General features: G+C 36.9%; 4 protein-coding genes and 1 pseudogene across 4 annotated transcripts; 2 read left to right on the forward strand and 3 right to left on the reverse strand.

Annotated features, from left to right (window-relative positions):
* Positions 1–7,767: 7,767 nt before the first annotated feature.
* Positions 7,768–9,175, reverse strand: LOC139881127 (basic leucine zipper 23-like). The gene is made up of 2 exons (XM_071865648.1): positions 8,543–9,175; positions 7,768–7,827 (listed from the first exon to the last, which is right to left on the reverse strand). Exons 1-2 carry the CDS (start codon positions 9,173–9,175, stop codon positions 7,768–7,770), a joined length of 693 nt encoding a protein of 230 aa, XP_071721749.1.
* Positions 9,176–13,930: 4,755 nt separating this feature from the next.
* Positions 13,931–16,634, reverse strand: LOC139881128 (uncharacterized). Its single transcript, XM_071865649.1, has 2 exons — positions 14,252–16,634; positions 13,931–14,169 (listed from the first exon to the last, which is right to left on the reverse strand). Exons 1-2 carry the CDS (start codon positions 16,632–16,634, stop codon positions 13,931–13,933), a joined length of 2,622 nt encoding a protein of 873 aa, XP_071721750.1.
* A 2,615-nt stretch (positions 16,635–19,249) lies between these two features.
* Positions 19,250–50,435, forward strand: LOC139881130 (putative disease resistance protein At3g14460; annotated as a pseudogene).
* LOC139881122 (serine/threonine-protein kinase-like protein At3g51990) lies at positions 32,383–33,738 on the forward strand. Its single transcript, XM_071865644.1, has one exon. The coding sequence runs from the start codon at positions 32,383–32,385 to the stop codon at positions 33,736–33,738; it is 1,356 nt and encodes a 451-aa protein (XP_071721745.1).
* A 1,093-nt stretch (positions 50,436–51,528) lies between the features above and the next one.
* Positions 51,529–54,015, reverse strand: LOC139881121 (large ribosomal subunit protein uL1c-like). Its single transcript, XM_071865642.1, has 8 exons — positions 53,838–54,015; positions 53,677–53,789; positions 52,580–52,762; positions 52,434–52,488; positions 52,140–52,267; positions 51,955–52,038; positions 51,741–51,866; positions 51,529–51,645 (listed from the first exon to the last, which is right to left on the reverse strand). Exons 1-8 carry the CDS (start codon positions 54,013–54,015, stop codon positions 51,529–51,531), a joined length of 984 nt encoding a protein of 327 aa, XP_071721743.1.
* Positions 54,016–66,944: the final 12,929 nt, after the last annotated feature.

Genomic DNA, 66,944 nt, shown 5'->3' on the forward strand with positions numbered 1-66,944 from the left:
TCGGCTTATATGGAAATATTAAATGTCAAGTATATGTGTCTACATTTTCCATTAATCATAGGGCCCTTTCCGTTAATCATAGGACCACACGAACAATCAACGAAGGGTTCAAAGTTGCCTGCACAGCACAGATTGATTATTTCCCTGCTCCTTATCTTCACCCCCACCTCTTCATCTCCTTCGTGGTACATTTTTTTCGTTACAAATATATGCAACTGATTTTTCCAATCACGTTGATGATGAAATCGTTTTACAATGTTATGATGAAAATTATATTTATTATATAATATGATTTCAAACGAGTTAAATTTGTTTAAAAATGAAAAGAAAAAGATTATATGTATTAGATTAACTCTTCAAAAAAAAATTAACGTGTTTCCTCCTTAGAAGAGGAACGAATTTTGACCGGATAGATTATTGATTTATCGCATTAGGAATATATAAAGAAAACTAACTCTTAAAAAAAAGAATAATATGTTATCCATTTTTTCAAATGAACTTAAGACATACTCCGTGTAGTTTTAATTTAGCACAAAAAAATTTCTTAGAATATGTAGGTGAATTTATAATCGGTTTAGGTTAAATATGTTCCTTTTAGAATGTTTTAGGCTATATATTATAATGTGAATTTCCTTTTTTTTTTTTTTTTTTATAACTTTACATCTCTATTTTATCTATTTTTTCGTTTGTGATATAATAAGCTTTTGATGACCATGACTAACCACATGCGACTGCTCTTCTTAATGATTTAGCTTTTGGAATATCTTCATAATGAAATTCAATCTATATATTTTTATTTTTGTGTTTTTCTCTTCGTGCATCTGTCTGCTAGTCCGTTATAAGTTATAATAAATACATTACATAAAACTAAAAGAATGATGGGAATAATAATATTTGGAAAGTTTTGTATATACTCTTAGTTTCTGTTTGTTTGGATTTAATGAGTCTTAATACGTTTTTTAATTTTAATGATTTAGATTTTGGCCCATTAAGAGTGTTTGTTTTTTTATTAAAAAATTCAATTATTATCTCTTAAAAGATCTGATGTGGCACTTTTCCAACTTAACAGAATTCAGTTGTTAATTAATCACCATAATTAATTAGTTAAAATATTTTTTTATTTTCTTTCTAAACCAACACGTCTTCTTCTCATATTCGACTTTTCGATTTTTTTTTTTTCAAACAGCCTACATCTTTTCTTCTTAATCTAAGTTGATTCAAAATCCAAGACTCTACAAAATCAGAGACTTGCATTCAATCTCTCGATAATTTTCATTCTCGGTAAGATTTTAAAATTCTTATTTGTACATTAATTATTAGTTTTTCTTTTTTTGAACGTATAACTATTGTATGATGATTGGTTTACAAATCGAAAAGCAAAGATGAATATTGAATCAAAAGTAGAAGTCGGGTCAAAAGTAAAAGCCATGTTTTGCTCGTATATGACAATTACCTTTAGGATTTATATTGTTGTCAATTATCAAATACTGAAATATATATGACAATTACCTTTAGAATTTATTATCAATTTTTTTTGTATTATTATTTAATATAATAATTTTTTTTTTTAAAAATATAATTAAAATACATTCAAATTTTTAAAAAACAAACAGTCTTAATAAATCTCTATTTAAATTCAGATATCACATCTTAAAATTCAAAAATATATTTAAATTCAGATATTTTAATCTTAAAAAAATAAATGCAGCCTTAATGACATTCGTTGTAAGTTGTACAGCTCACAAAAGATTAATCGATGAAGTACTCTCAATTCACTACATTATCGGCTGCCTTGGAGCAACGCCATCATATATATGCAAATCAAACTCTGACAAATTAACATAGATTGTTCCGAATTGTGATGCAAAAAGCAAGGGAACAACATTATCCTCTCCAAGCATGGATTTCGGAAAATCAAATATTATTCTTTTCGATTCATAAATTCAATCATCGGAATTCATTTTCTGTCCTTCTGGTTTTTTTTTTTTTTTTTTTTTTTTTTTAATGATAAAAAGAGGGTTGAATATCATTAAATGTAGTCAAGTCAAATTGTACCTGTTTTGGATAATTTTTACACGAAATTTATTATAACTTCTTTAAACGATGTAAAAATCATAAATATTGTCGTATAAAATCATTCACGACTTATGTATCAGGAAGAACTAAAATGAAAATTTAAAGGAACAAAATGCAATACCGTTAGAATCATTCATAATTCATGTATATTTATACTTTGTTTAGTTTCATGGGTTCTTTTCCACAAAATCGGATAAATTCTAATTTCGCATGAAAGTGACTTTTCTCCTTTTTCTTATTTAAGTTAGTAATGACAGATTTGCACCCTCCACTCATTATTTTACCATCTTTATCATGTATGGACAATTCCCGACTAAAATTGGCATCCACCATTTGATTTTACAATCTTTGGTTAGTAGCTTGATCACGATTTAAAATGTATCCCAAATAGAAAATAATTTAGCACTATTAAAACGTAGTTAGTTTGAGTAACTGATAAGTCGCCATGGAATGTTTTTTGCTGGGTCCTATATAACATTATAACCGATAATTGATCTAGACGGGAATCAGGCAAGAGAGAGGACCGACCACCGTTGTTATGCCCAACGAGGCCGCGATTTTGCCTCACCGTGGCGGTGAAGAGAGAGAGAGCTGCGAAGAGTGACTGGCTTCTCTACCGGAACAGTGATTGAGTTGTATCATCCATCTAATTTGGAGTACTTCTACTTCTTTGTTTTTCCAGGGACCCAAAAGTAAATTTCGCAAAAATGAAAGAACAAAAATGTGCCGCCCGCCAGGCGCCATTGTGAGATGGGTGGGTCCTTTTTTTGCCATCTCAGCAAACATTTGATCGAAAACAAATCGAAGGTTTTTTTTTTTTTTTTGTTTTTTGATACTTGATTCAGTTGATTGAGGGTATTTGAAAATCCATTAGACTAATTATTTATGAACTCTGTATTATAAATTTTATTTTCTTGTATGATAATTATTTTAACCAATTTTTGAAAATGTAAATTTAATGATGAAATGAAAAATTTATGATTGTAAAAGTCGGTGCGAATAAAAAGAACATACGAAAAGTGGTTAGAAATTATACATTAAGAAGAAAGCATCAAAAAGAAAAAGAACGATCATATATTATATGACTTCATGTCACTTTTCAGATTTTCAATTGTGGAAATCATTCCTATCTAGACTTTAATGTTCTAGCCATTACATTTCTTTTTGTCTTCATTTATATATATCCATGATCCATACTTTTTAATTTTCTCTGGATTAAATATGAGCTGATGATGATGTAAGAGGAAGAGCGAAATGAATTATAGGATCGATATCGATGTTTTCCGTTAAGCAAGAAATAATTCGTTTCATAAGAGAAAAAATATCGAAAAAACAATATTTAATGGCAGATCTAAAGAGGTAAGAAATTGATAGTTGCACGACTGTTGTCTGCTGATTTAGAAGAAGCATGGAGTTATCATTTGTAATGGCTCATGCAACTCTTTTTATGTGGATAAGAGGAATCCTTTCTAATTATAGTATTGACCATTTCCAATCTCCCTTCATCTTTCCTCAAATGGAAATGCATTACCAACTTGATGTTAAGTTTTTAAATTGAACAAGTAGAACTACTCCTCTAATTTGTAGGGCTAGCTTCAGGGATTTTTAAAAATCAGCAGTCCTACAATAATATTATATATGGAGAGAAGATGAAGATTGCAATTTGCAAGTGGGAGGAGAAGGACGACAAGCAGGGAAACCCATGTGCTTGCTCTGTTCGGGTTCCAGGAAATGTCTCACCCGAAGCTTTTTTAAAACCATCAAATTGAAATTTTGATTTTATACATCCAGGTGCACAATGAACCGTTACATTAGACGACTGTCGTTGCTCCCATCCAAACCAAGCATAGTTGATTCTATATAATTATGTTCCAATTGCTCCACAACCATAAAATAAAAATAATAAACCGTTACATTAGACGACTGTCGTTGCAGTTATAGAACCGTTACACAATAATACTACTATTTCCGTCTTAAAATGGATGTAAATTTTTTCATATAATTTATATTAAAAAATTTGTATATATTTTGAGATGGAGGGAGTATGAGATAATCGTTCCATCTATTGGAACGGTGTTATACTGTTACCAAACACACTAGTTTAAAACCGTTTTTTATTCTAACTTAAATTTGAAAAAAAGAAATCTGAAAGGATTAGCTGCAAGTAGTTTATAACTCTTCCATTTTTTTCTTAGAATGGGAATCCTAGCAGTAAAGAAGACGCCTCAACGATGCTTGGTTTGGATTTCTTCTTTGAATCTGTTCGTTTCATATGTAGTTCTTTTATGTCTCTGTAATTTTGATTGCAGCTTGGAAATCTAGTTTTATAAATTTCAATCTATTTAAGATAACTCGATTCCTCCCTGCCATGAATATCAGTAGGCAACTACACTATCAATAGACATTTGACAGTGCTAGGCTATAAGTTCACTTATCCTTTATTTCATTCACTCCATTGGCTGTTACAAGCTCGTTATCTTTGTATTACAGGCTTTATCGTTTTCAGACTTCTTTGTGGCTGATTTCTTGGCATCCATGGGGAAGGTACAAATCTTACTTGTTCTAGCCATTCTTTTGAAGTATATATTTGATGCGTATTTTAAATGGCATGCTGAATCACGGAATAGTAGCAATGTTGAACTAAGCAACCATTTACAGAAGAAATGTTTTTTCCCCTACAGGTCCTCTTAGATTAGCGTTCAGTGTGTAGACTAGGCCATTTCAGCCTGATGTGAGTGTCACAGAGGAAGGTCAGTGGAGATAACCATGACGATGAGCAATTCTTAGAAGGTCGATCAGTCTATCTTAGCTAGTCATGTTAATTATTGAACTAGTCTTGATTTTAATCTTCAGTAACTTTAATTGTGTGTTTTGTATTTAGACATGTGTATGATATGATATATTCTATACATTGTTAAAGCGCTATGAGATGGTTGCTTTTTGGAAGTATCAAAATCCCTTCATTGTGGGCAAAAGTAACCATTTGATCCCTGTTTTTAACGTTTTTGAACTATTTAGTCCCTCTAAACATAAAACGAACTAAATCGTCCCTCAAACGTTAATTTTTGAACTATTTAGTCCCTCCTCTCTAACTTCCGTTAAGTTTTGCCGAGCTGTAACTTTCAGCCAATAAGAACATGACACGTGGACATTACGTGTAAAAATTGACAGCTAGACTTTCTTATCCCGGACCGAAATTGAACCGGACCGAAATTGAGCCGGACCGAATTCGAACCGGACCGAGCATATATACTCTCCGTCTCGCCATTATTTCTCAGATCATCTTCAACCTTTCTCTCCGTCTTTCTCTCCGGCCAAAACTCAAGTCGATTCTCTCCGGCCAAAATCTTGGCCGTTTCCGGTAGAATTCGGCATGGGGATCACGAATATAAGGTTAGTTTTCCCTAATTTTACTCCGTTCGTCTTTAATTTCAATTTTAGGGTTCGGGTTAAATTTTTAAAAAACTTCGAATTAAGCTATAATCTACTAGTATGTTGTACTATGATCACTGGGGAGTGTTTTTATGCTGAAAAGGATTCGAATTGAGTGCCGGAAGTGGTCGGATTTTACCTTCTAAGATTCCGACCACAATCCGACCACCCGCTAACGCGACGGCTCTTGCTCGGAATGACTCGCCGTCCTCCCACGATGCCTCTGGACCTTCAACTCGGGCCAAACTCGATTGACTCAGTGACGACCGACACTCAACTCGGTCGTGACTCAGTGGCTTCCGGTTGTCCGATCAATGTAATGCTTCTTGTTCTGTGTTTTTTAAAGCCTTGTCTACGATATATGTCGATTTGAGATGATTCTGAGAAATTCGGATTTTTGACAGTGAGTTTAGACGATTTGTAATTTTTTTGACAGTTATAATCTTCCGTAGGCTTGTTACGAAAGAACTTGGACTGGAATTTTATTGTAATTGGACTGTAAAATAAACTGAATTGAATGGTTTTTCTTGGCTGAGATTGTTGAATGAATGAGGATGGAAATAATGGCGAGACGGAGTAATGGCGAGACAGAGTATATGTGCTGTGATTGATTGAATTCGGTCCGATTCAATTTCGGTCAGGTTCAATTTTGGTCCGGTTCAATAAGACTGTCTACGTGGAATTGTTTTACACGTCATGTACACGTGTCGCTTTCTGATTGGCTGAAATTGACACGTAGGCAAAACTTAACGGAAGTTAGGGAGGAGGGACTAAATAGTTCAAAAATTAACGTTTGGGGGATGATTTAGTTCGTTTTATGTTTGGAGGGACTAAGTAGTTCAAAAACGTTGAAAATAGGGACCAAATGGTTACTTTTGCCCTTCATTGTGTTTTCTTTTATCACGTTTTGACTTGTTAACACTCTTATAATACACATTTGAGCGGGGACAAATGATCTAACACGAACAAAAATGAATAAAACAAAAAACTGTTTATTGTTCACTTACGTTCATATTTTATATTTATCTTTTGTTTATTGTCGTTTATGTTCATATTACTTAACATTTTGAGTAGATCATGTTTTAATTTCTTAATTAAAATTATAAACTAATATCATGTTCGTTCATATTCATTTTCGTTTATGATTCGTTTGTGTGCGATCGTATTTAAAAATGAATTGCACGCAAACGAACTTTTTACAAACGAACACGAACGATCAAATGAACATGAACATATATTGCCACATCTACGACATTTCTACTATATTTAGTAAAAAAATACATATTTCAAAGATATTTGAAGCATGAACACATATAGGAATTCAATATTTGGTCCTCTGATTAAGAGTTACGAGTTTGAGCGTCAACAGGTGAAATTACTGCGGGATTTGGGATCCCTTCATGGGCTAATCCAGTTCAAATTGAAGCTCCTGGTGGTGACTCTAAGTCCTGTTTATTGTGTCTTGTCTGCTTAAGTCATACATTTATTATTTTTCAACAAATGTCTGCTCTTAATTTATTTAGATCAATCTCTGCATTTACTCTCTTCAAGTCTTCATGACCTACAGATTGAGATACAGTATTTTGGTAAAGGGAAAGTCGATTTTTCGAGTTAAAATAAACTATGGAATGATCAAAACTAAATAGGGCATTAAGCCGATCCAATATTGTGAGAGATAGATAGGTTCAAGAACATTCTAAAGCCAAATTGGTGGTTCGAATATTCTAAAGCATGCATAGAAGTTTTTACGTAACAAGACGATGATTCGACCCTAATTTATTAATCGGTAATGTCGAACCAATTTTTGAATAGAAAATGTTCTATTCATAGAATAAAGATGACATGTTAGGCTAAATCCATCCAAGAATTTCTTCATACAAATGAGTATACTTTTTCTTTTAAACTATAAACATATTTTCTTTTAAAGTTTGAAACCGTGACCTCTTAGAAATTCAAATATACTTAACTCTTAGTACATGGACCATGGTAGGCAAAACAAAAAATAAATTGCCCAATGATTTTCATTTTCTTGGTGTTGGAAGTTATAGAGGGTCTTATTTAATTTTCAAATCTTATGAAATCTCATTGTCAAGAAATATATCTTGATAATAACTATACACATTTACATGGACAAGAGTGATGAAATTTGAAAATGACTGGTAAAAATAGCAACAACTCGATATAGCATATCTATAATCTTCTTCCTGGTCCCCCAAATTTAAGCAAGGAAACCTACATATGTATACATGTAATGGTCAATCACTCCAACGTCCCATACTCTGTAAAATTTCTCCTAAAACCCAGAATGAAATCTCCATCCTGTTGATAAAAAAATGAAAAAAAAGAGAGGAAATCTCCATCCTGTAAAATGATTGGGAGCGTGACAAATCATGGTACAAATAGACACAAACCTCAGAGCGCTAAGACCCCCACATTTGGGGGTATGAGAGTGGATGTCATTTACAGACGGGTGTAGATTAGTTACTTGTAGTTGAAGACATGTAAATTTCTTGCAGTAAATTACGTATAAGTCTACGCAATCAACTTATCTGTCCCAAGGATTTGTTATTAACTCCTTGGCACTAAAGCTCAATGACACAAAATGTCTGAAACAAAAATGCTAATTCCGAAATTTAGGTTAAAATAGTACATCTTCAAAGGTTTAATCCATTGATGGATGAAATTAAGGAGGGTCATATGCCATGATTAACAGAAGTTAATTAGTGGATAGAAATTTAAACATCTCGAAGGTAAATAGCAACAACTCATTGTAGCATATCTATATAGATATTGTATAAAACCAGGCAATGAAGAAGAGCAGCAAAATATTAGTACATCTTAAAAACATATCCACAAACATTCCTAGATGCAATACTTGCTGATTATTTCTTCATGCTATTTACAATACGTATTCAGTTCTGTTATGTATGATACTTGCGAAAATTATAAGTATATATAGTTCTACCCTGCTAAACATTTAGAGATCAGATATCATAAGAGAACTTACAGAAACATATCATTTCCCCCGAGATACCAAAGTTTCAACGCTGTCAATCGAATGTCCTTCAATATCATTTATACTAGCTCGACAATCTATCACAGCCGGATGACAGTTTGCTTCCCACGGAACAACCATTTTCCCATTTCCACCGATACAATCCTGAACAACAACAGAACAATCACCGATACACTGATTTTGAAACGGAAAACTGCCGATCTCATTATCAATCTTTCCTCGAAAATCTGCTAAAAGGCTTCTCAGCCTTAAATTTTCTGCTTCAAGAATAGTTTGCCTTTGTAATTTCCTAACAAGTTGCTGATTCATTACTCTTAGTTTCTTCACTTCCTCTTCCAAGAACACACTTTGAGCCTTTTTCTTCTCCCGATACTTCCTAACGGCTTCTCGATTCCCCGATGGCCTTTTCGCCTTCCCTTTAGAACTGTTGGAGTGGTTATCCTCTTCTTCAGATGTAATTACTCGAGTGTGCGTATGATAGCAAGTATGTGTATGTGCCGAGTCAGGACCAGGTGGGTTACATTTGTGAGTATGAGTACATGTTTGTTGAGAGTTGTTGAAGAAATTGTCGAGGAACGAATCTACAGATGTCGAATTGTCAGGGTTTGGTAACAAGCCATGATCCGAAAGCTCTACTTTTCCATCATCCATGATTTCTTATTTCAACCACAATTCAAGAAATATGGCAAAACCCAGTTCTCAAATTTCAGAATCAACAAAGCTCCAAAGGCCAAAGCTACCAAGAATTTTTCATCTTCTTCATATCGAGCTGGATATGACTAAATTCGGACTTGTTTGATTGAAGTCTACGCAACAGTGGAATATATTCACAGAGCACTATCAATAAATTCACAGAATCAATTGTCACAAATCATAATCCCCAAAAAATAGCATCAATCCCACAAAATTTTCAAGAGAAGAAACCTAAATTCAATCAAAGCTGAAACATCTCTACAAAAGGGCATAATTTTAATCAAATTAAATACTTACCCAGAAGAGAATTTTTCACAAATGCACAGAATTAAGCATAAAGGAAAAGCTTTTTTTTTTGTTGATGTTGAATCCATTGAAGAGAGCATCCAAGCTTTAAAGTGGGTAAATCATAACTTAAAGCTAGAATTTTGATTTCATTTATCTACTTTTTGATATTCTGTGGTGTAAATTACCCGATTTTTTCAGTAGGGATGCTGATTTTTGATCATGATGTTTCTAAGGAAGAAGAATAAGTATCATTCCATGGTTAAGCACGAATGTAAAATGTCAAACAATTGAGGGTTTTTTTTTTTTGATGATACAAACAATTTTTTTTTTTTTGAAGTAAGGTACAAACAATTGAGGTTTGGACAAAAATTATGAGTAATTAATCACTTTTGACCAAAATTGACTTATGACTAGTCTTAGATTACTTTTATCTATATGCCACTATCTTGTCGAGGTTAAGAAAAAAACTATATATTCTTTTTCGAGGGTAAAAAAAGAAAAAAAACTATATTTTCAATGAAGTATGAACACATTTTCATTTTTGAGAGTAGTATGAATTTTTAATATGAATATTTTTCGTATAAAAATATATGATGTTTTAAAATTTATAAATATAAAATATTTTGATTTTTATAATAAATATAAATTATATATATTATAAAAATCAGAACATTTTTTGAGAGATAGTATATTTTTAGCATAAAAAAAGAAGTATGAATACCATTTTAAATTATGACTGATCACTTTTGACCAAGTGTGTGGACATATTATGACTATTATCTTTATGTCTCTAATTTTATCGAGGTTAAAAAAGAAAAAAAAAAATGCTGCCTACTGAATAATGGAATTCTTTTTGGGTAGTAATTTTTTTATTATACATGTGAATCATTTTTTGCCACACATATATATGTTAAAATTTTTTTTTTTTAATAATTGATTAATTTTTTAAAATTATATACTTATCAATTAATGATATAAATACTTAAATAATGGCGTGTTAGGAAGTTTTTATCTAAAAATTAAACTGTGGATAAAAAACCAGAATGCTTCATGTCCTTAGTACAATATTTTCAGTTTTTCATATTCCGACAGGGATGATGAGTTAGAATTTACTGATACAACAAATCCTGCCTAATGATAGTAAACCTGAATTAAATGGAAAAGAAGTCTTACACTCTTAGTCTCTTACTAACTTCTCGAAGGAAACCGAAATTAACTGGTAACTACATAATAACTTTGAAGCAAAAAATGAAACTTTGAGCGGAATCCGTTTTGATCTCTGATTTATCTAATGTTTATTATAGGAAAATGGTGAATGTTAATAGTATGCTAAATAGTTGACGAGAGAATTACACAAGAAAACAGCTGCTGATTTCTCTAAATGTTACAACTAAAACATTTACATAAAACAAAACTATCAAGTGAAACACATGCAAGTTTGTCATTAAATTTTGTACATAACCATTAACCTTTTGCAGACATGCTCGAGCGTTGGTCTTAATTCTGGAGTGATATCCAAGCAGGAAAAGGCAACGCTTGTTATTTCCCTCAATTTGTCCAATGATGCATGCGTGGGAGGATGAAGGCGTTCATCCAAAATAGCAAGCAATTCCAAGTTCCTATCAAAACCAAGTGACTCCCACTGATGGACAATATTACCTGGATGCCTTCCGCTGATCACTTCCAGTGCTATCATCCCAAAAGTATATACGAGACAATTCACAGTAGCTGACCCTGTTTGCACACAACAGAAAACAGATGTGATCATGTATCTGTTACCATAAGAGAAACAAAAGGGGTAAAGAAATTACCTGAGGTAGCATATCCAGTTAAGCTAATGGTTTCAGTGATGGAATCTGAAATCTGAGCAGTGTAATTTGAATCTAGAACAATATAATCAGTTGTTAGGCCTCCGTAAACAATGGCAGGTACACGATATTGGTAGACGTAACACAAGGCTTTTAGCACATCCATTATGATGTTCAGCCTCCTTTCCCAGTCCAATCTCCAGACTGTCTCATCATCCCGAAGAAATTTTCCTAGAATGTGCCCTTCGGCATAATCGTAAATCAATAAAGGGAGTTGACCATATGAACAGAATCCGTAGAATCTCGCAATATTTGGATGCCGTAATTCTGTCAATGCTTTGATCTCACCTAAGAATCTTTTTTCACCTACTTTCTTGTTATTAGGAACCAGGTAAAGTTCCTTCACGGATAAAATTTCTGTGGACGAAGAAAGTTGTGCCTTGTAGACCCTGATAGAGCCACCAATCTCGATGCAACATGATGCATCAAAATTGTTGGTTGACTCCATGATTTCTTCATACAATTCTTTAGCATCAAAGCCCTCAATTGAAAGCAAGCATTGCACGTCTGATAGGTATTTCAAATTCAGATCAATGACTAACTTTTTGGAAATAATCTCCATGGTTGGTCTTAATAACGGATCATCAACTAAGCACGTAAAAGCCACACTTATTACATGGGCCAATTCTTCCTTTACTGGAGGTGTAGGACAAGGAAGCCGTTCATCCAACATGGCAGCTAAGTCAAACTCCTTTCGAGCAACTTTTGATGGCAATGGATCGATGAAATCACCTGGATACTCCCCTTTGATCACTTCTAGTGCTATCACTCCGAAACAAAACACATCACATTTCACTCTCACTGCCCTTGTGTATGCAAGTTCTGAAAAATATGAAACATACGTCATACCATACATAAATCAATGCCATGTTAAATAAAGGGCAGTTGCAATAGAGAAATTACCTGGTGCAGAATATCTGATTGAGCCGACTGGTTCTGTCCAGTTGGAAGTACCAAAGTCTGAAACTTGAGCTACGTGTTCAGAATCTAGAAAAATATTGGTACTTGTTAAGTTCTTGTGAACGATTGGAGGTTTATGTTCATGGTGGATATAAACTAAGGCTCGTGCCACATCTTTTATGATGTTTAGCCTCTTTTCCCAGTCCAATATTTTTACTTTTTCATCATTCCGCAGAAATTTCCTCAACGTACCCATCTGAATATAATCATAAACTGAGAAGAAGTGCTCCCCAAATGCGCAAGAACCATAGAATTTCACAATATTCCGATGGCTTATTTCTGTCAATGATTTTATCTCTGTCTCAAATGCCTTTTCATCAACCATAATGCTGCCATACATCGGGTAGAACTTCTTCACAGCTAATTCCTTTTCACCTGCTCTTGCCTTGTAAACCCTTCCGGAGCTGCCTGCTCCGATGCAACAAGATTCATGGAAGTTGTTGGTGGACTCGATGATTATTTTATAGAGTCTTTTTCCACCAAACCTCTTCATTGAAAGCATACTTCGTACTTCTGAGAGGCATTTAAATTGATTTTCTTCCACGGCTAAGTTACGGGAAATAATCTCCATGGTGGGTCTTGATCTTGGGTCATTGACTAAGCACGAAAAAGCCTGCTTTATTACGGTGACTAATTCTTCCTTTACTACAGGCATAGGAGGAGGAAGCCGTTCATCCAACATGGTATCTAATTCGAACTCCATACGAGCAACTTTTGATGACAATGGATGGAAAAAGTCACCCGGATGCTTTCCCTTGATCACTTCCAGTGCTATCACTCCAAAACTAAATACATCACATTTCACAGATACTGCTCCTGTATTAGCAAGTTCTGCATAACAGAAAACATGTCATATATACGTGTGCGTGTATGTGCGGACACTTTATGCCAAAATAAGAAGGGTAATACTGTCACAGAAAGTACCTGGTGCTGCATATCCAGTTGAGCTTGCTGGTTCAATCCAGCTGGAAGTCCTGGATAGAAAGCCGTCGCAATATTGAAATCTGAAATTTGAGCCACGTATTTAGAATCAAGCAAAATATTGTTAATTGTTATGTCCCTGTGAACAATGGGAGGTTTATGATCATGATGGATATAAACTAAGGCTTGTGCCACGTCTTTTATGATGTTTAGCCTCATTTCCCAGTCCAATGTTTCAGCTTTTTCATCACTTTGCAGAAATTTCCCCAACGTACCCATCTGAACATAATCATAAACCAGAAAGAAGTGCTCATCATATGAAGAAGAACCATAGAATTTAACAATATTCCGATGGCTTATTTCTTTCAATGCTTTTATCTCAGTCTCGAATGCCTTCTCATCCACCATCATGCTGCCATAAACTGGATAAAAATTTTTCACAGCCAATGCAATTTCACCTCCTCCTGCCTTGTAGACCCTTCCAGAGCCGCCTGCTCCAATGCAACAGGATTCATCAAAATTGTTGGTGGACTCGATGATTATTTTAGACAGTCTTTTTCCGCCAAATCTCTTCTTTGAAAGCATACTTGGTACTTCTGAAAGGCATTTGAATTTACTTTCTTCCATAATGGCCAACTTATGGGAAATAAACTGCATAGTTGGTCTTGATCTAGGGTCATCGACTAAGCATGAAAAAGCCACCTTCATTACATAGAAGAGCTTTTCTTACTTGAGGCGTAGGAGGAGGTAGCCGTTCATCTAACATGTCAACTAAGTTAAACTTCCTATGCGCAAATTTTGATGATAATGGATGGATAAAATCACCCGGATGCCTCCCTTTGATCACTTCCAGTGCTATCACTCCAAAACTAAACACGTCACATTTCACAGTTACTGCTCCTGTGTAAGCAAGTTCTGCAAATTAAAAGATATGTCAATATATCGTACCATTCATAAGTTCTATGTCACTCAAAAGGGCAATATTGACAGAAACTACCTGGTGCAGCATATCCTATTGAACCAACTGGATCAGTCCAGTTCGAATTCTCTGTGTAGAGGGGCTTTGCAGTACCAAAGTCTGAAAGTTGAGCTACATATTTAGAATCAAGCAAAATATTGGTACTTGTTATGTCCCTGTGAACAATTGGATGTTTGAGTTCATGATGAATGTGAAATAAGGCCTGTGCCACATTTTTGATTATGTTTAGCCTCATTTCCCACCAAACTGTTTTTGCTTTCTCATCGTCCCGCAGAAATTTTCCCAGTGTACCCATCTGAACATACTCATAAACCAAGAACGAGTGCTCACCGTATGAACAAGAACCATAGAATTTCACGATATTTCGATGTTTTATTTCAGTCAATGCTTTTATCTCTCTTTCAAATGCCTTCTTGTCCACCATCATACTATCATTCAATGGATACAATTTCTTTACCGCCAAAACACTGCTCGATGAAGAAACTCTTGCCTTGTAGACCCTCCCAGAGCCCCCTGCTCCAATGCAATAGGATTCGTCAAAATTGTTTGTTGACTCAATGATTTCTTTGTACAATCTTTTTCCGTCAAAACCAGCAATAAAATTTCCCAGTTTTAGAATGTCTTTAATGCTCTTCTCTTCTGGCTTTTTCTTGAAATACCAAAATGCAAAATTAGCTGAAGAAAGAACCAATGATCCGAAAAGGGGGAATACAACAAAAAACAAGATCTTGTGGTGCTTTCTTGTGACATGATTATGCAGATTGTCATCTTTGCAAGGTTGTAATCCACTGAAATTACCACAAAACCCTTTGTTTCCCACTATAGAAGCATTTTGGAAGACTTTGTTATTGGGAATGGGTCCATGCAGACTGTTGTTAGATATGTCAACATACAATAATCCATGCATTTTCTCAAAACTACCCGGAATAACACCAGAAAGATTGTTTTGTGAAAGATTCAGGGTCTCCAGGCTCTGCAATTGGCTTAACTCTGATGGTATCTCTCCTATCAGCAAGTTCAAACTCATATCAAGATTATTCAGTTGGACTAGCCTTCCCAATTCAGCAGGAATTACTTTTGTGAACTGGTTGTTGCTCAAATTCATGTAGTGTAGTTTCGAAAAATTCCCAAAACTTTCTGGAATCGACTGGCTAAGATTGTTCATAGACATGTCCAGATACTCGAGATCAGTCAAGAATCCCATTTCTGAAGATACGTAACCAGAAATTTTGTTATTGCTTAAAATCAATTTCAGCATAGATGTCAAAGCCCCCAGTTCCTTTGGAATCTCCCCAATTAGATTGTTTGAGGAAAGATCTAGTATACGCAGCTGTGTTAAGTTTCCAATTTCAGGTGGGATGATGCCACTAATATTGTTCCCTGCGATACACAACATGGACAAATGCCGGGAACTTTCCCAGTTTGATGGGAACTGACCATAAAATGTATTGTGCTCCAAATTTAAATATTGCAGCTTCGGAAAGATGGAAAGAAATTCTGATATATTTCCAGAGAGCTGGTTTTCATGAAGATATAAAGTTTGCAAGTTACCCAAATTGGTAATGGAAGAAGGAATGGAGCCTCTTATTAGGTTCCTACTCAGGTCTAGGTCCACAAGAGACCTCAACTTACCTATCTCTTCTGGAATGAAACCGGATAGATGATTATCAGCAAGACGAAGAAGGGTAAGCTGTGTTAAGTTTCCCAGCGATGCTGGGATTCGACCAGAAATCTGGTTTCTTTCAATGGTAAATTTGGAGAGAGATTTCAAGTTTCCTAGTTCTGAAGGAATTGAACCAGAAAGTATATTATCAGCCATGTTCAAGATGGCTACATTTTTCAAGTTCTCGAGGGCTGAAGGAATATGACCAGTCAAAGTGTTTGTGTCTATTTGGAGTTCCATCAAGTTGGAAAGATTTCCTATTTCCGGAGGAAGAGAGCTAGAAAGTTTATTAGCTTGGAGATACAAATAAACCATATTGCTCAAATTACCCAGAGAAGGAGGAATCGAGCCATTTAACTGATTATGGGACAAGTCCAGGTACACAAGTTTAGAGAGGTGCCCTATTTCTGGTGGCATAAAGCCAAAAAGTTGATTCATTCCCAACTCAAGATGTGCAAGATTCAGCAAAGAAGAAAAAGGAAATTCAGAAAGTGTACCGATTAGACCTGAATTGGTCAAGTTTATACTAATGGCATTACCGGCAGAGTTGCAGGAAATTCCATACCATGTACATGAGCTACTGTTGATATTCCATGAGGCAGAGATCATCGACGCTGTTTGATTACCAAAACTTTCTTTCCATTTGAGGAGCGCACGTGCTTCATTGGTAGAATTGGAAGCAGCAACGTTATGCGAAGAATGTAATAGAACCAGCATGATCAAGGTATATAACGCCATTTTTTTGCCTCTGAGATTGAAAACTACAAGATATTGAATCAGTAACTTATGAAAAAAAAAAAGATATTGAATCAGTTGCTCAGAAAATTCCATCAATCTTCCGATGTTAATATCAGGAAGCTCATCAGCACCTCACATAAATTTTACGACCAAAATGTCAATGAGCAAAGTCAACCAGCCAATGGCAATCAGATGCTAGACCCCACCTGCAAACTTCGAAGCAGCAATGTTCCTTAGTATGTATAACGAAAGGTTGGAATTTAAGACTAACCACCAACCACCACCACTGCCACTGCAATTGTCTACACACCCAATCACCCATCGCAACTATAAGCTCCGACACCAGTACAGTCCACAGCAAATCGTCTTCACGCCAATAGAAGCTACAAGCTCCGATCCGACCACTGCCACTGCAATCGTCTTCGAAAATATAACCTCCGACCACCACCACCACCACCAGTCCACCATCATATAGCAAATTGTATTCACGCTATTCGCAAAAAAGCCTCCGACCTCCACCACTTCAAACCGTCTTCGCTTCATCCAAGCCTCCAATCAACTATTAATCCCACTACAAATTGTCGCCACCCAGTGTTATGACTTATGAGTGGACCGGTTGGTAATTGTTAGGAGTGAACCAGATTGGTTCCGTTTAACACATCCCTTCTTTCTCATCCCATATTCCATTCTATTATCTTGTAAGGTGAACACATCTTACACCCAGTTTCCGGTTACAATCCCACCCCGCAATCACCACCCACCATACTGCAAATCGCCCACTCCATTCAAAACACCCGCCTCCAATTTAACACCCACCTGGTATTCCGGTAAATTGGTAACGTCGATTTGGAGTTTACGCCGTTACTTCTCTGTTAAAAGTACAAGGAGCTGACATGGAAAATAATTTCCACGTGGAAACCTGACAAAGCACAACGTGAAGCCACTGCCTATGAAAGGTTAGTTAGACACCCATGTCGCATATTCTTATTAATGTGTAAAGTACTTTAAACTTAAAAGTCGGAAGCTTAAAATCATTCAAATATCAGCAATCGATGTAAGTCAAAATTATCTCTTGAGCCTATGAAATTTTGAGCCTATGAATTTTGTAATCAAACTTAAAAGGCATGGAAGCCACTGCTATGAGTTGTATTCTTGTTTAAGACTATTCCGAGTTGTATTCTTGTTTAAAATCATTCTGAGTTGTAGCGTTGTTTAAGATCATTCCTAGTTGTAACCTTGTTTAAAACTATTCCGTGTTGTATCCTTGCTTAAAATCATTCCGAGTTGTAGGCTTGTTTAAGATCATTCTGAGTTGTAACTTTGTTTTAAACTATTTCGAGTTGTATTCTTGTTTATGACTATTCCGAGTGTAATCTTGTTTAAAATCATTCCGAGTTGTAGCCTTCTTTAAGATCATTCCGTGTTGTAGCCTTGTTTAAACTATTCCGAGTTGTATCCTTGTTTATGACTATTCCGATTTGTAGCCTTGTTTAATATCATTCCGATTTGTAGCCTTGTTTAGAACTATTCCGAGTTGTATTCTTGTTCAAACTATTCCGAGTTGTATCCTTGTTTATGACTATTCCGATTTGTAGCCTTGTTTAATATCATTCCAATTTGTAGCCTTGTTTAGAACTATTCCGAGTTGTATTCTTGTTTAAGTCTATTCCGAGTTGTATTCTTGTTTAAAATCATTCCGAGTAGTAGCCTTGTTTAAGATCATTCCGAGTTGTAGCCTTGTTTAAAATTATTCCGAGTTGTATTCTTGTTTATGACTATTCCGAGTTGTATTCTTGTTTAAACTTATTCGAGTTGTACACTTGTTTAAGATCATTCCGAGTTGTAGCCTTGTTTAAAACTATTCCGAGTTGTATTCTTGTTTAAGACTCTCCATAGACAGGAATACCCCGTTTGTGCAATCCGAAATCGTCGAATCAAAAATATTTTCATTGCATATGAGTAGTTTTTTTAAGATCATTCCCTTCAAAATTCTACTATCTTTTTCCTTGTTCCTTCAGACCTCACAGTCTTATTTTCCCTCATGCTTTAAGCTTTCTTAGGTGGGGTCTTCTTCATACTCGTCTCTGATCAGTTTATGTGTGTTGAATTACTTGTCAATTCCTCACTTGTGCAATGGAAGCTGCTATTGAAACCCTTCTCACCTGCTACTCTTACAACAATAACTCATAAACTCTCGTCCTCTTCACTTTCTGAAATATGCTCGCCAAGAGCAAGTTGAAGGGAAATTTACCAACCTGCCTGGCTTCTTTAATAAAACTCGGGATATGAAATAGTCCAATATTAGCAGGATCACTAGGAAAGCTTCCATGCCTTCGTGAATTGAGTCTCGATGAATGCTGCAAAGACTTTCTTAGCAGTGCTGCTGAACTCAGCTCTTTGGCCACTTTGAAAATCAAGAGGGTTTCAGGATTTCTTATTTCCGTGAAGAATTCACGAAACTACTGATTTCACTTGAGACGTTGCATATTGAATCGTGCAATGGACTTATTTGCTTGTGGCAGAATGGAACAGAATCGGAGAAGCTCTTACGTTTATGAAGTTTGTTGATCGCAAATTGTCCCCGGCTCGTATCATTTACAGACAAAGCACAAGATATGAATGACCTGAAATCTCTCAGGAGTCTCACTCTCGTAAGCTGTGAAGCTCTGGAGAAACTGCCAGACTGGATGGTGAATAATAGCACAGGAAATCGGTACCTTGTTGAAGAATTAAGGGTTGAACAATGTCCACTTGTGTTTTTCCCCAGCAACAAGTTACCTTCGACGCTGAAAAAATTGGAAATCGTCGGCTGTAAGAATCTAGAGTCACTTCCAGAGGATATTATGCATGATGATACAACCTTGTATGCCAGACTCATAGGAAAATGGAGATGATCGAGTTGTCTACAAAGATGATCGAGTCAAGGCATGCTTTGAAATGAGAGCATGGGTTTGTGTATCCGAATGGTTTGATATCGGTATGATAACCAAAACAATTTTACAGTCTGTCTCGGGCAAGGCTTGTGATGTTAGTGATCTGAATTTGTTACAAGAAAAGCTTAAACAGAAATTGTTGCACAAGAAATATTTGATCGTCTTGGATGATGTTTGGAACGAGAATGATGAGTCATGGAAACTCTTTCCAATCCTTTGAGAACTGGGATTGCTGGGTGTAAACTTCTAGTCACGACTCGTAATGATGGCGTCGCAACGACAGCTGGTGCTATGTCAATGTACCGCTTACATGGGTTATCCGATGCTGTCTGTCTTTCTATACTGGAGAAGCATGCACTGGGAGCAAGAAGTTTTGATGAATGTCCAAATCTGAAAGAAATTGGCTTAAAATAGTCAAGAAATGTAAAGGTCTGCCTTTGGCATTGAAGACTATGGGTGGAGTCCTGCGCACGAAACCAAATCCTGACGACTGGGAAGCTGTGTTGAAAAGTAATCTGTGGGATTTACCAGAAAAGAAAACCACCATTCTTCCAGCTTTAGAATTGAGCTACCATCATCTCCCTTCTAGATTGAAGCGTTGTTTTGCTTATTGCTCATTGTTTCAAAAGGGCTATGAGTTCGACAAGAGTGAGCTGGTTTGCTTGTGGATGGCGGAAGGGTTTCTTCATCAACCCAAAGGCGGACAAGCAGATTGAATTGAGTTATGAATGTTTTGATGAGTTGTTGTCGAGGTCATTTTTCCAAAGATCTTCAGCCAACAAATCAAGATTTGTGATGCATGATCTCATAAACGACTTGGCAAGATATGTTGCAGAAGACCTATGCTTTCGGTTGGAAGATAGCGAAGAGCCTAAAATTTCTGAGAAGGCTCGCCATGCATCATTCACTTGTTCAAAATATGACGTCTCCACGAAGTTCGAGGGATTTTCTAAGTTGAGGCATTTGAGGACATTCTTGGCATTGCGGACTGATCAGCCTAGGCTCAACTACTTGAGTTGAAATGTGTTGTTTGATTTATTGACTAAGCAGAAGTGCTTACGAGCACTCTCTTTGAGCGGCTATTCCATCACTGAACTTCCAAAATCAATCGACCATCTGCAGAATTTGCGATACCTTAATCTATCCTTCACGCCAATCAAGCTTTTGCCCGAGTTTTTGTTCAATCTACAGACATTGATATTATGTCATTGTGGTTCTATTTCCCAGTTGCCTGCTGAAATCAAGAATTTGTTGGATCTACGTTATCTCGATATTAGCAGCACAAGAAACTTGCAAGACATGCCGCCGGAGATCGGTAATTTAACTAAACTTCAGTTCTTGCCAAAGTTTGTTGTTGGCAAAAAAAGAGATAAACTTTGCATCAAAGAACTGAGAGATTTAGCTTGCCTTCAAGGAAGACTTTCCATTTGTGGGTTGGACAATATCGAAGAGGTTCAACATGTTAGATTTGCCAATCTAAAGGAAAAGCATAGACTTGAGCTGAGTTTGATTTGGAGAGATGAAATTCACGGTAATTCACAGAGTGAAAGTCATCAGAAGCAAGTTCTGAACTTCTTACAACCTCATCAAAGCATCAAACAGCTAAAAATCGAGGCTTACAAAGGTAAAGATTTTCCTTCTTGGGTAGGAGATTCTTTATTTAGTTCCATAACGAGAATATCGATAGTTAATTGTCGAAAAACCAGATCTTTGCCATCTTTTGGAAGATAACTTCTTTGAAGCATTTGTATATCAAAGGCCTGGATGGAGTGGAAAGAGTGGCTTCTGAGTTTTTTTGGGGATAATTCATGTTCTGTCAAGCGTTTTCCCTGTTTGGAGACTCTGTCATTCGTTAATATGCTTGGATGGGAGGAATGGTCTGAAAATGGAGTTGAAGGAGGATTTCCTAGTCTTTCTGAGCTTGATGTACAGAACTGCCCCAAGTTGAAGGGAAATTTACCAATCTGCCTGGCTTCTTTAATAAAACTCGAGATATGCAATAGTCCACTATTAGCAGGATCACTAGGAAAGCTTCCATGCCTTCGTGAGTTGAGTCTCGATGAATGCAGCGAAGACTTTCTTAGCATGCTGCTGAACTCAGCTCTTTGGCCACTTTGAAAATCAAGAGAGTTTCAGGATTTTCTTATTTCCATGAAGAATTCATGAAACTACTGATTTCTCTTGAGACGTTGCATATTGAATCGTGCAATGAACTGAAATGCTTCTGGCAGAATGGACCAGAATCAGAGAAACTATTACGTTTAAGAAGTTTGTTGATCGCAAATTGTCCCCAGCTCGTATCAATTACAGACAAAGCACAAGATATGAATGGCCTGAAATCTCTCAGGAGTCTCACTCTCGTAAGCTGTGAAGTTCTGGAGAAACTGCCAGACTGGATGGTGAATAATAGCACAGGAAATCACTGCCTTGTTGAAGAATTAAGGGTTGAACAATGTCCACTTGTGTCTTTCCCCAGAAACAAGTTACCTTCGACGCTGAAAAAATTGGAAATCGTGGGGTGTAAGAATCTAGAGTCACTTCCAGAGAAGATTATGCATGATGATACTAATCTAGAAGTATTGGCCATTCAGGGATGCTCTTTCCTGGCAAACTTTCCATCCGGCAAGTTTCCTGGCTGCCTTAAAAAACTTGAAATCAAGAATTGCGTGACATTAAAGACTTTTTCAGAGGAAATGCTTCAGAATAGTTCAAAGCTTGAAGAAATTAGTATAAGCAATTATACTAATCTAAAAAGCTTACCCCTTGTATGCCAGACTCATCTAGTTCGATTGGTCATCCATTATTGTCCTGGTCTAGAGTCATTTCCTGATACAGGCTTGTCCATCCCAAGTCTTAAGGAATTCTCAGTTCATTTTTGCGCTAATCTGAAGTCGTTACCAAGCCAGATGCATAACATCACATCACTTAGGAAAATGGAGATAGAGAGCTGTCCAGGAATTCTTTCCTTTCCAAAAAGTGGATTGCCTCCCAACCTGACGTCGCTTACAATCGAAGACTGTCAGAATCTAAATCAGCCAATGACAGAATGGAAACTCGACATGCTAAAAATCTCACATATCTTCGAATTGGAGGACCGTGTCCTGGTGCAGATATAGTTTCTTTTCCGAATGATGAGTTTCAAACACTTCCTAGAAGTCTCACACATCTTGTAATTGTGGAACTCCAGAATCTAGAATCCATTTCCAATGGCATCCATGAATTCACTTCTCTTCAGCGGCCGGAGATTTTACTTTGTCCTAAAATGAAGTCATTGCCGAAAGAAGGGCTACCGGATTCACTAGGAAGACTACAGATTTGGGGATGTCCAATTCTTGAACAACGTTGCTTACAAGAGAAAGGAGACTATTGGCCTTCCATTTCCAATATCCCGAACATCGATGTAACTCGAAAATATCTTAAATGTTGTCGTTTCTGTTATACTTTTATCTAATGAAGCCTTTTCTTTTTTGTTGAATATGCAGATTTAAAGAAAAAGGAAAGTTTCTCTAGGATTTGCTCTTCAAGTCAGGATCACACAGTCTTGAGTATTTAAGGTGTGAGGAGAATATCTTGGATCAATTATCAATATACAAAATTGAATTATATATTTAAAGAAAAAGGAAAATTGAATTATATATTTGGGAACAGATGGATCAATTATCAATATACAAAATTGAATTATATAGAAAATTTCGAGTTGCTAATTAAATTGGACTAAAAAGAACTAAAAAGCTAACTTCTTCTTCAAGGCAACCTACTCTTATTTAGAAATTAGAACCAAATTGGATCACAATAACGCTTAACAAGCTTCCAAAATGCCGCGTATTCTTCAAATGCTCTAACGTCAGGTTTACATCTAAAAAATGATGGAAAATACAGCCAAAATGCCGTAAGCATCACAAACCCAATGGTCAACGGCCCTGCAACAAACCTCGGCAACCGCCACGTGTCAGAAAACTTCTTCTTCAAGGCAACCTCCGCCATGACGCATAGCGCGTGAAGCATGAAAAACCAAGTGACTTCCCACGTGGGTCTTGCACGGCTCATGTAATAGAACATGAGGTCATGCATGATTGAAGAAACAAGGAAAGTAGCCAAGACGGCGGGCAATGGGGCCCACTTCCTGCTTATGACACGTGTTGAGATCTTGAGGGTCGGATTGTAGACTGAAGGGCGTAGGATGCTTGTAACCATGAGGTTCCATCTATATCCCCAGAAGTCCTGTAGTGAAGTTGAGACTGAAGGGTGTATGTGACTTTTTTTGAATAGTTACAAGTTAGTGCGCGGACTGCGCGACTCGAAACCCTGACCTCACTATTTGAGGTGGGAGCACACTACCATTGGGCTATTCCCATGGGGCTTGTGTATGTGACTTTAGGCAAGCTTTTATTGATAATGTAAATGTAACATAGTGATAAAAACACTATGAACCATACCTTAATGAAATTGTAAATTTCACTCTGAATGATTTCACTCTCCATGCCGAGAAACCGATCTATCTCTCTCTTAGATGAAGAAGATAATAGAAACAAAATTCAATTTAATTGAATCTTAATTTGGGTCCATTTCAAAATTGGCGATTTAGAAGTGCATGAAGAGACCAATTAATATGGTCCGAACTCTAAAGTCTAGATATTGTCAACTTTGGCATGTTGTCGACATTAAAAAGCTGTTCTTTGTTGACGGCCATTTGTATCGTAGTTGAAGTTTTTCTAATTCAACGGTTTTGGATTATTAAAGAGGATAGTCATCCTTCAATCCAATCTTGAAGAGTCGATATTAGGATAAAAAATCGCGATAACCATTAGATCAACATATTTTGATTTATAGTAGTAGTTGAAATTTGAATGATAAATGTAAAATATTAATCATAGATTTTTCCGTGATCGTTGAGTGTTAAATTAATGATTGACTTAGAGACCGAAGCGAAAGGGAAATGAATTGTATTTGGTTGATGACACTTTATGCATGGTAGAGGGTAGTAGTAAAAGAATTATCAATACATTTTATTTATTTTTATATTTTTAAAGGCCTAAAAAGCAAGCAATGCTATAGTTCACTGATAATAGTTGCTTCATTGCAATGAATTATGTTTCTGTTTTTTATTTTGAGAAAGTACCTTTTCAATTTATTCTAACTCGATTAATGTATTATTATTGTCTATTCAAGGATGCTCTTTCCTGGATACCTAAAATTATTTTATCAAAATTATATTGTTCTAATAGTAATTAATTAATGTATTATCAAAAATAAAATAAAATTAGCGGATAACTTGTAATCCTTAATTTTTTTGTACTGAATCATTGTGTTGATTCGAGAATCTATAAACTTCAACATGTGCTATAATCTTTTGGGGGAAAAACATGGTTAATCCTCCTTTTTTTGTATTGAAAGAGAGTCAGAAAGCTTTAAATCAGAATTACATAAAACGAGATAGAAAGTATACATGGCCGCAGTCCGGTTCGAAATCGAAATCGAACCGTATTAAAACGTAACCGATCAACGTGATTTCGTTTCAAACCTTATCGGAACCGAAATTTATACGATTTCATTCCACTTCTTATTTTTTAAAATATTATATAGAATCAAAACCAAAACTATCTAGAACCCAATCGAAACCGTCAACTTTAAAGAAATATATGATTCCAAATCCCCGGTTTATAATGATATTTAATTAGTATATGGAGGGCGAATGTCCATTATCGGAGAAAGTAAGAACAACTAGAGAAGCAGCATCTTCAGAATGTCTGTTTCGAATACAATTATAAAATCAACGTCGGAATCAATCACGTCCTAGAACTGAAAGACATGTCCCCTTGTGGATATTTTTTTTAAGGAAGAACTTAATGATTTTCACACATACTCCTAACTCCTATCTACTTTTATTTATTAGAGTTTTATACTTAGCACTTCCATTTCCACATGCTGAATAAGCAATATCTCTCTCTCTAAAGCCTAATTAATTTTGACCAAAAGATAATGGGGATCACGAAAGAAGAAATGGGGATTGAGATCAAGAACTTTTTCAAGGTATGGTTCATAGTCTTACTTTCATTATCCTATTGCTATTCAATTGGAAAATTATTTCCACCAAAAACCAAAATCAGATTGATCTTCATAATCCCGATCATCTGTCTCTTCTTCTACCTCCCACTCACTCTCCATTCACCAAATTTTGGTGGAAGCTCAGCTTTTTTAATCGGCTGGCTTTCCACTTTCAAGCTCTTACTCTTTGCATTTTGTCAAGGCCCATTATCTTCATCTCTCACTTTCCCACATTTTCTCGTTGTTTCTTTCCTACCAATCAAAGTCAAACAAAACCAATCTCAAAATTCGAATCCAAATGGAGAAAAAAATGAAAACCCATCTCCAAAATCGAAAATTTATCCTACCCAGAAGTTCAAAATTGGATTTTTCAGTATCCCAATTAAGGCTTTGTTATTGGGAATCTTGATTAAAGCTTATGAATACAGTGACCGCATGAATCCAAAATTCGTACTTGTTTTATATTGTCTCCATATTTATCTCATGCTTGAGCTTATGTTAGCGATCAGTGCCGCCATGGCTCGAGCTTTAATGTTTCTGGGTCTCGAGCTCGAGCCGCAATTCGACAAGCCTTACCTCTCCAATTCGCTACAAGATTTTTGGGGTCGGAGATGGAACCTCACCGTAACCAACGTCCTACGCCCCACCGTATACGATCCCACCCGTAGACTTATGCTGACGTGGACTGACGTGGAGTGGGCCCGTCTGGTTGCCGTGCTGGCGACTTTCCTCGTGTCTGGTGTAATGCACGAGCTGATGTTGTATTACCTGGGGCGCATGTGGCCGACGGGCGAAGTCACGTGCTTCTTCTTGCTTCACGGCGTCTGTGTAGCCGTGGAGAGGAGGATGAAGTGGGTTGGTGATATGTGGCGGCCGCCGAGGGTGGTGTCGTCGGTATTGACGGTCGGGTTCGTGTTGTTAACGGCGTTATGGCTGTTTGTGCCGCAGTTTAGTCGGAATAAGATTGATGTCCGGGCGTTTGAAGAGTATGCCGTGATAGGTGAATTTGTAACGAACTTAACTAAAAAAATTGTTACTAATGTATTGGTAGGATAATATAATTATCATTTTTACTTTTGATTCATTGCTTGAATAGATTACATTCAAGTCTCCAATAAAGAAAATGGATACAAAGTCGATATGTTATTTTTTTAGGATTTTTATGAGGCGAGTCTCGGCCCAACCGGTTATGGTTGTACCACCTCTTTGCAATTACAACGAGAATGCAATCTGTCTCGTTAATCTAGATAGCTACTTTTTTGAATTCTGAATGAATGCTATATGTAGATAGTGTGAAGGATGATCCAACAAATAATATACCCGATTCGATTTTCTCGAAACTTGGAATGCAACTTCACCGAAAGGATCAACACCCACTCGGAATTTTGGAACGAGAATTGTTTCTGAAGACACAGAGGGAAGGTGTTCGGGTTTTCAGCCCAGGTGATGGGAAAGCGTCTGCCATGGATGCCACTTCTTTTGCAGCGGAAGATTTAAAGAAAGGCCTTGGCGCACCATTTATTCTTTAATTATGTGATAAGCTTTCTTTATGCACTGGACTGGACTATATTATGAGTTTTTGCACTAATGATGACTTGTCCATAACCTTCAAAGTTCTTTCAGCTTCAAAGAGACAATAATGTCAAAATGTTAAAACTTTCAGGCGATGTACAAATGCCTGTGGGTTGATACATATTTCCCATTTACGGATCCATCGTTTGAGCTTGAGATTTATTTCCATTGGTCTTGGTTTGGAGCGATTAGCAATGGTTTTATTTGATGTACCAGATATTCGACTCTTTTGGTCAACTGATGATCGTTTTACCTCTCAGGAGAAAATTTCTTCCTCATCAAAAGAATTGTACAAATGAAAAAAACTTTCAAAATTTAATTTTGATTTGAACTCTGTCGTATTCAGTTCTCCAAGGGTGAACTAGGAGTCACATTCAAGCCATTTTCAACGGTGACTCGAGCTTTTGGATCAATGAGTCCACGGAAAGCAATTTATGAGAGATTGTTAGAGGAATTGCATTGATCTCGTAGAGAAAGTGAAGCTAATAGATAACTTCACGAACAAGAAATGAATGACCAATATTTTCAAATCAGATTTGATCAATTCAGATATGTAGATTTGTACTTTTTGTTTCTTTGTATTCAATGCCAGATCCGCATATGCTGGTTTACCGCCCATGATAATTGATAGGAGCTCGGGACCGGTCGCAAGTGCCATTGCCATTTGCCACCCATGATGCAGCAGGGGGTCGAGATCGCGAATCCGTTTTATATATGGTGGTTATGTAATGATGGACAGTGGTGAAAGAGAAGAATTTGATTTTTTTTCTCTTTCAATTTTGAGGGAATTTTGGACATTAGAGAAGGAAATGAACAGAGTGCAAGACATGTAAGGAAACGTAGGTAAGTTTTGTCCTTATTTAAGTGATCCCGAGTTCTAGGCTTGTTTAGATGATTCCATAGTTGTAGGCTTATTTATGTCTTCCTGAGAACAGGCTTGTATTGGTTCTTCCCGAGTTTTAGGCTTGTTAAAGTGATCTCGAGTAGGCTAGTTTAGTTCTTCCCGAGTTGTTAGCTTGTTTAGTTTTTCCCGAGTTGTAGGCTTGTTAAAGTGATCACGAGTAGGCTAGTTTTAGTTCTTCCCGAGTTGTTAGCTTGTTTAGGAGCATCCCGAGTTGTAGGCTTATTTATGTAATTCCCGAGTTGTAGGCTTATTTATGTGATGACGAGTTGTAGGCTTGTTTAGTTCTTCCCCAGTTGTAGGCTTGTTTATGTGTTTCCCGAGCAGTATGTCACGTATCGAGTCTCCACCTCGATCGTGACCGTGTGTTAGGAAGATAATGCCGTAAGGATTGGAAGGGAGCGCTTCAGTGGAGGACCTTTGTGCGGGAACGAGATGCCTCGTTCACTCGCAAGTAATGGGCATGCCAGCTCGGGGGAAGAGTGGCTTGTCTAGTCGGGAACTTGGAGGGATGAGGACATCCCTGCACAAACTGGTCGGGGGCTGGAGCCGCCTCCCTGATGAGCCCAAGGCAGGGCGAAACCAGTCCGTAGCGGTAAAGACTCCAAATAGGCTGACTCGGCAGGGTCGAACCTCGAGATAGACGGGGTAGCGGCTGGCCGAGTGCCGCACGTACGACCCGGAAGGTCTGCGTACGTGACAAGTAGGCTCCTTTAGATGATTACCGAGTTGTAGCTTATTTAAGTGATCCCGAGTTGTAGGCATCTTTAGATTCTTCCCGAGTAATATAGGCTTTTTTAGGTGCTTCCGGAGTTGTAGGCTTATTTAAGAAGACCCATTCGACTCATTCTGGTAATTTAATTTAAAATGAACTCTGTTGTATCCATTTCTCCAAGGGACCAAGGGTGAAATAGAAGTCAAATTCAAGTCATTTTCAAAGGTGACAACGAGTTTTTGGATCAATGAGTCCACGGAAAGCAATTTATGTGAGATTGTTAGAGGAATTCTCGTCGAGGAAGTGAAGCTGATAGATAACTTCACGAACAAGAAGGAATGATAAGCCACTGTTATAGGATCGCTTATCGATCCATAGAACATTCATTTACAGATGAAGAAATTAACAAGTTGCAGTAAATAAATGTGCCAAAATCCACCACTCGGAAAGAAGTAAAAAAGTAAGTGCCTGTATTTTCTTAAAATTTTTATGTAGACGACTGTTAAAGAAGAGGTAGAGAGCAAATTAAAAGTCGTTTTGAGATTAGGAATCTAATTTTCACAAGTAAGATGTCTTGAAAATTAGTTGAAGGGAAAGAAGAATTTGTAAAACTTGGAATTTAACATCAATAGATTGAAAAACTAACATCAGTAAGGTGTTAAACTATCTTTAGAAATAGCTTGAAAGTTTTAAAGAAAGAATTATGTAAATAGTACTCGCCTACTCGCTTCTGTTTACAAATAATGTCAAACTCTCGAAGATGTAAAAGGAGGTTTTTATTATTCGGCCGTGAAACTTTTGGCTTCACCGGCTGGAATCCGGTTTTGGGACAAACAAGAAGAAAAGTCGTTAGCGATTTTTCACCGATTTTACATTTGTGTAATGTTCTTTGTTCGTCATCCTTATTTATTTATCGATCCGTGATCCGTCTTGGGTTGTCGAATGCATGTATTTGATATCGGCTTATGCACTTTTTGTCCATGATCCGTCTTGTGTTGTCGAATGGATGTATTTGATCTTGCCTTATGCATTTTTTGTAATTCACCGTGGTAGTCGAACTATGAACGATGTTAATTATCGATAATTAATACCAACGATCTTAAACTAGCTAGTTTCGAGGACTAGAGTTTTATTGGTAGATTATCGGTTATTGACATGGTTCGACTCGACCCCCGATGAACATAATGAATTAATAATAATATTTCCCTCCTTTGTTATAAAGCTAATCATATAAAATTTAATTTTGAAACGTATACCCAATTCCTATGTCGTATATAATCATGGAGAAGACAAAATGCTAGTATAAGCTAACGAAAGACGCGACATATAGTGAGTTTGAACTCCATTGTCGTGGTAATATGGAGACATGGGATGAAACAAAACATTTGAAAAATGAAAAAGATGTTCCATTCACAAGCCATGCAAGAACAACGTATTTGCAGGCCACATCTAATTGCATAAATGGCACCATTCTCTAATCACAACATGAATCAAACTATTTTTCTACTTTTTTTTTTCTTTTTTTTCAAAATTGAACTTACTCTTGAATATGCCTAACCTAACGAGACTAAATAATTAATTACAATACAACATGTGCGTCTTTATTTTGTTTGTTATATTTTTTTGCATATGTTTCAATCAAACTTGCTGGCCTGTGTGGTCCAGCTCTTGACAAATTGGTTTAATTTGGGATAATGATCTGACTTGCAGATCAATTGGATTGAGATTGGAAGATTACAATTTTCACGAATTATCTTCCATTTTTGGATCAAATAAAATATTTCGATCTAATTGTAATCCCTACATGACTTTATATACAACCAAAAAACCAATAAATTTGGGATGTTACCCTTCAAATTCCATTTCATTTTCACATTTATAACATATACAGAAACATATAACCCCACAAAATATGGCAATTGGCTGGCATCTCTAGATCTCTCTAGCTATATTCTATCATATCATTTATATTAACTCAAAATGGGCATAACTATACATATTAGATAGTTTTGTATATAAACTGAGAATGGGGATTAGGGGGAAGTGTCAAGTAAAGGTAGGTTAATTACTTGGTGGCCCCCAAAAGTGGGAATGTAAACTTTATTATTAATGTAGATGATTACAATTTGTATGGTCTTTCGACCTCTTGGTAGGGAAATTAATGTTTAACTTGGTGTGAGTGGTCCTCCAATTCTGTTATTCTTCTAAGTCAAGTTTAATTAAATAAAAAATAAAATAAAATTATGCTCCCACTAAAGGTGGAGAAAAGAGCATTATGCTCCCATGAGAATATTACACCCTAAAAAAACTTATCAAATATATATAAAAATAATTTCATTTAGGCTTTGGGTTCATGACCTAGAACCACCTAAAGCACACTTATATAAGTTATAAACTTCTATATATCACGGGACTTGGACGGGTCTCGTTTCCGGTGGAGAAATGACAAAACATAAAAAGGTTGGGATTGGGACAAGTATGATATTAAAATAATATATAATTTTTTTTTTGATTACTTAATAATAAAAAGTTTAGTTAATGTTAATTTGTTAACAGTTTTCATGTGTTTGTCATGATAACTAGCTAGGCACTGACGAAATCCGTTAATTTTTTAACGGTGTTTGGTCGCATGATAAGAGTATAAAAAATTAACACAATGTTTTTTTGTTTAATGTTGACGGCCCCTTTAGCCATTATTGAAACGTTTTTGACAATTTTTTTTTCCCGTTGTTCATATAGAGACATCTCTGCAAATTTTAGTTCCCAAAACGTCCCTAGGTTAGGGACGATAACCGTGGGATGATAACCTTGGAGCCGTCCCGAACACCTGATGCTAGTTAGGTTTATAAGTTTCATGGTTGTGTCGATGCTTGAAATTAATGATGTTAGTTAATAGAGTTTTTTTTAAAGAAAAAAAAATTTAAAAAAGACGTTTATTTAAAAAGTTCTTTTAATACAATACAATTAAGACTACAAGCTATGGATGGATATCCTTAACAAAAAAAGTCTGATTTTTTCTTTTTCCATTTCACCCTAAAATATAAAGGTATTCATGACATGAATTACAACATCCTAATTAGAAATATATAATAGTATTATATATAAAAAGAATTCTATAAAATTATCTTAAGATAAAGTAAAGGTTAGTTACTACCACAAAGCAATGCAATGTACAGAAACAAGAAAAAATTAGGTGCCTTCTTCAACTCTGTCTGAACACAGAGTATATTTGTCTTTTCTCTTCCATTGACTTATTGACCATTGAAAATTGTAATAAATTTGTAATAAAATATTCCCTGTCCCAAAATCTTTCTCTCTCTCAATCAATCTGTATATATCTCTGATACATGATGATATACACACACCTCACAAAGCTACCATACAACATATAATAAGTATTGAGCTGAGTGTTTCTTCTTCAATCCCAAAAAGTAAATAAAAAAAAATCATTCCTTTACCTTTTTCATCTTATCCTTCTTCTTCAATCTTCATGTAATAATAAAGAACTGAACTTTTTTAGTGTTTCTGATCAAATTAACAAAATCCATCTTCAAATTTTGGTTCAAACATCAATATCCTTTGATGGGTTATCTCTCTTGTAAAGCAGATTCAGCTGTTGCAATCTCATCTTCTCCAACACCCAATGAAAAAAATCAGTCTTCATCTTCAAAAGATGGTCAAAGACCAGTAAAGATTCAACATTTTGACTATAGTGACCTTGAAGCAGCCACAAATGGATTTTCTGATCAGAAGTTACTGGGAAAAGGCAGCCATGGCCGTGTCTACAAAGCTGTGGTTCGTGGTCGCCACGTGGCAGTGAAAAAACCTTCGAGGAATCAAGAGATTGGTCAAGAAGTCGACAACGAGATCGAAATCTTGTCAAAGATTCAAAGCCCAAGATTGGTAAACCTTGTTGGAATAAGTAATGATACTAAAGATCGATTATTGGTTGTTGAATTTATGTGTAATGGTACTTTATATGATGTGTTGCATTCGAATTCTAAAACTCCAAATTGGGGTAGAAGAATTAGGCTTGCATTGCAAATAGCTAAGGCTGTTGACATTTTACATTCACAAAGTCCTCCTATCATCCATAGAGATATTAAATCTGCTAATGTCTTGATTGATAGGAATCTCAATGCCAGATTAGGCGATTTCGGATTGGCAATGTGCTGTGGAATCGATGATTTTAGGCTTAGATCGACTCCACCGGCCGGTACAATGGGATATTTAGATCCATGTTATGTAACACCAGATAATTTAAGTACTAAAACAGATGTGTTTAGTTTTGGAATTTTGCTGTTGGAGATTATTAGCGGTAGAAAGGCTATTGATATTAGCCATTCGCCGCCATCTATTGTTGATTGGGCGATTCCTCTTGTGAAAAGAGGAAAACTTGTTCCCATTTATGATCCGAGAATTCCACTTCCTAAGGATTTAATCGTTAGGAAGCAGTTAGCCGTGATTGCGGCGAAATGTGTGAGGTCTTGTAGGGAGAGAAGACCTTCAATGAAAGAAATTGTGGATTGGTTAACAGGGTTATGTAAATTTGAGCCTCTTCATTCTTGGAATGGATTTAATAACCCATGTATGATGGTTGAGAGTGTAGGCCGTCCTGTTGAGATTAGAAGACAGGAGGACAATGATGTCGAATGCGAGAATTTAGATAATGGTGGGGGATTGTTCAATAAGCAAGCTATTAAGAATTCAAGCAGAGTTTATTCTGATTTGGGGATTAGAAGCAATTTGATGGAACTTATGGCCGGTGCTTCCGAGGATGATTCTGATTCTAACCGCTTTGGCAGTCCAAGGGCTGGTAATGTGGTAAAAGAAATCTTCCATATAAGGCAAAACTACTCGGTTGGGAGAAGTTCTGAGTTAAAGTATCCAAGTAGAGATCGTGCTTCTTCTCGCTTCAGTTGTAGTGGTATTGAGTAAAGCTTCTCCTCTCGCTAGCTTGCTCATCACATTGATGTCGAATTATTGCTGTATTTTCATTTGTTAATCTTTCTGTCAATGTTTTTGTGAGTTGTTAATCATCTGTGAATTTATTTTTTCATAAATGTAGATCACAGGGACATTGCTGATGCCCCCCTTTTACAGCTTGTGTTTCTCCTTTTGATTTAAAATTTTGATTTCTTCATCATGTGAAAGTGTATGTACGAAAACGATATACATTTTTGTTGAATACAGAAATTCTACAATTGTTGATAATTCTACTTTTTTTTTTTATAGAAACGAATTTTTATTAATGTGATGAGTTCAAAATGTGTGACATCTTTTCTGATCTTCATGATGAAATTTTTAGCCTTCTATAATCTATACTATAAAAAATCGTACGTAATGAGAAGAACATCGTCCGCCGCCGCGCTAGAGCTACTAAAGGATTACAACACGAAACCATGTACTAAATCTCGGTCAACTATAGATACAGGCATCTATATAATTGTAGTAATCGGAATTTTATTTGATGAAATTATTTAGTTTTAAACCGAAATTTTGGGGTCGTGGATTCTACCTTAAATATGTTATCAGTATAGATAGTGTTGAGATAAGGAAGTCTGGAACTGCATGTGATCTTGTAGTGAGACCTGAACACTGAAATTGACTATACATAACTGAAATGTGAAATTGGGTTTCCAACCATTTCTGAAGATATAAATCTTGAAAATAAAATAATAATAATAATAGTACTAAGAACTTTGATTTTCAAACACCACAATCGCAAAGTGAAATTGTCTTTTAGCCTCTTTGGTAGAAGATTGATACCCCTTTTCTCCATATGTCAAGGCTTTACAGCTCACATATATTAATACTATATATACTAATGGAAATATTTATCGTTCGTTAACCTGAACAGAGCCTCTAGGAAGAATGATCTCATTGTTTCCTTTTTTAGACCATCAACTAAATGGAAAATTATTATGTACTACGTCAAGACACGTAGAATTTTTAGGGTGTCATAAAAAATATAATTATAATACCATATTCCATCTATAGAATAAATTGGGGCATGATTTTTGAACAAAGTAGTTTTGGACAAAAGCATGAATAAAAGATTTATCTCCCTATTATAGAGGGTTAAATATGTCATTTGACTCAACTCAATTTGCGTCAAATGATATATTTAGCCCTCGTTTATAAGGGGAGAAATGAGGGCGAGCTTTGGTGCAATCGGTTAAAGTTGTTTTTTTTTGTGGCTTGAAAGTTACGGGTTCGAGTCACGGAAACAGCCTCTTTACAATTGCAAGGAGAATGTTGCATACTACGACATCCTCCCCAAAACCCTCTAAAACGGAAAGCCTTAGCGCACCGAAATTTGTCCTATTTATAAGGGAAGAAATCTTTTGTTCATGCTTTAGTCCAAAACTATTTTGTTCAAAAATCAATGGCGGAATAAATCAATAAAGAGTATAATGCGAGCAATCGATTTGGAACTATAGCATTTGGGTCTTAGAGTCCCACATTCTTTTGGTCTGAAATTTTAAATCATGAAGAAGCCCTTTGTTTTTGGCCCATTACAAATTTTACTATTTGTCAAAATTTATGACTTCTATGAACATTAAGTCCTCATTGTTCAATTAAAATTATATGCAGCCCCAACTTAAAAATCTTGGCACATTTAAGTCCAGATCATTGAATCCTTTCATATAATGAGACGAAATTTATACTTCGAGATTTCTTAGTGACAACGGGTAAGCGTTAAATGGGTTCGACGGATTGTGTTATATGGATGTAGCGAAATCGGTATATCTCAATTCTCAATGCAATGAAACATAAGAGCTTAGAATGAGCAAACCATTATATGTAGTACTGTAGTAGGTGAGCTTGAAAAAAACTGAGTGTTTACACACAATATTGAACTTCATTTATACATGAGCCTCTAATCTAGTACTACCTCCATCCCAAAATTTACATGCCATTTACATTGAAAAATTTATATCTATTTTGGGACGGAGTATATCCCATTGAATTAATTTCTGGTATTCCGTACTTGAATATTTCAAGAATTGTAACAACTGTTCCCACCTAATTCTGTTCATTTTAAATATTCACTATATATTACTTTACTTATTAAATTTATATAAATTAAATTAATTAGCTAGGTTTTAAAATTATTTGCAAATAATCGATTGGAGATTATTTTAGGACCTTCTTTTTCTCTTTTTCAAAGTAGGACTTACTACAGAGAAAGCATATATCACCCATATTACCATATACGTCTCGTATCTAATATCCCATGATCCGATATGTGTGTAGCAAGTTATGTAAACTTGGCCTATTTACATTTCAAAAAATGCCAAAATAGTGAAAGAGGGAGATTACTACTGTAGTTTACACTTTACCATCTTTGTTTTCGTCGAACGCCAAAATAGTGAAAGAGGCCAACTACTATAGACTAACATCTTCGTTTTCATCAAATGCCAAAATAGTGACGGAGCAAACTACTAGTTTAACATCTAAATACATCTCGTTTTCATCGAACACCAATGGAAGTATTAATTTGTCCGAATCATTACATCGAAATATATAGTATTTGCTAAAATAAAAAAAACCACAGAAACCTTGAACCAGAAATTTTTCCTCAGTATTTCTTAGGTTTGCTTTTCTGAATTGTAGGTGAGTACGACTTCCATAACCTCTTGAGTTTATGACCATCTTCAAAATATGTATGTCAAAAAAACTATTTTAGAGTGCCTTTCTCTAAAAAGTGATGGAAATCATGAAGTTTTTGTTGGGAATAACGCCTTCCCCAAACTTAGTTACGGTAGGCAAGCTTCTAATATAGAAGATCCACCTAAGTGGCGACTATAGAGCATACACACTTAACCAACCGATCACCAAGTTACGTTGAGTCTTGTAGAGGAATTATAGCAAAGATCGGAGCTATACGACAACGGTATGTAAGCCCAAAATAATGCAAGCAATGATAAAATAAAGAAGATACGATATTTAACGTGGTTCACCCTCGAATTAGGGCTACGTCCACGGATAGGACCAGGCCAGAAAAATCACTAGTAGAAAAATATGTACAATCCTACTTTTCTACTATCTACTCTCTCACTGGAGTATCGTAATTAGCTATCTAATTACGGAACCTATTTTCTGCCTCATTCTTTGCTCTCAAGAGTATATTACAAAAAAACTATTTCTCTCTTTATTTGCCCTCTTCTCTTTTTGGTGTGTTGTGCAAATGAAGCTGGAGCAAGGCAAAATTTTGCCTAGTATTTCAATTGCTACCTACTTCATTAATTGCTCACCTAACCAAAATTCTTCTTTATCAAATCTTCACCAATCTCTTTGTCTCCACCGTCCTACTAATAGCTTCAAGTCTAGTATTTTTATTTGATTTTTCTTTGCTATTAGGGGCTGCACACTCATCATTTTATGGTTTGCATTCATGTTGTAGAGAGCAAGTAATTGATTTGATATATTATCCTTAATTAGATAAGTGATTTTATATTTCGTTGAATTAGTTAAATTCATCATCGTGGGGAAATATAACAATTTGATCAAAGTCAAACGCCCACTAATATTCATTCATTATTATGTATAGGATCAGAAAAGTTATGGGGCAAAAGAAAGATCGATTTTGGGACTATGCAGTGGAATTTCCAGGTGGCCATTTCAAGTGCAGATTTTGTGAGTTGGAGTTTGCTGGGGGAGCTGCTAGAATCAAATCACACTTGTCCAACATATTTGGTCGAGATATTTCGTTGCGAAAAGGTGCCTCGAGATGTCCAAGAACAAGCTTGCATTGAAATCGGTGGTCCTAACAAAAAATATAAGGGCCTGCCAAGTTCAAGTGACATTGTTATAAACAACACTGCTCTAGCTTCCAATGATCAACCTAGTGGGTCAGAATTTCTTAGTGACAAGAATAAGAAGGAAGGAGCCGACGAAATGCTTGCTCATTGGGTTGTGTCTAATGGCATACCAATTGATGTTGTTCAAACAACTTCATTAGCAACTTTGTTCAATGTGCTGTAGAATGTGGTCCAAATTATACATTGCCATCATGTTCAAGTTTTGAAACAGAGTTGATTCCTTGTTTGGAAAAGAAGGTTGAATATTATGTAAGGGAGGTTGAGGAATCTTGGGTTGCAACTGGGTGCACAATTATGCTAAACTTAAGGCATGATAAGAAGAATGAAGATTTTATTGATATCTATGTGTATTCACCCAAGGGAGAGGTGTTCAGGAATTCTTTCCCGAATAGCATGGAAGATCTTGAAATGATACTATGTTCTGAAATTGTAAAGATTGGACCAAGTAATGTTGTTGAGCTCCTTACCAATGCTACAGAATTTGAATCAATTGGAGATACTCTTCTTTACAAGTATCCTTGGATATACAAGAGCAAGTGTATTTCTCAGGAGGTTCAACTAGTATTAAAGGACATTTTTGAAAAACTTGATTGGGTGAGAAAGGTGATCCGTGGAGGATGTTTGATAGTTAAATGCGTGCACAATAATGATGTTATTTTGTCAATCATGAGAAAATACACCGATAAGGAGCTGAAACGCCCATGTATGACGAGATTTTCTTCTTATTTCTTGATGCTCCAGTCGATTTTTGAAGCTAAACTCGAATTACAACAACTTGTTGCATCTTCGGAATGGAAGCAGGCTTGTGATGAAAAAGATTCGATAGAAAAAGTATCTGCTTACTTTATAGATACAATTTTTTGGTGCCAAGTTGAGGATGCTTTGCAAATCTTGAAACCAATTGTAAGAATTCTTCAATTAGCTGAAAGTGAAGGGTCAACATTTGGATACTTGTATGAAGTAGTGGAAAGGGCAAAGGAAGAAATCAAGCAACAATGTGTAAACAACCATGAAAAATACAAGGCAGTACTGGAGATATTTGAAGAAAACTATTCAGAGAGTATATTCCATCCTATACAAGCGGCTGCTGCATTTCTTAACCCCTCTTATATGTGCAACAAGAGTTTTCTTTTCGATGACAAAATGAAAAAGGGTATTGATTTCATTCTAGAGAAATTGGTACTTGATGTAGATGAATATCATTTCATGGAAGAATTTGCAATTTACCAAAGTAAAGCTTCGGAATTGTTCACAAAAGTAGCAAAAACAATGCTGAGAACATCTCATCCCAGTAAGTTTAATACAAAATCTTTTATCAAGAGCACATGTTTGTTAGTTCCACATTCATTTTATTTTCAATGCATGTTGGAATATGTAGGTAAATGGTTGGATTATAATGGACGTTTGATTCCAACATTCAAGAAGTATTGTGTCCGAATCTTAAGTCAACCTTGCAGCATCATATCTTCCTTGCATGAACAGAATTGTAGTTCTTTAGAAGGTGATCAAGCAAACAAGAGAAATATGTTGTCAGCTAAATCATCAGTACTAAATAATGTCCATCTAAGGATTAATTTAGGGTTGATGGAGAAATCTCAAAGGATGGAAGTTCAATCATTGAAGCCCATCGATCTTAATAATTTGAGCGATCTGCCTGAATATCTAGATTGTAAAGATGAGGTAGCAGATGGCATACACCTGGATCTCAATGCAGGAGTAAATGATGAAGATTCGTCACCATTACAACGTGAGTTTACAAGAATTCTGATCATGCAAAACAATGTCTACTTAACTTGATCATTTACGATATGTTATGTAGAAAAACACATGAGTATTTGGTTATGTAGGGTCTGTTTCAAAACACATACACTTCGCTCTAAGTGTCGGCATGGTAGTGGGTCTGATTTTATGGAACCTCCTGATTGTGGTGATGGTGTGGTTAGATTTATTGTTTATGATTTTTCAAGACCTTCTGCTCCGTCAGCTGGTTTGGATGTTGCTGTTGTGCCTGATGATGGTTGTGTTTTGAATGTTGCCTTGCTTGATCGTTTGTTGTGTAAGGGGTTGCGCACGGTGAAATCTATTCCTCCTAGGTGTCGTTTGGGGTTTTCTCGGATTCTACGGACTGCCTTAGATGATGTTTCTAACTCACCAGGTGACATCTCATGTTTGGTAAACTTGCTTGCTCTTCCACTTTGTACTCTTAAAGTCTTCACTCATAGGAATAATTTTGAGGCTAGGTCAGCTATGAGACGTAAAAGGCAAGAGGAGTGTATTACTAGTGTCATTTGTGGTTGGGGTATGCCAGGGGGTAATTTGCAGCTTTTGCGGGCGATTTTAGCTGAGGATTCACCGACTTTTTCAGTTGAGTTACCGATTAGGTGTGCCATTATATCAGGTGTCCTTACCTTGCCCTTCCTATTCCAGGGTTTTTGAAGGAGACTCCTTTGGCGATCATGTAGTGTCATGCGCTGGTTCTGTTGGCATCAAAAATCGACATAACCTTGTTTGTGACACTCTTTTGGACATTTGCTTTCACACAGGTATTTCTACAGGAAAGGAGGTGGATATCGGTTTGGTTGATGGTCATGACAGACCCCTACGCCCTGGGGACATCTTGCTCTATTCTTGAGATAGGGGGCTCGCCGTGTATGTTGATTTGACTGGGTCTTCTCCTTTGACCCAGTCCGAAATGGCTGACTTTGTCCCTGGACGTGTGGTGGAGGAAGCTGTTCGGCGCAAGTGTGTCAAGTACAAGAATTTGTGTACAACAAAGGGTTATGGTTTTTTACCCTTCTATTTCTCATATTTAGGTGAATTGGAGGCGGGTGCTGTTACATTGCTCAAGCGGTTTCGGGAATTCTCCTTGACTCAGGATGTTGGGGCACGAGCCTCTATTCACATTTTCACTAGGATAAGTTTTGCTATTGCTAAGGGAGTGGGCGTCCAAATAGTATCTCGGTTGCCCACTAACTTCATGTAATTATTGTTAATAAAAAACTCCTCACCGGCAAATGGCGAGAGTAAAGAAACCGATCCAAGTAGTTGATAGAGAGATACGCCGTCAGTGGCTGGAAATTATAATATGCCTACACCTGCCAAAACAAATCAACACGAATATTATTGTATGTTCTTCAAACTTAAATAGTAATAGTAACAATAATAAATAATGAATATGTGACTAGTTACCGCAGATCTAACATAATAATAATAATAATAATAATAATAATAATAATAATAATAACGGTGAATCGCATCCCATGGTGACTGGTTCAGCTGATGGTGACAGCGTGGATGCCGATTACTTGATCTTCTTATGCTGCCATCTCTATCTTCTTCTTTTTCTTCTCTCTTCCAAAGTTATGTTTAAATTTGTTTTTCATTGTTATGGTTTGATTCAATCTCTAAAGCTGTGTTGAAGTTTGTGTGGTTTTTGAAGAAGTGGCAGAAGATATGAACTGATGATGTAAATAGTCATAGAACATATTGTCTTGAAGGTGTTTGTTTAAATGTCTCACTGAACTTCTTTTTTTCGCATTCTCTCTTTAACCTAGATTGTAAAAGAAAATGGTCATCGAGGTTGCCCGTTTTCATTGCCTGTTTGTTGGTCTTTACGGGTGTATAGATTGTGGAGAGAACGGTCTTACGAAGTCCTCCACGCTCATCCACCTTCGAAATCGGCATTGTAGTGAAGAGGGTAAAGTTATTACTAGACAAGCTCTTTCTTCAAGTTTGTCTATTTTTTCTGAGGCTGAAATTACGTTTAAGCGCATGGGTATTTGGTTATGCGGAGTCTATTTCAAAACACATACACTTCGCTCTAAGTGTCGGCATGGTAGTGGGTCTGATTTTATGGAACCTCCTGATTGTGGTGATGGTGTGGTTAGATTTATTGTTTATGATTTTTCAAGACCATCTGCTCCGTCAGTTGGTTTGGATGTTGCTGTTATGCCTGATGATGGTTGTGTTTTGAATGTTGCCTTGCTTGATCCTTTGTTGTGTAAGGGGTTGTGCACGGTGAAATCTATTCCTCCTAGGTGTCGTTTGGGGTTTTCTTGGATTCTACGGGCTGCCTTAGATGATGTTTCTAACTCACCAGGTGACATCTCATGTTTGGTAAACTTGCTTGCTCTTCCACTTTGTACTCTTAAAGTCTTCACTCCTAGAAGTAATGAGACGTAAAAGGCAGGAGGAGTGTATTACTAGCGCCATCTATGGTTGGAATGTGCCAGGGATAATTTGCAGCTTTTGGGGGCGATTTTAGCTGAGATTCACCGGCTTTTTCAGTTTATGTGGACATGAATGTGAGTGAGCTTAATGTCAGACAGTATAAGAAGAAGATTAGTGATGGTCACTATTCTGCCGCGGTTAGAGTTCTTTCGTCTTCTGGTGTTGCCCCATACTCTAGTACCACCCTAGAGGCCTTGCGTGACAAGCATCCTACAGCTCCGTTCCCTGTTTTACCAGCTTTATCTGCTAATACTCATTCCCTCAGTGCTTCATCGTCGGTTGTTTTGGATATGATCAGGAGTTTCCCGCGTGGGACATCGTGTGGGAGAGATGGTTTACGTGCTCAGCATTTGAGGGATTGTTTGGGTGGAGCGGCTGTTGCTATTTCGGATGAGTTGATCTCTTCTATCGCTCGAGTCGTGAATCTGTTCTTGGAAGGCAGTTGCCCACACGTACTTGGTGAATACATTGCTAGTGCCCCTCTCACTCCGCTTCTTAAGCCAGGTGGCGGGATTCGTCCGATTGCTGTAGGTACTATCTGGAGACGCCTCGTGTCTAAGGTTGGAGCATTTCTTATTAGCCCTTCTATGCGTAGTTATTTTGATGGTCTTCAGTTTGGGGTTGGCGTGTCTGGAGGAGGGGAGGCTATTTTGCATGCCTTGAATCGTCTAGTGGAGGACCGTGGTTCAGATGTGGGTCTTTCCATATTGTTAGTTGATTTCAGAAATGCTTTCAATATGGTTGACCGTGGGACCATGTTACGAGAGGTACGATTGCAGTGTCCTGCTCTTTCTCGGTGGGTTGAGTTCTGTTACTCTTCTCCCGCCCGTTTGTATTATGGAGAGCACAGCCTCTGGTCGTGTCAGGGCGTTCAGCAGGGGGACCCATTAGGTCTTTTGCTCTTTGCTCTTGTTTTGCACCCATTGGTATGCCGTATTAGGGATTCTTTTGATTTGTGCTTGCATGCTTGGTATTTGGATGACGGGACTATTGTGGGGGATATGTTGGTAGTGGAAGATGTATTGAAGATGATCATGGAAATTAGGCCTCAATCGGGATTGATTCTTAATGTTGATAAGATCGAGTTGTTTTGGCATATGGAAGACCCAAGAAGTAGGCAACATGGTTTTTTTCCACCAGCTATTGCTAGGCCTTTAGATGGTGTTAAGGTCCTTGGAGAGCCTGTCAGTACTTCTCAGAGATTTTATAGTGAGCTTGTGTTGAGAAGAGTCAATCGGACCATCGAGCTTATGGACTCTGTCGCTACGATTGGAGATCCCCAGTCTGAGTTGTTACTTTTACGGGCTTGTTCTGACATCTCTAAGCTTTACTTTGCCTTACGTACTTCCCCTCCTAGCGCCTTTGTCTCGGCACATACTTCCTTTGATTTGCACTTTGCTCTAGTTTGGAGCGTATTGTTACAGCGTCTGGGCCTGGGTTTGGTGAGTGGCAATGGCGACTTGCTACATTTCCTTTCCATTTCGGAGGATTGGGTGTGTATGACGTTGCGGATGTATTGTATTATGCCTTTATAGCCTCCCGTGTACAGACCTATTATCTTCAGACCCAACTCCTCCATCCGGCTGGGATCACGTCACCTGGTTCTACTTTCGTTGCTGCTTTGGATGTGTTCAATGAGGTTACCGGTTCTGCTATGCCATGTGACCCTAGTGAGACCCCGAAACTTATGAAGAAATTGGCAGATATATATTTCACAAAGGTTGTTGCTTCTTCAGAATCAATTTTCTCATTGACTACTCGTCAGTTAGCTTTGTGGAAGTCTCAGCAGGAGCCCTACACCTCTGACTGGCTCCGTACCGTCCCTATTGCTGGGTTAGGGCAGACTATGAATGGCTGTACCTACAGGTGTGTATTGAGTTACCGATTAGGTGTGCCATTATTCCGGGTGTCCTTGCATTGCGTTGCCTATTCTAGGGTTTTTGAAGGAGACTCCTTTGGCGATCATGCAGTGTCATGCGCTGGTTCTGTTGGCATCAAACATCGATATAACCTTGTTCGTGACACTCTTTTGGACATTTGCTTTCGCACGGGTATTTCTGCAGGAAATGAGGTGGATATCGGTTTAGTTGATGGTCATGACAGACCCCTACGTCCTGGGGACATCCTGCTCTATTCTTGGGATAGGGGGCTCGACGTGTGTGTTGATTTGACTGGGTCTTCTCCTTTGACCCAGTCCGAAATTGCTGATTTTGTCCCTGGACGTGTGGTGGAGGAAGCTGCTCGGCGCAAGTGTGTCAAGTACAAGAATTTGTGTACAACGAAGGGCTATGGTTTTTTACCCTTCTCTTTCTCATCTTTAGGTGAATTGAAGGCGGGTGTTGTTACATTGCTCAAGCGGTTTCGGGAATTCTCGTTGACTCAGGATGTTGGGGCACGAGCCTCTATTCACATTTTCACTAACTCCATGTAATTTTTGATAATAATAATTTTTGACTCAAATAGTATCTCGATTACCCACTAATTCCATGTAATTTTTGATAATAATAATAATAATAAATAAATTAAAAAAATAATAATAATAGTACTAAGAACTTTGATTTTCAAACACCACAATCAAAAAGTGAAATTGTCTTTTAGCTTTCGAACTCATTGGTAGAAGATTGATACCCCTTTTCTCCTTATGTCAAGGCTTTACAGCTCACATATGTATTTACACAATACAATATATTTATGGAAATATCATTATCATTGGTTAACCTGAACAGAACCTCTAAAAAAGAATAAACTCGTCAATTTTTTTTCCCTCTACCCTAATCCATCGATTCTTTAAAGTCACGATATTCATAATTTGATTCTAATTAATTCCATCGACTTCAGAGTTGTATAATACGAGCAATTAAAGCTACGTACAAGAGGAAGAGAAGGTAGCCGTTTTCTAGGGTTTTTGCTACTTTCGGATGTTATGTACTTTATTTGCTCTTCATGTTCTATTTCATTACTTTTAATCAGACTTGTAATATTTGATGTCTGTAAACGATTTCGGACTGCTTACTCTCCTTTTAAATTCGTTTCCGATAGTTAAGTGATAGACGTTGTTGTTCAATAGTATCAACAATTTTGACTTAATTTAAAGAGTTAGAAATTTTATCTCGACATTGTGACAATTGAAATCATTTAACTCAATCACTAATAATTTTTTAATAAAAATATTCATCATATACCAAAAAGAAATAAAAATAAAAAACTACGAATTGATACAAATTACGCCCTAGAAGATTTGAACCTACTACATTTGGGTTTTAGAAACCCACATTTCTCTAGTATGAAATTTCAAATTATGAAGAAGCCCATTATTTTGGGCCCATTACCAATTTAACTTTTTTTGAGCTATGACCATTAAAGTCTATCTTTCAGTTAACTCTTCATACATCCCCAACTTAATAATCTTGTAACATCTAGGTCCAGATCATTAAATCATTTCATAGAATGAGACGGCATAATAAATATCTACTTATTTATATTTCAAAAGATTCCATAATGAGAATTTGCAAGCCTGAAATGGGTTCGGTCAGTCCTTGTTGTATCGATGTAGCAAAATCGGTATACCATATCTCAATGCAATGCACCTAAGAGGTTAGAATGAGCAAAACTTCATATGTAGATCTTCTAGTTAGTTTGAAGTAAACATGAGTATTTACAGTACACACTCTAGAAAAGGGAAAGCCGTTTTTACATGAGTCTCTAATCTAAGTTATCCAAGCGTTATTATGGCATTCCGCTCTTGAACATTTCAAGAATTGTAACAACTTTACCCCACCTAAATTGGTAGCATATATCCAAATAAAATTCCTAACGTTCAACTTGCAGTAATCGGCAGCTTTAAAAGACATTCCAGTCGAAATCATGTCATCCAAGAACGTTCCTTCTACGATCAACGTGTGAGGATAAGTTTTCGATCCCATCGATTTAATAGCAACACATGATCAAATTTGCTCAAGGATTAATTTAATTTTGGATAATTTTTATTAGGTTCTTGGAGGAAAGAGCATAGGACGTAACAAGCGTTTTTTAAAGGGGGGAAAGAAAAGACATTTTTCTTAATTAGTGGTTTGCCAATTTGATATTTTAAAAATGGTCATAATTTGTTAGAGTTGTGTTCGAGCACATTTGACTTTCCTTTTTAATTAGTGTCGTCCCTTGAAAAATATTTTATCCCTTCTTGCAATATAGTCTCTGTCTTCCTAAAATTTACGCATTCCACAGAAACATTAAACCTTAATTTTTACTTCTCAGCTCTGCTTCTCTGAACTGCAGGTACGATCGAACGACTCCCCTTTTTATTCCGTTGACTTTTACTGCCTTTTGATTTTATGTATCAAAAACTATTGAGAAGATGCTTTCATCTTTCATAAAAAATGAGCTAGAGTTTGCATACATGTAGTAGAGATCAGGGTTGACTTAATAGTTTATCATTGATTATGTTTTGCTAAATTAGTTAAATTAACAATCCTGTGGGGGAAGCAACCATTTGATCAAAGTCAAACACCACTATTACGTATAGGATCGGAAAAGTTATGGGCCGAAAGAAGGATCGATTTTGGGAGTATGCTGTAGAATATCCTGGAGGCCATTTCAAGTGCAAGTTTTGTGAGTTGGAGTTTGTTGGGGGAGCTACGAGAATCAAATCACATTTGTCTAACATACCTGGTCGAGATATTTCTGGTTGCGAAAACGTGCCTGGAGATGTCCAAGAACAAGCTTGCAGACAAATTGGCGGTCCTAACAAAAAGTATAAGGGTCTGTCAAGTTCTAGTGACTTTGTTATAAACAACACCGCTCTAGCTTCCAATGATCAACCTAGTGGGTCAGAAGTTCCTGGTGATAAGAATAAGAAGGAAGAGGCTGATGAGTTGCTTGGCCATTGGCTTGTGTCCAATGGCATTCCAATCCATGCTGTCCAAACAAACTCCTTTAGAAACTTTGTCCATCGTGCTGTTGAATGTGGTCCAAAGTATGAACTGCCATCATTTTCGAGTTTCGAAACAGAGATAATCCCTTGTTTGGAAAAGAAGGTTGAAGATTATGTTAGAGACGTCGAGAAATCTTGGGCTGCAACTGGCTGCACATTTATGCTCAACTTGAGGCGTGAGAAGAAGCTTGGAGCTTTTATCGATGTTTATGTCTATTCACCTAAAGGAGTAGTGTTCCAGAATTCTTTCTTGCAAAACAACAAGAGTGCAGAAGAACTTGAAAGGATTGTATCTGCTGAAATTGAAAAGGTTGGACCTAGTAATGTTGTTCAGCTCATTATCAATGCGGTGGAATTGGAGTCTATTGGAGAATTTCTTGTTCGCAAGTATCCACAGATCTTCAAGAGCAAGTGTGCTGCTCATGAAGTGCAACTAGTAGTAAAGGAAATATTAGTTAAAGTTTTCTGGGTGAGAAAAGTGATTCTCGAAGGATATTTGATTGTTAAATATCTGCACAAGGACGATGACATTTTGTGCATCTTGAGAAAATACACAAAAAAGGAGTTGAAAACTCCGTGTATGACAGGGTTTTCTTCTTACTTCTTGATGCTCCAGTCGATTTTTGATGCTAAGCTCGAATTACAACAACTTGTGGCATCTTCAGAGTGGCGGGATCAGGCTTGTGATGAAGAAGAATCGGTAAAAGAAGTGTCTGCTTTCATCAGGGATACAGAATTTTGGTGCCAACTTGAGGATGCTTTGCAAATATTGAAGCCAATTGTAAGAATTCTTCAATTAACTGAAAGTGAGGTGTCAACGTTTGGATACTTGTATGAAGTTGTGGAAAGGGCAAAGGGAGAAATCATGCAACAATGTGAAAAAAACCATGGAAAATACAAGAAGGTACTAGACATATTTGAAGCAAAGTGTTCAGGAAATATAATCCATCCAATACATGCTTTTGCTGCATTTCTTAATCCGGCTTATTTGTGCAACAAGAATTTCCATTTCGATGACAAAATGAATGAGGGTTTAAAATTCATTCTAGAGAAGTTGGTACCTCTTGCGGAGCGTGAATATGCAGGTGAATGGTGGGATTGTAACGGAAGCTTTATTCAAACTTTTAAGAAGTATTGTATCCGAATCTTAAGTCAACCTTGCAGCATTATCTCTTCTATGCACGAATGGAATTGTAGTTCTTTAGAAGCTGATCAAACAAAGAAGAGGATTCTGTTGTCAGCTAAATCATCAGAAAATCGTGTTCAACTAAAGATTAATTTAATGTTGATGGAAAAATCTCGTATGCTGGAAGTTGAGCAATTGAAGCCCATTGATCTTGATAATTTGAGAAATCTGCCTGATTATTTGCATCACGACCAAGATTGGGTAGACGATGTACTGGATGCTATATGCATAGATCTTAAAGAAAATCTAGTAAATGATAGTGATTCACCGCCATTACACCGTAAGTCTATGCATGCTTTCTTAGTTCTATGCATGCTTCAACTATAGTTAAAATTAACTGTGTGCTAAAACAAAAGGCTCATTTTAGTAAAAATCATTTGTTAATTTGCCGTATGCTCATAGCCATATTATTTCCGTGCCATGTCCCTTTTATTGATTACCAAGCTAAGCTGATTGGGTAGCTTTATCTTTTAACTACTACTACATTTTTCAGTTTATGCTATTCTTTTTCTTTGTATATATGTATGTTGTAAATTCTCTACTTCTTGTAAATTCTTGCAGAAAATGTTGGAGAGCATGTCGATCGTGCTATTCTTGACAATTCTCTTAATAATGAGCAATATAGTTCAGAGGATTCATCAAATTCTGAGGATGAAGAGATAGGATTTCTGCCTTCCAATCTTGAAGAATTCGAGTTAGAAGATAGTGAGATTGTGAAGCTCTTTCCTTGTGGATCAAATGGAGAGAAGTTTGTGCTTGGTGAGGTTGGCGATGGAAGTATGAACAACACCTCTCTGATAGTCAGACATTGCAACAAATTAGAGTCCATCTCTGATAGGGTCTTCCTAAGCAACACATCACTGGAAGTTATTTCTATCTCTGAATGTAGTAAACTAAGAAGCTTTCCACTTGGGTGCCTAGACAATCTTAAATCTCTGAAAATCAGTCGGTGTAAGAATCTAAAGTCTCTGCCCAATCAGATGCACAACTTCACCTCTCTTCAAGCATTAGAAGTCAAGCACTGTGATAAACTCCAGTTCTTTCCGGAAGGAGGTTTTCCTCCTAGTCTCACTTCACTCAAAATAGAGGATTGCGAGTATCTTCGGCAGCCAATATCAGAGTGGGGCCTACACAAACTCTCTTCTCTTCGAGAATTGACCCTTGTGTGCATAGCTGGTGCAGTTGAAGAGGTAGTTTCATTTCCAGACGATGAACATGGTCATTGTATGCTTCCCTCATCTCTGACTCTTCTTCAGATTTGGGGATTTGAGAATCTGGAATCAATATCAAAGGGGATCCTAAACCTCACCTCTCTTCAAGCATTAGAAGTTAAGGACTGTAATAAACTCGAGTGCTTTCCGGAAGGAGGTTTTCCTCCTAATCTCACTTCACTCAAAATAGAGTATTGCGAGTATCTTCGGCGGCCAATATCAGAGTGGGGCCTACACAAACTCTCTTCTCTTCGAGAATTGAAACTTTGGTACATAGTGGAACAGTTGAAGGGGTGGTTTCATTTCCATACGAGGATGAATATGGTAATTGTATGCTTCCCTCATCTCTCACTCTTCTTCAAATTGGGGGATTTAAGAATCTGGAATCAATATCAAAGGGGATCCTAAACTTCACCTCTCTTCAAGCATTAGAAGTCAGCGTATGTCATAAACTCGAGTGCTTTCCGGAAGGAGGTTTTCCTCCTAGTCTCACTTCACTCAAAATAGAGAATTGCGAGTATCTTCGGCAACCAATATCAGAGTGGGGCCTACACAAACTCTCTTCTCTTCGAGAATTGAAACTTTGGTACATAGGTGGAGCAGTTGAAGGGGTGGTTTCATTTCCATATGAGGATGAATATGGTAATTGTATGCTTCCCTCATCTCTGACTCTTCTAACTATTTGGGGATTTAAGAATCTGGAATCAATATCAAAGGGGATCCTTAACCTCACCTCTCTTCAAGCATTAGAAGTCAGCGGATGTCATAAACTCGAGTGCTTTCCGGAAGGAGGTTTTCCCCCTAGTCTCACTTCACTCAAAATAGGGAATTGCTATGAACTTCGGCAGCCAATATCAGAGTGGGGCCTACACAAACTCTCTTCTCTTCGAGAATTGAAACTTTGGTACATAGGTGGAGCAGTTGAAGGGGTGGTTTCATTTCCATATGAGGATGAATATGGTAATTGTATGCTTCCCTCATCTCTGACTCTTCTTGATATTTGGGGATTTGAGAATCTGGAATCAATATCAAAGGGGATCCTAAACCTCACCTCTCTTCGTAAATTGAAGATTGCGTACTGTGATAAACTCAGATTCTTGCCAGAACAAGGCCTTCCTGCATCACTCGGATCCCTGCAGATCTACGGATCTCCTGATTTGGAAGAGAAGTGTAAGAAAGATGGAGGAGAATATTGGCCAATCATATCCCACATCACCTATTATAACGCTTGGGGCGACAGTTGGATTTAATGGGTGTGTTTGGGCGGAGGATTTATCTCTCAAAAGTAATCATCTCTTAAAGTAATTATGTTTACTTATTAGGGGTATTTGTGTCCAACTATTATTGATCTTTTTTTATTTTAACAGAGTATTTAAGCCCATTTGGGAATGATTACTGCAATTTAAAAATACTGGTTGAGATTTGTCGGAGTCGGCGCGTGGGCGCGTGTAGTGCGCTGTTGATGATCCTTTTACGTCCACTCGGCTATTAACGTTCTGTCTATGTCTTTCATTATTTCTGAGACTGATATATAAGAATCGTGAAAAGATCCATGAGTTTGTTTTTCAGACAGTTCCAAAGGAGGCTCATAACCTTTTCCACCACGTGCATAATGAAGCTTCTTGCTGGTTCCACTCCGTTATTCGCTGGTTCTGTTTGTCGTCGACGGAGAAAGTGGGAGGGAATGGTAGTAGTAGTAGTTGTTGTAATAATATTCCAAGTAATGTTCCATGACTTGTGTCTTGTCAGTCCATTAAGGGGCCTATGGAACTCTGTTCTGCTGAATTAATGTTGTTATTTGTTAACCAATAGTACTAGCTAGGGGATCTTAGATTACGTTGTGTTTTGTAAAATGTGATGTGATTCAGAGGTTTTTTTATCATTGGTATGACAATCTTTTGGTCCATGTGTTGGAGGAAATCCAGGATTGATCTTATCTGTATCTCTCCCCCATATAAAAGGAGCCACAAACGGAGTTCCCTCAGTTCATAACTTCCTTTTTTTAAAATTTCTTTCTCAAGTTGAGATTTTGTATCTGTGAAACAACATCCTCCAACTTTGATGTAATAGTGATCGCTGGGGAAGTAGGAGTACGAAAAGCAATTTTTGGAATATTATTACAACGAAACACAAAAGACCTAAAGTACGATCCTAATAGTTATAAGGTGAAGGATCAGTCGTACTACAATATTTTACAAAAAATATAAATAGCATGCAGCTAAAGACTAATCATTTATTTATATTTATTATGATTGTCACCTCTGTGTCTGTGCTATAAAACAGTTCAAGACGGATCATTTACAGAGATGTTAGTTACATTCTTCAAACATCGGCTGGAGGCTTCTAATCAAGCATCTCCTTAATGTTTAATCGTATTGAAGGCCCCATCGACGAGCATATATGTGCACTTCTCCAGTATACACCTTTTACACCAGATGGTTTGTTAGCTTCTATTGATTTCTGTCAAGAAAATTGAGGTGATGATTGAAGAATGTAAAATATAACGGAAAAATTAATGGCGAGAAAGAAAAGAAATGGGGAGCGACGAGACGCACTAGAGTCGAGATGAAGTTAGCGATAAGGTCTTCTTCAGCAAAGTCGAGTTTTCCGAAGGTAACGTGGACAATCCCAGTTTTGTCTGCTCTATATTCAAGTTTTCCCTTCTTAAATTCCTCTAGAGCCTAAAGATAAGTAACAGTACAATTAAGAATTACTACTCACAAAACCAAAACCAAATGTTTTTGTGAAATTGTGTGCTAGAGAAGATACCTGAGATATGTTAGTGGTAACAGTACCAGCTTCTGGGTTTGGCATGAGTCTTCTTGGTCCCAAAATCTTACCAAGGCTCGCAGCCTGATGCATGTCAGGTAAATAAACTTTCATCCTTAAAGTCTTATTTATCCAACAAGACGACATTTTTATTATGTAATCACAACAAGACAGTTGAGTAACACCTTAGGCATCATATCTAGAGTAGCAATTAATTTGTCAAATTCCATGAATCCTTCTTTTATCTGTTCTATCAAGTCCTCTCCACCAACTATATCTGCTTCTGCATTCTTTGCTTCGTCAATCTTTTCGCCTGAAAATGTTAGCTAAAAGAAGATTAGCCCGAGAAACTAGATATTGTCACATTCATAAAGATTGGGCAAGATGAAACTAAACTTGTCTAAATTCACAAGGACGCCGACATATGGCGTTCTCTGTTTATCTGAACAAGAGTAAAACTTGACAGAAATAGTACATACCTTGTGTCAGCACTGCAACTTTAACAGTTTGACCAGTTCCTTTGGGCAAACTCACCTATATGAAACAAGATTAGACATTAACGTGAAATTTCCTTTTTGGAATAGGTGAATAAAGTCGTATAATTAATCAAAGTGAGAAAACTCACAGTTGCTCTAAGCTGTTGATCATTGTATTTTGGGTCAATGTTGAGACGAAAATGGGATTCAGCTGTCTCAACGAACTTGCTACTACTAGCCATCTGCTTATGCAAAGATATTGCTGTCTTCAGGTCATACTCCTGCTTGTTTTCTCTCAATTTTTGAATTTCCAAGAATCTCTTGGACCTCCTCTATTAATTTTGAGAGAGAGACACAAAGATAAGATCTGGAAATTAGACACTGATCTTGAAACAGTAGATATAGCCATACGTCTTGAAACTCTTGTGGAGATAAAGAATAAAATACTTTCACTTTTGAAACAAGTTTCTGAATTGATGGAATAAACAGAAACAAGATTTATATAGTCGACTCAACTATTTTAAGATTGTATCTCAGTAGATTGGAATATGATATCTTGTTCCTCTCCACAGGCACCACTCCTGCACTAAATGTTTGTATCACGACTAATTGTATTGAATTCTGCAATAACAAATATTACAGTGTAATATAGAACCCAATTATTAGAATGTTAAAATAATCCGTATGTATGCCAACTAAACAAGCACAACAAGATATAGAATCATCGGTGTGTGGTTTGCTAAAACTAAATAGATTCGTCTGGAATTCATCAGCAAAATACTGGAATACATACACACACGTGCTTCTTCATATATCTATGCTACACGCAATTTCATACATAAGCATATAACTACGTTTCATATTTCAAAGACCAAATCATTCACTGTCACCAATAGTCCCATAGACAAGCAAACAGTTTCCTTTTCAGGCTGCCATCATCTAACACTGAAAAATTCAGTTACTAGTGAGTTCTCCCTTCACTGTTAAAACTATCTGACACGAAGGATCGGAAAGTGAACCCAACCGAGTTAAAATTATACTGATCGATGCTAACAAACAGCAACTGACAACCAAAAACAATTCCGAAAACCAGATTTCCAATCAAAATTCAAAAACCACAACAACAATTTCCATTTTCCAGACAAATCCCAAGACTAAATTAACAAAACCCCATCAAGCAATCACATAAATCAACAATATCTAGTAAAAAAAGTCGAAAACTTTATTGAAAAAGAAACCCACGTACTCTGTCTCTCGTCAAGGGCAGTGCTTTTTTTCTTATTTTAGGTTTAACTGGCGGAGTAGCAGAAGCATCAATGGTTGTCGTGACGTCATGATCCACCTCTGTGTCGGCGGTAGCTACAGCGGCGACGACAAAAGAATCAAACTTTTAAAAGCTCCTCAGACATTGTTGGGTTTTTAAAAATCTCTGTCGAGGACTGAGTTGCAGAGGGTAAAAAGATTTGGGCTTGAAAGTTAGAAGGGAGAGGGTCGGATTGTCTAGTGGGTTTGGTTTAGTAACGGCATGATTGAGGATAAGAGATGAGGATGATGATGTTGTACAAGTACAAGTAGAAGTAGCCATTTTTATTCGGTTTCTCAAGTTTAGGATTGTTTCAATCTGATAATGGAAGTTTGATGGAAGCTCTTTTGCTCTCTGACTATCCATTTTAGCGCCACTTATGAATATGATTATATAAAGAGTGTGGATAATAAAAATAACTAAATCCAAAATTTGCTAAAATAATTAATAAATAATTAACATTAAAATTTAAATTTAAGTAAATTGTCATTTCTAAAATGAACAAGCATTGTCCTCGTACCTTAATGGATAGGTACAGAGTTTGATCCTGACCTCTACGAATAGAAAAATTTATGATCAATTTCCAATTGTTTCGTGTGATGACCGTTGGAATGAGGAATTAATTTTACCATTATCGACTGTGATTCGATGAGACAAAAATAAATAAAAATTGTAATATTTAATATATATTACTTCTGTATTTAAATAGTTGACACATGAACTTTTTACATATACCAATATCATTAATGTTGAACTGCCGGAGACGTTGATATTACGTGGATGTGAAAATCTTACTGGTCTTCCTTCTACAATAGGAAATCTAGTTGAGCTGAATCGTCTTGATATATCTGAAACTAGGAATTTAGTATCAATGCCATCAGAGCTTAGAAAGTTAACAAATCTGCAGGCGTTGTGGAAATTTGTGGTGGGGAAAGGTAAGGGACTGAGTCTAAGAGATTTGGGAAACTTTCCAAACCATCGTGGCCAATTGTCCATTTCACAGCTCTGTAATGTGGCAGAAGTTGAGAAGAAGAAGAAGAAGAAGAAGTTCCCAATGTTTCAGCATGGGTAACTGAATGCATGCAACTTCAGGATATTGAAATCCTAAAACCTCATAAAAATCTGCAGAAGCTTAGAATTAAGTCCTTGCTTTCTAGAGGAGTTGATTATTAAGAACTGTCCTTATTTTAAATCCATCCCGAGTGGCTTCTTGCCTAAAAGGTTGAAAAAGTTGGAAATTTGGGATTGTGGGAGCCTGCAACATCAATTAGCCGACGGGTTGGTGCTTTGTGATGATGAAAATGGAAGTATCAGCAACACCTCCAGCTTAATATCTCTGATGGTAGGAAATTGCTACGAATTAGAGTCCATCTCAGACAGGGTCTTCCTAAGCAACATGTCACTGGAAGCTATTTCTTTCTGTCATTGTACTAAGCTAAGAAGCTTTCCACTTGGTTGCCTTGACAGACTCGTATCTCTAAGAAAATTGGCCATATATAGCTTTATGCCTTGGAGTATAAGCTTCTCCATCCCCAATCTTACATATCTGGAAATCAGTTGGTGTGAGAAATTTAAGAGTCTGCCCAATCAGATCCACAACTTCACCTCTCTTCAAAAATTAACTGTCACAGGATGTAAAGAACTTGTGCGCTTTCCAGAAGGAGGTTTCCCTCCAAATCTCATTTCACTTGAAATAGAGTATTGCTGGAATCTTTCGCAGCCAATATCAGAATGGGGCCTACACAGACTCTCTTCTCTTCGACACTTGACCCTTGGTGGTGGTACTGATGGTGCAGTTGAAAAGGTGGTTTCATTTTTCCAGATGATTGTATGCTTCCCTCATCTCTGACTCGTTTTTTTATTGAATTTTCTAGGAATCTAGAATCAATAACAAAGGGGATCCTCCTCGACTCTCTTCATGAATTGAGGCTCGAGGTCTGTAAAAATCCTAGATTCTTGCCAGAACAAGGCCTTCCTGCATCACTCGGATTCCTGGGTATCTACGGATGTCCTGATTTGGAAGAGAAGTGTAAGAAAGATGGAGGAGAATTTTGGCCAACCATATCCCACATCCCCTGCGTTGACATATATAACGATTTTCATCTTTTAAGATCAAAACGATTCTGAATTTTAATCTGTAATTTACCTTTTCATTTGTGTGCAGTTTACAGTCGTTTCAAAATTGCAATATTGACATATTGTCGGGTCAAATTGGATACATTACACAACATTCTTCTCATCATCCAACAAGTTACCTGCTGTATCACAAATGGAAAGGGAAATTATTTGTGACCGAAATGATATAGCCAAAATGCATTTAATGCAAGCTGTATGAGTACAATTACCTTTTTTAATTATTTATTCTCAAGTACTATTGATTAGGAGTAAAAAAAAATGAAAATCACTTCATCTTCCCAACCTCCACTAAAAGTCTGAAACACCCTACAACATCATCATACACTACACAGCCACCGTCCTTCAGGTGACTCGGGTTTTGACGGTGGCAGGTGGAGATGAGTAGGAAAGAAAGAGGCTGGAAGTGAAGGGAGGACACGACTGTGCAAGTTTGCACCGTGAGGGTGGTTTGTTGTGGCAGCAATGGAGTTGAAGGGGTGCAGCGGTAAAATATCAATCTACAAATTCTGCAACTTAAAAGGGCATAATAGGTAATAGTAATTACTGGTTTACCCTCATTTCGGCCATTTATCACTCTCCCATAATAAATTTGCATCTAGTTCCGATCACAGACCAGTCCTGCGATTCAAAATTTATAGTGACATGTACCAGACATTTTGATTGGCTAGAAAACAGATGAATGCCAACAAAGATAAACAGCTAAAATATTTAATCTTCACCAAATTTATATTATTGACAAAAATCAATTCACTTAGAAATAGCAAACATTTAACAACTGAACTGTGTAAACCAAAACTCTATTTTCAACACTACAAAACATTTGAATGAAAATCAATTATATGCTTCTGTCCTGAAAACTATCTTTAGCTAGGGAGGTATCTTTTGTCTCATTGTACTAAGCTAAGAAGCTTTCCACTTGCTTGCGGCATCTTTTGTCCAGGTGCTGAAGGTAATTTTGAAGGTACATGGCCATGTAAACCGGGTCCGGGTGGGGCAGGGTTATAAGCAGGATTAGTAGTTCCCTGAAACATGCACCAAATACTATTAAAAATACTGGTTTTTCAAACATCAAATTCAGAGAAGGAAGAAAAAAGGAAAATAGACAGACAGGATATAGCTGTGAACCCAGTGTAACTGGCTGTGGTTGTTGATATTGGTCAGCATTTCTCAGCACAGGAAGAGTAGATGGAACAAAAGGTCTCGCAGCAGGTTGAGGGGCAACGTTAGTCGGGCCAAAATTTTTCTGGCAATGAAAAATTAAATTACTTATAGTATGTAAGAGCTCATTTAAGCTATTTTGGGAAATGAAAATAAAGCAAAATCCATAAAACGTTAAAACTGAGACATCAAGCAAAGAAAAGTAACAAGTAACTCTTTTGACCACAGAATGAGCAATATTCAAATCGGATTTATTGTTATAATTCTTAAATTCACATGAAGCCATTGAAGAGACTAGGGAGGTATCAGACATTCAACAAACCTGTGGATCTTGAGGGGCCGGTGAAGGAACAAACATATTGGGGTGTTGTGCAAGAGGATATGACCTAGGAGTATATCCTCTGTCATATGAAGGAGTAAAGGTTTGTTGATAGTTTCCATTGTATGAACTGACAGGAATACTTGGCTGCATCTGTGATGGTGTGGTATCCTAATACAGTTAAGCAAATAAATCAAGCTTATTATGGTATTACAGAAAAAGAGCAGCTCAAAAGAGGAACTAAAGAGAAGTAACGCCATACAACTATACCATACCATACCATACCATCCAGCCTCAATTCCACCATGGTGTGGAGTCGGCTATATAAATCCTCAACTTTGAAGCGCAAGGGCTATGTGTAAATCACATGCCGTGTTCCATCATGATTCATATCATGAGATTTGGCTATTTTTACGCTGGCCGCCAACCTACCGCAACCCTCCTCTTTTCTCATCACGGACTTTGGGACCGTGCAATGGCAGAGTGAGATTTGGCTATTTTTACGCTGGCCGCCAACCTATCGCAACCCTCCTCCTTTCTCATCACGGACTTGGGACCGTGCAATGGCGGAGTGAGATTTGGCTATTTTTACGCTGGTCGCCAACCTACCGCAACCCTCCTCCTTTCTCATCACGGACTTGGGACCGTGCAATGGCGGAGTTAAGTAACGCCATACAACTACCAGATAATATTGCTGAGAAGAATCAACGGCACTAATGTTGGACTGGTCTCCACCATACACGAGGTCATTACCTTCCATGAGAGTTTTCCAGAGGTGTGGTTGCAACTTCTTTTACTGCGACCAAGGAAAAAATAAAGTAAAATGACATTAGCAGGTAATAAAATATTGAAAAGAAAAAAAAAAAGTTATTAAGTCCCTAGTTGAGATGCACACCGCATTGTATTGAAAGAGAAATACGATCTCTTAGGATAGTAAGTTCAGCAGACAATTCCTATTCATGAAATCATTTTTTTTAAATATTGAAAGTATATTACTTTTTTTAAAAAGTAAAGTATATTACTTATTAATTAATAAATAATTTTTTTAAGGTCTCCTCAAAATTAATAAATATTTTTAGATATATTACATACAACACATAACAATGACCTATTAAAACTCCTACCGAACACCAATAACAAATTAATCGTGTAGGAGAGAATTGTTTTTACAAAATCTGCATTTTTAAACTAATAAACTATCGTAATAAAAAAATAATAAACTATCATATCATATAATTAATATTAATTGTTTGTTGCACCCCTCCCTTTTTTTGCCCACTAACTTCATGTAATTCGATTGCAGTTATAATAATAAAATCCCATAATAATAATAAAAAAAAAAAAAAATCATATTAATATTAATATCAGAGTTTTGATTTTTTAAACAAAATGTTAAAATAAGTGTTAAAAAGCCCTTTAGTAATTGAAAATTAATATTAATATAAATATTAAAATCTCACCACAGACCTTTGAAGTTTTAAAGATAAAAAACTAAATATAAAAAAGTCCACAATTTTCGAGAATCGAGCCGAAACCTACATAAAACATGACTGCAGATAAACCATTTTGCCACATAATGTTTTAGTGTTACAGCTCACCGTGACTAATATATATAAATATTTTAAGATTTTTTTTTAAATCGGATGAGATCCTGATCCTTTCACCTACACTGTAAATCCATCCTCGATATGAATGAAAACTTGTTCAGAGAGAATTAAAAGTCTCATGACAAAAATTGATGCGATCATATTTAACATTTAGAAGATTTTTTTTAACTGTAATGTGGAAAATATTGGAATAGATTACCACATACCAAACGCTAAGATGTTGGAGGAAAAATTTTTAAGGAAAAATTTCATGTTCTGCTTAGCTAAACAAATTTCATATCTAATACTATATAGTAGTGATTATTTTTTTATATGCTAAAGAAATTTTCATATCTAATACCAAGTCAAATATTCCACTAATTTCAATAATACTCCGTTCTATACTTACGTATTTTTCGTCTTTTATTTTCCTCAAACACATAGGACATATAGATTGGTATGCCAATGGAAAACACACTCTGAATCACATGTTTCATAATAAAGATACATTTCAACACATTCAAGCATGAAACTAAAGGAAATTGACGATGCTTGCTCATTGCAGTTAAAGGGGTGGTTTCATTTCCAGACGATGAACATGGTAATTGTATGCTTCCCTCATCTCTAACTCTTCTTGAGATTTTGGGATTTGAGAATCTGGAATCAATATCAAAGGGGATCCTAAACCTCACCTCTCTTCGTAAATTGTTGATTGGGAACTGTCACAAACTCAGATTCTTGCCAGAACAAGGCCTTCCTGCATCACTCGGATTCCTGCATATCTTGGTATGTCCTGATTTGGAAGAGAAGTGTAAGAAAGATGGAGGAGAATATTGGCCAATCATATCCCACATCCACGAGAGATGGATTTAATGGGTGTGTTTGGGCGGAGGATTATCTCTCAAAAGTAATCATCTCTCAAAATAATTACTTATTAGGGGTATTTTTGTCCAATTATTATTAATATACGGATGGAATAGTATTTAAGCCCATTTGGGAATGATTATTACAATTTAAAAATAGTGGCTGAGATTTGTCGCAGTTGGCGCGTGTAGTGCGCTGTTGATGATCCTTTTAACGTTCTGTCTATGTCTTTCATTATTTCTGAGACTGATATATAAGAATCGTTTACACACTGTTATATCATTTCCTTCATCCCCAAGTAACAGTTCCGAAATGACTTCCTTATCTGTATCTCTCCCCCATATAAAAGGAGCCACAATTGAGATTTTGTCACATTCATAAAGACTGCAAGATAAAACTAAACTTGTCGTTCTCTGTTTATCTGTCTATTTAATGGAAGTTTGATGGAAGCTCTTTTCAGCTCTCTGACTATCCATTTTAGCGCCACTTATGAATATGATTATGTAAAGAGTGTGGATAATAAAAAGAACTAAATCCAAAATTTGCTAAAATAATTAACATTAAATTTTAAATTTAAGTAAATTATCATTTCTAAAATGAACAAGCATTGTACTCGTACCTTAATGGATAGGTAGAGAGTTTAATCCCGACCTCTAGACATTTTTTTATTATGATCATTTTCCTATTATTTTTTTTTTGTGTCACCATTTTCCTATTATTTCATGTGATGACCGTTGGAACGAGAAATTAATTTTACTATAATCGACTGTGATTCGATGAGACAAAAATAAATAAAAATTATAATATTTAAGATGTACTATCTATGTAATTGAATATTTGACACATGATTTTTTTACGTACTGCCCGAGACGTTGATATTTCGTGGATGTGAAAATCTTACCGGTCTTCCTTCTACAATAGGAAATCTAGTTGAGTTGAATCGTCTTGATATATCTGCAACTAGGAATTTAGTATCAATGCCATCAGAGCTTAGAAAGTTAACAAATCTGCAGGCGTTGTCGAAATTTGTGGTGGGGAAAGGTAAGGGACTGAGTCTAAGAAATTTGGGAAACTTTCCAAACCTGCGTGGCCAATTGTCCATTTCACAGCTCTGTAATGTGGCAGAAATTGAGAAGAAGAAGAAGAAGAAGAAGTTCCCAATGTTTCAGCATGGGTAACTGAATGCATGCAACTTCAGGCTATTGAAATCCTAAAACCTCATAGAAATCTGCAGAAGCTTAGAATTAAGTCCTTGCTTTCTAGAAGAGTTTATTATTAAGAACTGTCCTTATTTTAAATCCATCCCGAGTGGCTTCTTGCCTAAAAGGTTGAAAAAGTTGGAAATTTGGGATTGTGGGGAGCCTGCAACATCAATTAGCCGACGGGTTGGTGCTTTGTGATGATGGAAATGGAAGTATCAACAACACCTCCAGCTTAATATCTCAGATGGTAGGAAATTGCTACGAATTAGAGTCCATCTCAGACGGGGTCTTCCTAAGCAACATGTCACTGGAAGCTATTTCTTTCTGTCATTGTACTAAGCTAAGAACCTTTCCACTTGGTTGCCTTGACAGACTCGTATCTCTAAGAAAATTGGCCATATATAGCTGTTATGCCTTGGAGTATAAGCTTCTCCATCCCCTATCTTACATATCTGGAAATCAGTTGGTGTGAGAAATTAAAGAGTCTGCCCAATCAGATCCACAACTTTACCTCTCTTCAAAAATAAACTGTCACAGGATGTAAAGAACTTGTGTGCTTTCCAGAAGGAGGTTTCCCTCCTAATCTCACTTCACTTGAAATCTCCTATTGCGATAAACTGGTGTGCTTTCCAGAAGGAGGTTTCCTCCAAATCTCATTTCACTTGAAAGAGAGTATTGCTGGAATCTTTCGCAGCCAATATCAGAATGGGGCCTACACAGACTCTCTTCTCTTCGAGACTTGACCCTTGGTGGTGGTACTGATGGTGCAGTTGAAAAGGTGGTTTCATTTCCAGATGATTGTATTCTTCCCTCATCTCCGACTCGTCTTTCTATTGAGTTTTTTAGGAATCTAGAGTCAATAACAAAGGGGATCCTCCTCAACTCTCTTCATGAATTGAGGCTCGAGGTCTGTAAAAATCTCAGATTCTTGCCAGAACAAGACCTTCCTCCGTCATACCAAAGGAATAGAATTTTGGGATGGGAATCCAAATCTCAAGTCAAATAGTGAGAAAATATTGAGGAGGTGCAATGGTCTTCCATTGGCGGAAAAGATATTCAGCGGACTCCTTCGCAGTAAACTAGAATCTAATGATTGGGAAGATATTTTAAATGACAAGACATGGGGCTTATCAGAAGAAGGGTATGATCTTCTTTCAATTTTGAGGTTAGGCTATCATCATCTTTCCTCCCGTTTGAAAAGATGCTTTCTGTACCTTGCATTGTTTCCCAAGTGCTATGAATTCAACAAACACGAGCTGGTTTCTTTGTGGATGGCAGAAGATTTCTTAGAAGATCGGTTAGAGTTGGGCTTGGAATATTTTAATGAATTAGTTGCAAGATCATTTTTCCAACAATTACCTGGCAACTCTTCTGTTTTTGTAATGCATGACCTAATCTTTGATTTGGCAAAATCTGTTGCTGGAGAGATAACTTTTAATGCTGAGTCTAAAGTTTCTGAAATGGCTGCGGAAAGGATTCGGCACTCATCATTTACCTCAGGTGATTACGACAGTTTCGACAGGTTTGGAATTTTTTCTCGAAAGAAGAAACTGCGAACGTTTTTTGCTATAAACACTTTTGCATCACGCAAAAGAAGTTTCTTGTCTAGGAAAGTGTTGGCTGAATTATTGCCAGAGTTGAGATACATGAGAGTGCTATCTTTGAGTGGTTATCTCATTACAGAACTGCCCGAGTCTATTGGAGTTCTAAAGCATTTGCGACATCTCAATCTCTCTTATAGCTCTATTAAAAAGTTGCCTGGATCTTTGGGTGAACTAGTATGCTTGATGACATTGATATTACGTGGATGTGAAGAACTCACTAGTCTTCCTTCTACAATTGGGAATCTAATTGAGCTGAACCATTTTGATATTTCGGAAACGAAATGGTTATTTTCAATGCCATCAGAGCTTCGAAAGTTGACAAATCTGCAGACATTGTTGAAAGTTGACAAATCTGCAGACATTGTCGAAAGTTGACAAATCTGGTTTTGACAATATTTATATCTACTTGATAGAAAGGACTTAAAGTGTCCTTGAAATCCGAGTAGGAAGAGGAATAGGATTATAGAGCTTTATTCATGATGGTATTCTAAAAAGAGTTTTATTCATTCATCTTACAATTGGCGCCAAACCATACCATGTCATACCTTCTATGAGGCACTTTTAAATCAGAAATATCCCTCATCAATTTTATATTATTAAGATATCCTCACCTTTATGTGATTTATTAGTGGAAAATATGGCCTTCTTAATTATTTAGTGATTTGCCAATTTGTTAGAGTTGAGTTTGAACACATTTTGGATTTAGTTGGGAACAGTTGACTTTCCTTTTTAATAAGTGTTTTGCCCCTTCAAATAGATGTTAAGAGTTCTTGAACACATTTTGATAAGATTTCGTTTTTTAATTAGTGTTTTGCCCCTTCAAATATATTTAATTTCTCTTGCAAAATAGTTTCTCTTCCAAAAATTTAAAGGGATGGTGCGAGTGCGATCCGATTTGATCTAGTTAATCAGCTTAATTAAATGTGTACGAAATCTCGTACAACTATAGATACAGGCATCTATAATTGTAGTAATTGGAATTTTATTTGATGAAATTATTTAATTTTAAATAGAAATTTTGGGGTCGTGGATTCTACCTCAAATATGCTATTAGTATAGATAGTGTTGAGATAAGGGAAGCCTGGAACTGCATGTGATCTTGTAGTGAAACCTGAACACTGAAATTGACTACACATAACTGTTAACTTAGAACAGACAAATGAAATGTGAAATTGGGTTCCTCTAGAGAGAAATCTTAACTGGTATCTCTAAGCTCTACTTTGCCTTGCGTACTTCCCCTCCTAACTTCTTTGCCTCCGCACAAACTTCCTTTGATTCTGCACTACGTTCTAGTCTGGAGCGTATTGTTACAGCGTCTGGACCTGGGTTTGGTGAGTGGCAATGGCGACTTGCTACATTTCCTTTCCATTTTGGAGGATTGGGGGTGTATGCCGCTGCCGATGTATTGTGTTATGCATTTGTAGCCTCCCGTGCACAGACTTGTGATCTGCAGAACCAGCTCCTCCGTCCAGCTGGGATCACGACACCTGGTTCTACTTTCGTTGCTGTTTTGAATGTGTTCAATGAGATTATCGGCTCTGCTTTGGCGTGTAACCCGAGTGAGATCGCTGCCCCAAAACTTATGAAGAAATTGGCAGATATATATTTCACAAAGGTTGCTGCTTCCTCAGAATTAGTTTTCTCATTGACTCCTCCTCAGCTAGCTTTGTGGAAGTCTCAGCAGGAGCCCTACACCTCTGATTGGCTCCGTGCGGTCCCTATTGTCGGGCTAGGACAGACCATGAATGGTCGTACCTACAGGTGTGTATTGAGTTATCGATTAGGCGTGCCATTATTTCGGGTGTCATTGCCTTGCTCTGCCTGTTCTAGGGTTTTCGCAGGAGACTCCTTTGGAGATCATGCAGTGTCATGCGCTGGTTCTGTTGGCATCAAACATCGATATAACCTTGTTCATGACACTCTCTTGGACATTTGCTTTCGCACGGGTATTTCCGCAGGAAAGGAGGTGGATATCGGTTTGGTTGATGGTCAGGACAGACCCCTACGCCCTGGCGACATCCTGCTCTATTCTTGGGATAAGGGGCTCGACGTGTGTGTTGATTTGACCGGGTCTTCTCCTTTGACCCAATCCGGAATGGCGGACTACGTCCCTGGACGTGTGGTGAAGGATGATGCTCGGCGCAACTGTGTCAAGTACAAGGATTTGTGTACGACGAAGGGCTATGGTTTTCTACCCTTCTCTTTCTCATCTTTTGGTGAATTGGAGGTGGATGTTGTTCATTGTATTTTGGGTCAATGTTGAGACGAAAATGGGCTTCAGCTGTCTCGACGAACTTGCTACTACTAGCCATCTGCTTAAGCAAAGATATTGCTGTCTTCAGGTCATACTCCTGCTTGTTTTCTCTCAATTTTTGAATTTCCAAGAATCTCTTGGACCTCCTCTATTAATTTTGAGAGAGAGACACAAAGATAAGATCTGGAAATTAGACACTGATCTTGAAACAGTAGATATAGCCATACGTCTTGAAACTCTTGCGGGGATAAAGAATAAAATACTTTCACTTTTGAAACAAGTTTCTGAATTGATGGAATAAACAGAAACAAGATTTATATAGTCGACTCAACTATTTTAAGATTGTATCTCAGTAGATTGGAATATGATATCTTGTTCCTCTCCACAGGCACCACTCCTGCACTAAATGTTTGTATCACGACTAATTGTATTGAATTCTGCAATAACAAATATTACAGTGTAATATAGAACCCAATTATTAGAATGTTAAAATAATCCGTATGTATGCCAACTAAACAAGCACAACAAGATATAGAATCATCGGTGTGTGGTTTGCTAAAACTAAATAGATTCGTCTGGAATTCATCAGCAAAATACTGGAATACATACACACACGTGCTTCTTCATATATCTATACTACACGCAGTTTCGCACATAAGCATATAACTACGTTTCATATTTCAAAGACCAAATCATTTAGAGTTCGTTCGTTTTGCGGTTTACGGATGCTCGAGCTTGCTTGAGCTTGCTTAAGCTTGCTCCAAACTGTCTCGAAAAACGTGTTTTTTACTAAAAATAGCAAAAAACACGTTTTTCGAGACAGTTTGGAGCAAGTTTAAACAAGCTTAAGCATATTCGAGCATCCGTAAACCGCAAAACGAACGGATCCTTACTGTCACCAATAGTCCATAACAAGCAAACAGTTTCCTTTTCAGGTTGCCATCATCTAACACTGAAAAATTCAGTTACTAGTGAGTTCTCCCTTCACTGTTAAAACTATCTCACACGAAGGATCGGAAAGTGAACCCAACCGAATTAAAATTATACTGATCGATGCTAACAAACAGCAACTGAGAACCAAAAACAATTCCGAAAACCAGATTTCCAATCAAAATTCAAAAACCACAACAACAATTTCCATTTTCCAGACAAATCCCAAGACTAAATTAACAAAACCCAATCAAACAATCACATAAATCAACAATATCTAGTAAAAAAAGTCGAAAACTTTATTGAAAAAGAAACCCACGTACTCTGTCTCTCGTCAAGGGCAGTGCGTTTTTTCCCATTTTAGGTTTAACTGGTGGAGTAGCAGAAGCATCAATGGTTGTCGTGACGTCATGATCCACCTCTGTGTCGGCGGTAGCTACAGCGGCGACGACAAAAGAATCAAACTTTGTAAAGCTCATCAGACATTGTTGGGTCTTTAAAAATCTCTGTCGAGGACTGAGTTGCAGAGGGTAAAAAGATTTGGGCTTGAAAGTTAGAAGGGGGAGGGTCGGATACTCGGATTGTCTAGTGGGTTTGGTTTAGTAATGGCATGATTGAGGATAAGAGATGAGGATGTTGTACAAGTAGAAGTAGCCATTTTTATTCGGTTTCTCAAGTTTAGGATTGTTTCAATCTGATAATGGAAGTTTGATGGAAGCTCTTTTCAGCTCTCTGACTATCCATTTTAGCGCCACTTATGAATATGATTATGTAAAGAGTGTGGATAATAAAAATAACTAAATCCAAAATTTGCTAAAATAATTAACATTAACTTAATCCCGAATGTCGTGGATTCTGCCTCAAATATGCTATTAGTATAGATAGTTTTGAGATAAGGGAAGCCTGGAACTGCAGGTGATCTTGTAGTGAAACCTGAACACTGAAATTGACTACACATAACTGTTAACTCAGAACAGACAAATGAAATGTGAAATTGGGTTCCTCAAGAGAGAAATCTTCATAATAATAATAATAATAATAATAATATTTTGGATATGATAAGGAGTTTCTCGCGTGGGACATCGTGGCGGAGAGATGGTTTACGTGCTTAGCATTTGGTGGATTGTTTAGGTGGAGCGGTTGTTGCTATTTCGGATG

Source organism: Rutidosis leptorrhynchoides, unplaced genomic scaffold (assembly GCF_046630445.1).
Source record: "Rutidosis leptorrhynchoides isolate AG116_Rl617_1_P2 unplaced genomic scaffold, CSIRO_AGI_Rlap_v1 contig116, whole genome shotgun sequence".
Taxonomy (NCBI): domain Eukaryota; kingdom Viridiplantae; phylum Streptophyta; class Magnoliopsida; order Asterales; family Asteraceae; genus Rutidosis; species Rutidosis leptorrhynchoides.

Excerpts from the sequence above, each read along its gene's own strand:
- LOC139881127 (XM_071865648.1), bottom strand. The coding sequence starts at position 9,175 with ATGGATGATGGAAAAGTAGAGCTTTCGGATCATGGCTTGTTACCAAAC. Across the intron at positions 7,828-8,542 it reads TTGACAGCGTTGAAACTTTG|GATGGAGATTTCATTCTGGG; the intron begins GTATCTCGGGGG and ends TTTTATCAACAG.
- LOC139881128 (XM_071865649.1), bottom strand. The coding sequence starts at position 16,634 with ATGGCGTTATATACCTTGATCATGCTGGTTCTATTACATTCTTCGCAT. Across the intron at positions 14,170-14,251 it reads AATAGGATATGCTGCACCAG|AACTTGCTTACACAGGAGCA; the intron begins GTAGTTTCTGTC and ends TTTAATTTGCAG.
- LOC139881122 (XM_071865644.1), top strand. The coding sequence starts at position 32,383 with ATGGGTTATCTCTCTTGTAAAGCAGATTCAGCTGTTGCAATCTCATCT.
- LOC139881121 (XM_071865642.1), bottom strand. The coding sequence starts at position 54,015 with ATGGCTACTTCTACTTGTACTTGTACAACATCATCATCCTCATCTCTT. Across the intron at positions 52,268-52,433 it reads AGTTGCAGTGCTGACACAAG|GCGAAAAGATTGACGAAGCA; the intron begins GTATGTACTATT and ends TAACATTTTCAG. Across the intron at positions 51,646-51,740 it reads CTAACTTCATCTCGACTCTA|AAATCAATAGAAGCTAACAA; the intron begins GTGCGTCTCGTC and ends TTTTCTTGACAG.